The sequence below is a fragment of the Dermacentor silvarum genome, chromosome 3, assembly GCF_013339745.2.
Source record: "Dermacentor silvarum isolate Dsil-2018 chromosome 3, BIME_Dsil_1.4, whole genome shotgun sequence".
NCBI classification, from domain to species: Eukaryota; Metazoa; Arthropoda; class Arachnida; order Ixodida; family Ixodidae; genus Dermacentor; species Dermacentor silvarum.
Genome location: NC_051156.1, coordinates 233240253 through 233312341, shown reverse-complemented (window position 1 = coordinate 233312341; position 72089 = coordinate 233240253). Strand labels below are relative to the sequence as shown.

Genomic DNA, 72089 nt, shown 5'->3' with positions numbered 1-72089 from the left:
CGTCGTCTAGCTGGCAGAGGCATGTTGACAATTTGAACCCTTGAAGCTAAGAGTCCATCATACGTTCGAACGTTGCTAGGGCGTTGCATAGATCGAATGGCATAACTTTGAATTTATATAGACCATCAGGGGTGACGAACGCGGTTTTCTCTTGGTCCTTTTCATCCACAAAAACTTTGCCAATAACCAGACCGAAGGTCTATTGATGAAAAGTTGTTGACACCATGGAGACCATCTATGGCGTCGTCAATGCGAGGAAGTGGTAGACGTCTTTTTTTTTTTTTGGTAATTCGGTTTACATGACGATAATCTACGCAGTATTCGGCCACTACCTCCCTCGTCGACCCCCATAATTAACCCATTGCCCTCAGTCACCAGCAGCTGCGGAGCACCGGACCAAGGAGGCGGTGAATTGATATAGACCATCCTATAGCACGCAGCGTTGCAACCGATATGCCTTGGGGCATCTTTTGGCCTTTGTCAGGCCAAAATTGACGACGGGGAGGAATGTCCGGTTATCGGCGACGGTGACGACGGAGTGGGGCACAGTGATATTGCGCATCAAAAGGACATCAGGAACAGGTGTGGCGACGTAATCACCATCGGGCACAGGAAAAGATGATAGCAAATCGACGAAAGTCAAGGCTTTAGGCGGCAGGCGGACGAAGGCGGTCGTACTCAAGTTTTTCGGCAGTTCGGCACGAATATGCGCGAGTAGAGGAACTTCGAGGCAACCAGTACTGGCAGAACAGTCGATCAAAGCTGAATGCGCGTTAAGAAAGTCGAGTCCAAGGATTAAGTCATGGGGACAATTGGTCAGCACTGTAAAAAGAACTGGAGCGTGGAGGTCGGCGATACTTATACGGGAAGTACACATTCCAGTGATGGCAACAGTGCCGCCATAGGCGACGAGGACGGCTCGTGTAGTAGCAGGCGTGAGAAGCTTCCTCAGTCGACATTGAAGGCTACAACTCATTATGGACACCTGGGCTCCAGTATCTATTAACGCCGTCAAAGGGACACCGTCGACGCGAAGATCAAGTAAGTTCTGGTTCGTTGGGAGCGTTAATGGAGGATTTCGACACGACTAAGATAATGCAGCAATATGTAACTACGACAAATACGATGCGTTTTGCTTGTCGAAAGAACAATGATGAGGAGAGGTGCAAAGCACAGAGAAGTACGACACATACCTAGGTGCATTTACGGGACTTTTGTGTTCCACCGGCACATACCCATTCATGAGGATTGCACAAAAATGGCCGCACACCAAGTGGCACATACCGAATGGTTAATTTAGCCTGCCGCAACTTTACCAACGGACGAACACCGGTGCTGGCGGCTCACATTCTAGGCCCGAGGCTGCAAGAATCCCATCAAATCACGTGGACGCCGGGTCACGCGGGACTGGAGGGGAACGAAAGGGCGAACGCCTTAGCTCGAGCGCTAATTAACCGAGCGGGGCAAAACCAATCGTCTCATCAATCCCCACCCTTTACCTTTGTGCCCCTGCCATCAAATTACTACGACCGACTCGAGATCCAGCGACTCAACCGCAGGATTTATCCTCCCCCACACAAAGAGCTGAGCACTGAAGACGCAATAGCCCTCAGACTAATCCAAACAAACACACTCCCAAACCTACACAGATAAAGCAAAATATACCCACAAACATATCGCGGAATCTGCCCCTGGTGCGGCGACACACGCCCTACACTCTTTCACATCTCGTGGGGGTGCGGGGGCAAACCTCAACATTTAAAGACGCCTAACACGCCATTTGAGCGGTGGGAAGTACAGCTGACCGGCGATACCCTGGCGGGACAAGAAGCTCTCGTCCAGCAAGTACGTCGAGCAGCCATGGCCAGTGGAGTCCTGGAATGAGGACACCACCCACTAGTCCTCAAAATACGTTCTCTCTCTCTCTCTCTCTCTCTAAACCAAGTCAAGTAAATCAAGCAATTCGTTGAATATAACTATCAGGTCAGTGTGCTTTAGATTTACGTCTGAGCTGGCATATGTGTTCAAGCTTGATATTTATTTATTTATTTATTTATTTATTTATTTATTTATTTATTTATTTATTTATTTATTATTTATTTATTTATTATTTATTTATTTATTTATTTATTTATTTATTTATTGTTACACAGAACAGAATTGCGCTTAGCCTTACAACTTTGTCGGTCAGTGTGAACGAGTTATATGAGCCCGTTCTCTCGCACTTGCATTGGGCGCACATATAAGCATTTTATATTTATACACAAACATATCCGTCGGGATCCTGACAGACCCAGCAGCAGACAGCGGGAGCAGCCGTGCCAAACCCGGGACTGTAGGTAACGGAAGCTTTGCTCTAACATTGTTACGAACAATGTAAACTATTCATTTATGTCTTGAAGGAGTGCTACGAACGACAAAAAGTAGCCGCTGCACAATCGTCCTCCTCTTCTTTCCTTTCAAATATACGCGTCTCTTTTTCGCCATCGGATGCAACAATATATTCCAGGCGTCACACATTTTGTGTCTACGTCGAATACGCATTTTGGAAGATTGGCCAAGAATGGGCACATACGCTGTGGCCCATACCTAGCAGATGTTGTCTGTTCAGGCACGGACTCAGTGTTAGATATTCAGTGAGCCAAACTGTCTTCTAGACCAGACACCAGTCACCGGCAAGCTATTCATTCAGGCACATACCCAGTGGTCCAAGTTGCCCAATCGCGAAGACTGCCGCCAGCCTATCCACATTGCCTCAAGCTTTTTTTTTTCTTTTTTTTTTTGTATATCACCGCAAATATATCTGACGAGCCAACAACGTTGAACACCAGATCCAGGAAAAATGGCAAGGAAAACTGTATGAGATATTTCAGAATGTCCCTCCACTCAAAATCACATCCCCACTCAAGAAAGTAGATGGAAGCACCCCCATTCGCAGCTCACTAGAGTCGAAACCTGTCGTAATAGTGGTGGTATCTTGACCACAGCGCCACCGCACGGGCATGCCACAAAAACGGGCTTGCCGTGCAGCAATGATGTTGCCACGTTTGAGAGTTGAAATCTGCTCGTGTGGTTTATTAACAGGGGAGCTGTGCTTAGTCGAGCGTGCGCCGTCGATGACGGCGACGTCAGGCAGGAACACAGGCGGAGAGGTAACGTGACCCGCTTGCCGGGAGGAGAGGAGCCGACCAATCGGAGCGCGCGCCGGGGAGGAGAAGTAGAGGCGCCGGGGTGTAATAGCAGGTGTTTGCGCCTCGCGCTCTTCCCACGATAAACGCCGCTCGGCGCGAGCGGCAATACGCAGAAACAGGTAGAGCGTTGCACGTAGGCTCCCTAGAAACAGGCGACAATCGCAGAAACAGAACGACCACAGCTCCGCTGTTTCGGCAGATTTCACTTCGGGAAACTGGCTGCATTTTTTACAGCGAACCTGTATACCTCTGACAGCCAAGGAAATCTTCGTGTCGTTGGCGTAAGCAAAAAACGTCACTGTAAGAAAGCGGCTGGTGCTCGCGCTCACACGCGCTCGTGCCGAGCACTCCCGCGTTCGTCCTCGTCGTCTTCCACAGCTGGCAGCGTTGCGCGCCTCTCATCATTCCAGCGTAGAATTTCACTTCTCTTTTGTCGTCGTAATGGGGAGGCCGCGTTTACGGGGTTCTGAGCCATTGCTTAAGGCAGTATGAGCAAATCAGCGGTGCATCACTGTACGCTTCGCACCTCCCCAGGTTTCACGTTAGTGGAGCTGCATTTCGCTCAATGGGTCATTTGACACTTACGAATAAAATTTAATGTACTGTTCAAACCGAGCCTGCGACTGAACTCGTGCTCTCGTAACTAATAAAAACTAAAACAGTAAGAAAGGGGTTCATAATGGCCAAATTGCTGAGGTAGTTAAAGAAATAAATTATGGTTTCACAGCATACAGCTCAGCACTCGTTTTCAAAAGAAAAACCACAAAACAAGCATCAAAACCACATGATGGATGATAACGCGCGTGTGAACAATGGGAACACCGTCCGACGCGTTCCGGTAAAGCTTAGGTTTGCAGCTGTTCCGAAAGGGGTTGAGGTCATTCAAAACCCTCGTGTGAAGTGCAAACCATATAATGTATGCTAATGACGTCTGCGAATAATGCGAAGCACGTTCCTTCTCCCGCGTGTGTTTCCCGGTAAAGATTACGGTTGCGTAAGCTACTCCGACTGGAAAAGTAACCAACAGCATAGAAATCACGTAGTGACGTCACCACGGTCTAGCAACTCATTCAGTTCATTCCAGGCTACGATGGGTAGACCACGGAAAGTAAAGACGTCAGAAGAACAGCGTGAATACAATGTCGTTGTGAAGTAATAAAAGGTGTGGTTAAGTACTTGTCTCTGGTTTCACTCTTTTTAGAGCCACGTGTGTTAATTCAGTAACGTCACAGTGGGTAATCGTTGTGAGTGTCGTTTACAGCTTCGCTGTCCAACCACCTTCACAGCCTGGATTGGAGCCACGTATTTTTATTCACTCGAGCAAAAGCGCAGCTGATCAACTTGCGCAACTTGCGCGTAACCTTTCAAACTGTATGCAACCCTGACACCGCAAGATTAATACAAAATAACAAAAATTAAATTTGGAGCACGCTTAAGCTTCGCGTTTAAGAGGGGAACGCGAAGATCCCTAGCTGCTTATCAGGCGTCCCGGCAACTTCAGCTTTTTTGTCCAACTTCGCCTCCGCGCGCGGCTGCCCAGGAGGCGAGCGCCATTTGGATGGTGTTTTTGCAAGGAAGAAACCTCGGCGCGGCGCTGTATAACTTGTAGAAATGTTAGAAGAGGGTTCTCTGTTCGAATTTCGACGTTCCTTAACATCAACATCCGTCCCTTAACACATTTATCTGTAGACCCTGACGAGCTATGCCCTATGACGCCTTCACACTTATTACTTGGCAAACGTGCAACGTGCTTGCCTCAAGCGTTGGACGGCACGCTACCCCAGTCAACAAGCGTCGATCTGCGACATCCAAGCATGCATCGGCAAGCTTTCACGGACCATCTCTGGAAGCGCTGGCGCAAGGAGTATCTGCTGCTTCTGCGCTCTGCACACCAAGCGACACCCAAGCTCCCACCACGACTTCAAGTAGGAGACGTCGTCCTAATGCACGACGACGATTCGCCGCCTATCCTGTGGAAGCTGGCCCGGGTGACGGAACTGCTTCCTGGTCGCGACGGCGTCGCTCGAGCATGCTCCCTGAAGCTGGCGTCCGGCTCCGTGAAAAGGCGTCCCATGCAAAAAGTTTGCCTTCTTGAAGCCGGCAACACCCAGCAATTTGTCAGCCGCGGGAGTGTGTTACAAATAAAGAAGAAGGTGCGCCGAGCACGCTGCCCCGGGCGCTGCTCGCTCAGTTGCTACCAGAGGATAAACGAGTCAGACGTCCGGGTCCGGGTCTAATCCCATCGTTATTTTGCTACAGTGGGTTCGATTGGGGAGAAATCTCCGGAGAAATCTGATTCGGAGAAATCTGCGCGATCTTTTTCGTCATTGAAGAACGGCACATTCCCAGCGGCACAAGTACATAGTTATCGAAGTCGGCGTCAAAGGCATTCATTCAAGAGTGACACACACCTATTGGCACATGCTCGTTGACCCAAATTATCACCAAAGAGGTTCATTGAAGGCTAGCACAAACGGAGTGGCACACACCCAGTGCTCCAAGACTGCGTCAAAGAGTTCCATTCCACAGGGGCACCTATACCAACTCGCGCATCTACAGTGACCCATAGAGGTTACAGATTACCACACACTCGGTCACCCAAGTTGGTCCGACGGTTGATTTCGGACCCTCTTCCGTCAGCACAGCAGTCCATGTTCGACCATGCCAGTGACCCAGGTAGGCGGGACAACTGTTAGAGACAAACACACACGGACAACCCCAGGAAAGGGCGTGAATTACCCAAAGAATGCTACCGCATTAAAATGAGCGGATCGCGCCTAGGTACTAAGGAAGAGGACACGCTATGCTCCGTTCGTCCCTAGCCGATTTCAACGCACACTACGCAAGAACCGGCGCCTACCTTCCGTCCAAACGTGATCACAGTGGCAGATACAGAGTCCGTAATGTCGAAGTGTGCAATACAACAAATTCGCAGTGTCGGAACGTGCCATTATTCATTGGTCTGCTTCCGCTAAAGCGGCATCTACATGAAATCCGGTTCGGTTCGTTCAAGGTCGAATGACAACCGCTGGGCCCCATCGGGCACCGAAACTGAAAAGCGGCGGTCACACGTAGAGCCTTATCGTGAAAATTTGGGTGATGGCTGAGTATTCTTCGTGGACATGTTCCTGAAAAAATCTGATGGGTCACTGCTTCACAGAGGCACATTTTGTCTTTCGCACTGATTCCAGTGAAAGTGGCCAAAGTTTCGATGGTGACAGAATCAGGTTGAGTATTCCGTGGCATAATCTGCAAAGCCTGAGCATTATACGCGATAAAGAGACTTCTGATGGCTTTCTTACAGCTAGGCCTTGCCCAAACTCTTGCAGTATGGTTTGAGAAGTGTCTATCGGCGTGAAAAACGTGTCTGAAATGAACCTACAAGCGTTTACCGTGAAGTCAGATCATCGTAAAGCCGGCATGCAACGTCTGCTACTGTTCCCAAGCAAGACTATTTAATGCACCTACTAACTGAACCCTGGAAGGCGGTAGTTGTATACGAAGACGGAGCACAACAGAATGCAAAAAGCCGTCTTGCTTGTATCTGTAAGTTCAGATTTCAAACCAAAACAGCGGCCATGTGGTTATCAGTTAAACTTCTTGATCAAGATTTTCAATGTTTTCCAGTAGGCATTTACTAAATGTTAAAGTATGTGCACCAGCTTCTGGTCAAAAATTCCAAACAATGTCGTTAACTTTGTTTGAGAGGGACCCTCATGCCATGATGTAAAGTGATTGTGTAAGCACATGAACCTACTCAAAATTTTCATTTTGTTCATCGTATTTTCAACGAAGATGTCGATCGCAGAGCGTGTGATTTATTTGCATTGTCAATTTACTATCGAGCTCTGAAAAACGCCCCATAGCATTTCATAAATACGGGTGAACACAATATGCTTATTCAGAAACTGTATGCTTAACAATGAGCAGGCAGGTTTATCGCACTCTCGTCTATGAAAAAAACGAAGTCAGCATATGTAATGACTCCTGCACATCTAAACTCATTTAGAGCAGCAGCAATTAGTGCCCCGACTATCCCCATCGCTTTCCGCTTAGCGCGAAATTCCTTCAACTCTGTATACCGTCCTTGAACTGCACACAACAAATATGACACTTCATTTACTGATACCGAAGGCTACGGAGAGCCATGTAGGCAAAAGGAACCCCGAACACAACAGCTGCGCATAAAGCCGTGCTATGAACTGCTGCATAGCACACCAGCTATGGTGGGCTAGCGTATTCCACTATTACCGCGCAGCATCTATAGGTTTAACGAAGTAGGCACGCATAGCGAACACCATAATGTGCTCTAAAAAAATCACCAGCCCTTCCCCTGTCGAGAAAACCGGGTTAAGCGAAGCTTGAGGTAAGGCGACGCTGTCGCAGGCATTACGCTCCGTTTCGCCTGAATTCAGGGTCGGCGGCTCTTCGCCGACGTTAGGCCTCAACATCGCGCTCCAGCAAATCGGGGCCCGCGGCTCTTCGCTGACGTTTCACCTGGGCTTCGGAAGCCCTCGCGCTAGAATCGGTACATCGACGACGGCCCCTTTCCCGAGCGAGTTCGCGGCACCCTTGCTCAAACGCAGCCTGCTCTTCGGCGGAAAGCACCGCGTGCTGCTTTCCCAACCGGACGCCCAGACTGATCTGAGGTGAGGGAAGCCCGGCGGAGGGCGCGCCAACGCCCTTTCATTCCCTTTCTGTAACCGCGACACAGCAAACGACCGTGATTGGTCGCGCGCGTCACGGGATCCGGCGCCGGTGCAGCGTTCCCCGTATCTGCTCTGCTCTGGGAGCAGCCGGGTTCTTTAGCGTGGCGCCATCACCACCACCACCGACACTTGTGAGGCAATACAAGCTTCGCTTGAAAATGTTGATAGTGATGATGATTTTCGGCGCATCATCACGATGAGCGGAACATCCTCATCAGCATAAAATAATGCGTGCTGTGCACTCCCACATACACGCAGAGACGTCAATATTCTCAAGTGTACATCGTTCACAAAACTTTGGCACAAACTGCAGGAATACAACGCTGAGCTATACTTATTTTACTAGGAAAGGAAAGCCCCAACGACGATTCCCAGTGAACAAATATGACAGCATTTGCTCCAACTGCGTGTAATTACGTCCATCGTGCTCAAATGTTCACAGGCGTAGGTAGGAGGCTCTGAGCCCTTCCACGACATCAAATTGATAATTAAATATGGTGTAGGGTTTTACGTACTCAAACAACGATATCATCATGAGGCACGTCGTATAGTGGGGGACTTCGGAATAATTTTTACTGCCTGGGGGTCTTTAACGTCCACCGAGATCTAAGTGCTGGAGCGTTTTTGCATTTCGCCTTCATCGATATGCTAATAGGGTGGCCGCGATAGAACCATGGACTTGGAACTCAGCAGCGCGACGCTTTTAACCACTTGGCAACGACGGCGGCTACATCTTCGACATTAAGAAAAGGCGTACACGTAAAGGAAATTAATCTCACAGGAATGCCAGGCAAGATTAATCCCTGCAGTTGTAGCTTTAAGGCATTGATATTAGAGCGAGCTCGTGAATCACACATTCCACCTTCTTTGAATGGGTAGATGCAAAATTTGTAAGGACTGATTTACGGAGGTAAAATACATTTCTTCTGCAACACAGTGCTACCGTAACAAATACACCCCCTGTGTTCAGGATTTGTGGTACCAAGTGATCGTATAGGCTTAAGAGGAACTTGTTGTTTTTATGCAGGATTCCATATAATGATGCGAAATTATGCATGACTGGCCATGGGCCGTTCTTTATTAGAATAGCGCCGTCAGACCTCGGTGGATGCTTCATAATCATAAGTGAAATAATTATTCAAGCAGAGGTAATATTAACTAAATCACTTCTAAATAATTACTTCGGCTCACGTGCTCCAATAAGGCAATCGAAACCAGTCAGTGCTTGAGACGTGTTCACATAGTAAGTGTCCTGACACTACCCTTCGTTTCGTCATGTTCGTCCTCAACTTTTGTCGTACTATACGTTGGTGTTCTACTTACTCCTTCCATGCTTTGCGTGACGGAGGCTTATCGCGAAAGCATTACTTAGCACACAATGACTATTAGGGGTGAAGCACCTTAGGGCCGAGCCTTGTGCCTCCCTCGTCGCCCGTCGTCCGTAGCTCTGGTTTGAATGAAGACCTCTAGGGGTGCTGCGGTGCACAAGGGCGTTCGTTCCCGACGCGCGCTCTCTTTCTCTCTTCAGCCATGGATGATAACGGTCGCTTCTGATAACGGCGCGCCCGCTATGGATGAAAAGGCGAAAGTGGCGGCTCAACTGCAAGCGGGGTCGAGGGCTCGCAAAGCTGCTGCAGCACGGCGACGCAGACAACAAGCGGACCCGTAGTCTAGGGCGCGGGAAGCTGCAGCAAAACGGCAACGCCGGCATGCGGGCCCGGACCTGAGGGCTCGCAAAGCTGCAGCGGTACGGCAACGCCGGCAAGCGGACCCAGAGCTGAGGGCTCGCGAAGCTCGTGCTTGAACCAAGCATCGGCGCCACCAACCTCAGGTAGAGAACGCTTCCGGCATTTTGCCGCCACTTCCCGCGCTCTCTCCGCCTCGGGGTCTGCTTGCCGGCGTCGGGGGATTCACACTTAACCGAATGATCCCCCGGTGCTTCACCCACTCATCATCATTCACTTCGTGGATATGCGGTGATCTTTTTCTGCCTTGAGGAGCTATGCGGCATAACCAGTGATATTCTCGGGATTTTTAAGTGCACATGCCTTCAGCATGGACCACTTCAATTTTACATTTCCAACAACTGCGCAAAGAATTGAAAAAATAGCAGCTTTCTTAATTCTATAGTCAGTCACTGATTATTAGACATTTGGATCTCCCCACAAGTGCTAGTCGGTTGTTGCCATATTAAAGAGATTATGATCTTCACTGCACCATTTCCAAAATGTTTTCATCTTCCAATTTCAAGTATGTGTTATGTCCATGACGTTCTCAGAAGTTCTAAGGTCTCTTATAAGTGAATAGCCACTTTATCGGAGACGTGTCAATTGCCCTTTTCAGCTTTGCTTGGCCATCGAAAAAGTCAAAGCATAGCATTCTGCTGACTTCAAGCACCAGCCAGCTGCTCAGCCAGATTGAAAACCATCTTGTGCTGTAGGTTAAATAAACAAAAATAAAGTGCCCTATGTTGGTGGGACCATTAACGAAATCTATGGTACAGATGCGCTTTGACATCTGTTAAATACCTAAGCAATCTGGCCTTTGAAATGCTATCATACGTGTCTGTGGGCTGACACTGCGTATGCCGCGCGTGTGGCACCGTACCAAACTAAGGATCTGAAATGCATAGGTTTTTCAAAAGCCGCCTCCTAATCATTTTATCCTTTCTCTCGTTTAGTTACTGTCTCAGCAGGTCAATGTAAATGCTGAATAACTGATCGGAGACCTGCAAATTTACGAGAGTCACTTTTTTTTAGTCTCCCAACTGCATGTGGTATTAATTCCCCCGAATGTTTTCCCAAAATCTTCAGTGATCCTACGTCACACACGGCTGCCGCATGACGTACTGTGCATTCAAGACACTATTCAGCTGCTGCGACACGTGCTGCTCACATAATCTATCCTCCTCTACTGTCACCAATAAATGAATTATGCGCTGTTTACCACATCTAAACTAATATTTAACGCTTTGTAATGTGTTTCGCAAAATCGACACTGTCTAAACTCTACTTAACTGATTCCAGGCATGCATAAATCTTCATTTAATTTACCGGGCTCATAGCTTCTACATTGATTAAGCTCTTTGTAAATGTTTGAGAGGGTTAGTATCATAGGAACTAATGCCCCAGTCCGGACCACTTTGGTAGGCTCACGCCCTGATCATAAGAAGGAAATTTACACAAGAATATAATTATGTTAGAGTGCATACGGCAGGCATTGCCAAATCCTGACCCGGGGCTAACTCCTGACTTTTCATTGCCAAATCCTGACTTATCACTGTCGTTGAAAAGTAAAGTGCACAATCATTGCATTCTACTAGTGCTAACATATGGGGCAGAAACTTGGAGGTTAACAAAAAAGCTCGAGAACAAGTTAAGGACAGCACAAAGAGCGATGGAACGGAAAATGTTAGGCATATCGTTAAGAGAGAGGAAGAGAGTGGTGTGGATCAGAGAGCAAACGGGGATAGCCGATATTCTAATTGACATTAAGAAGAAAAACTGGAGCTGGGCAGACCATGTAATGCGTAGGATGGATAACCGGTGGACCATTAGAGTTACAGAATGGATACCGAGAGAAAGGAAGCGCAGTCAAAGTCAGGAAATTTGCAGGCGCAAGTTGGAATCAGCTAGCGCAAGACAGGGGTAATTGGAGATCGCAGGGAGAGGCCTTCGTCCTGCAGTGCACATAAATATAGGCTGATGATGCTGTTGATGATAAAGGACTACCAAGTCAACCCCAGCATTTTCCGTAATTTATTGCTTATTGATCAATTATTGATTAGCTATTTATTGGCTATCGATTGGCTATCGCAAGGTATTGGCCACGTATTTGGACTAGGCTAAGCACTACCAAGTCATCCCCAGCCTTTTCCGGAATTTCTTAATTACTGATTGATTGATTATCGATTAGCTATTGGTTGGCTATTGATTGGCTATTACACGGTATTGGCCGCGTATTTGGGCTAGGATAAGCACTACCAAGTCATACCATCATCGAGCTTAAACACATGATGATGAATTCCATTTGTATAACATATTGGTTCTGTTGTCTGTTGGAACATAATATTTATCATGGGTGGAGTATTTCGTTAAACCTTTCGTATTCGTAACTGATTGTGTGGAAACAGCAGCGAGAACCAAGCGCGAAGGAAAGACAACAACCGACAACCCGGTTTATGTCAAACAACGAGCACGTAGAAACGCCTGCCTGAGGTTTAACTGCGGTTAAAAGTGTGTCACTTTGGCCGTGTGTCTGAATCAAAACAATTCCGAGGAAATCAGAGCACGTTCGAGCCAGAGTAACTTTATGTTAAGTCCAAATGACGTGTGATTCCGTGTGTTTCTTGAATCTACGAGGCTACACGCGAGGCGCTAATTACGTGATCGAGAATACGACCCTCTGTTCCGCGAGCGAGCTTGGTTGTAGCCAGTAAGGGTAATAAATTTAGACTACATATCTGAAGTGCAAGCTTGTACAGCAAGTCTGCAAGCACTTTTTCGTAAAATTTAGAATTAAAAAAATCTATCCAGCTTTTACACTATGCGGCAGTAAATGCGTTTTTATCACCTAATGGAGTGTGATGGTTTCTCGGTAGCATTGTTACCAGCCACGCGCAGTCAATCGCATTCATGTAAAATGCGTTTACGGCAGGAAGTATTCAACTGTTGAACGAGCACAACGTTCTTTTTAAATCCAAGGTTTGACGGAAGCCCGGCTGGTAGGTAAATTTTGTGGTGGGAAATAATGAGCGCCGACCAGTCGTTAAAAACAAAAGGCGTTTGGGCCCCGCTACAAGGGCCTTGCTCACAATCGGTTTTGACGTGGATGAGACGTCAACATCGTGTATACAATGGTTTCCGGATTGTAAACAAGACCCCTTAACGGGGCCGAAACGTCCTTTGTTTTTAACGATTGGTCGACATTCTTTTTTATTTCATACTATTTATTGTTTCCGACACAATAAATTCAACAGCATTGGAACTTTTATTCATTGCATTTCACTTGCATACGCTAAAATTGCCAAACAATACTGCGTAAAGTTTTATAAAAGCGCTTTAAACTGCTTTTTGTCACACAAACAACCAAAGCTGAAAATTTGTCATGTCAATCATTTTACGTCAATTTAACAGGCGCATAACTATTTCCGGACAACCGTTCTGAAACGTTTTCCAGGAACATCTAAACTGTGTGACACAGCAAGATGCGAAAATTTCCTAAGCGTTCGAAGTCGCTAATGCTTACAAGTGCACTTAACTAACATTATATGATTATATGTCTGACTGTGCCCCAAGCGAAACAGCAAAGGACATGACTGTATCGTGATGCCGTAAGAAACAGCAGCCTTCAGCCATTCCTTTCGCTCTGAACTCATTTACGGCGACTGCTGCATTCTCGCACAGTGAAGGTCAGCATCTTATTTTCGGGTAGCTCCTGCTTCTTTTTAAGATGACTACGTTCACTCACTACGTGAAACTGTACCAGAAGCCAAAGGTCTTAGGGGGGGGGGGGGGGGGGGGGTTGTTATGTGAGGAAGGCTACGGTAGTACGAAAATGTACTAATTTAAAGCAAAAGACAAGAAATTGTAATGGCATTAAAAGGTAACTTTCATTTTAATAGTACACAATGAATAGCACGCATTAAATAAATATGTTGGCTTTTTTTTGTGACGTACGCAACTTTCTTTCTGTTTGACATAGTAAGCATGCTGTTTAATTCTAATTACGTAAATGACCGACTTTAGTCTGCCCAGATGTAATAGAGCAGATGTATTTAATTAAAATCTATAGTTGTTGAAACACTTTATCCGCAGCTGTTCGGGCAAAGAATCTGCTAATTAAGTTTTCTTTCCGGGTGGTTCTACATTTTGCTATTTGTATATATTTGATTCAGATAATCGGGGTGCATTAGGTTTACTTTTGTTTCTTCTTTGCTGTGTTATCAAGGTGAGGTGGCGTTGTGGTCAGTATGACAAGTTCCTAAAACTTGTGTAAAATAATCTCATTTCCTTGTTCTCATAATTCAGTAAGATAACTTCCAAGAGACTACCTGCCTGACTTGACTGCGGCGTGGCATTTGAGTAGAACTTCAAATCTGAAGTATCAGTACATTCAGTTTTCGTGTAAATCAATATTTAGGCGACAGGTGAGGAGAGAATTGTTGTGTTAGAGGAGTACTTACAAAGATTTTGTGTCCCCCTTGCTTTTCTTTTTTTCTTTTTTAGGAAGCTGTCGACTCCATAGAGCACAACAAAACAACAAATGAATAATTACACGGCCTGCCCAAAATGCTCCCCAAACGCAGCACGACCTCCACGTGAGAACAGTTACTTCTCACGTCACCCAAATCACAGGTGGCGGGATGTGGTTGTGACAGTGTCGCCGAAGGCTGCCAAACGGGCTCCCTCGAGTGTTCGCTTCTCTTGGAAACGCTGTGGGATGCTCTCTCCCCTCCTGTCCCGTCGAGTACCGAATGGACTCCGCTCTATATATAGGCACCACGACCACAGTGTGTGTGTACGCGTCAGTAGCATCTAGTGCCACGAGACCACCACATGTTTTGGTGATGAAATAGGCAACCTTTTCATCTCCGAAGAAGCGCTGCTCTCGGCGCGCGTATTGGAATGGTCTTATTAAAAGCTAACTTAATTATTTGCTGCCTTCTCTGGGGAACTGAGACTCCATAACGTAAATACTGGGTCGAGGGCTATCCAATAACGGGATAAAAGATTCACCGGCGATTACGATATTCCCTAATACGAAATTTGAGCTCAGCTCTATACGTGTTTTGGCTGGCGCGGACACTATGTCCCGTGCAGCCCGTTACAAACGAAGCAAACCAAAAGCCATTGACATAACCACGAAGATGTTCGGTGGTTTTGACACATGCGAATGGCATGTCTTCTTCCAACTTTCATTACGGTGTTGTTTAGTTCTTTTGTCATGATGTATCAAATAAATCATCCCACGCTTCAGTATCTGCAAGTTCAAGTTGCTGTATTTCTATCTGTAAATATTTCTCCTTTCTCGTTTGCATATTGCTACCTTTGCGGACGAATTGTATGCATACTATTTTATGCAAGGGTGTTTATGCAAGTGTTGTTAGCACCACTATTTTCTTTGTTGTGTGCGTGTAACTTTCAGTGTTCTGTGTACTAAAAATGCCCCCCCCCCGCCCTATGTAATGCGCGATGGGCCTTTAGGGTAAATAAAATGAAAAAAATGACGTGTGGTGCGACTGCCTCGCTAATCGGGAGATCGCGAGAGGTAGCGCGTGGGTGACGAGTGGGCGCGATTCACAGCAGCCGCCGCAAACAGTCCTTTGCGCATGCAGCACTTTGTTTCTGTATACCGTATCGGTGGAAGCGCTCGCCGCGTGCCTTATCGTTGGCGTCATCGGTGAACAGGCGACGTGCGCTACTCTGGCGCCATCTCGTAGCCATCGTCGTCGCAGAGCCCGTCTTGCGCGGCCCTACACTTCACACGCTTTCGCCTAACCCTCCTCCTCCACTCTCCTCCACACGCTCTCTTTGCTATCGCTGTCTTTCATCCTCCGCTGCGCTCCGCGTTCGCTCTTTCATCCTTCACTGTGCTCGTTCGCTCGGTTACGAGGGACGCCGACACTCGCCGCAGGAACGGGCGCCTAAGAGCTGCGCTCTAAAACAGAGCAAAAAAATTGTCAGTGGTCGTTTAGAGACGCCTGTATTCTCAGGCTCAATGACTTGTTCCGAAGGGTCCCGCTTAGGAATTCGTCCACCTGGGGCCAAAACATCTGCTACACTGTTCACGAGCGAAAAGGACACAGGGCCTCCTACGAGATTTGAGCGATTTCATTGTCCCTGTAAGTTTGCAGGGCTGCTATATAGGGCACTTAGTGGCTGTGAGTCATGTGGGCTACTATGCAAGTTACGTGCCGTTCTCGCTTGAATGTCGTTCTTTGCATTGACGTTGTCGATGCTTTCGACATTGTTGTTGACGGACCATCTGGGTCTCGGCGCGTCCTCTATTTTGGGTATGTCTCATCTTCGAGTCTTGTCATCACTGACGGCATGCATGCTGCTTTTATGCCACCGAAGCTGTTTTCACTGACATGACAACGTATAACTGCGAGCGAACACGCGACTATCTATCTATTCAAGAACAATTTTTCTGCGATGCGCATAATGTGATCCTCGTCCACTACAGTATTGCTCGTTTTGGCCTCCAAACTATATGCTCAGACGCCACTGCCCTCAGGGTCTGTGTGGAGTGCTAAGTCTTGTATTAATTGCTAAGAACTGTCGTCGCGCGATAGCTTAACGGTTCGCGCGCTTGACTCCCAAATGCACAGTGCTCCGCTGATGGGCTCATATCCTGGTAAGGACAGTTGTGGAGGTTTGGTTTCTTCACGCTGTGGCAGTGGCGAAGCTGGGGATGACAAGGTGGCCTAACGACGACAAAAATTGCCGTTGTAGGTCGTTCATCATGACAATTGTCAACGGACGGACAAGGAAAACCGAATTTTGGTTTACTGATCTCGCAATAAAGATGCGCCCGCCTTCAAATAAAAATGACTTCCATGGTAGAAGGACTTTCTGAAGTCACTTCAACGCCGTTTTGACCCTCAGACTGAAGCATTGTTAACAATCAAAGGTAGAAGGAATAAAAGCAGGATTTTTATTATGAACAAGGTTCCAGGCATTAGGAAAGAAACGTCAAGTTTTTGTCAATTTGTTCTCACTTTTTTCGACGTCGGTCTTGTTTCTTCGGTGACAGCAATACACACCACAAGTTTCGCGCGCAGTTGTAAAATTCAGGACATAGCGTCAAGCTTCAAAGAGCCACACAAATAATAGGTTCTCTAAAATAAATGTCTGAGCAGAACACCTAAATGCACTACCACCTATGTATTTATTCCGGCCACCTTATATTAAATATAGGGGGAAAATTTGCATGAACGCGCACTTCTCGTTTAATTTTTCCTTGCACGATCCTAAATGCATGAGCCCCGATTGTTCATTAAATTTCATTATTTGCTCTTCTTTAAGCCACAAAACTCCGCCTAAATTTGATTGTCTCCAGGAACAATATAAACTTTTGACAGAGCACGACGCACTAAAGATAAATATTAATACGTAAAGTATTTGCCATTAAAATATCCGCGCCATGTTTTATTTCGGAACGCCAGATGCAAGCATTTGGAACAATAATTATATTCTATAAAAGGAAAATGTTTTATTGACCAGGAGAGAAGAACAGTAGACCTTAGGAGCGTGTCTCTAGCCGGCTACTTCATACCAAGAAACCCTTTTCGGAATGATAGTATTTTGGGGAATGACATTTTGGTTCCTTCTGACAATGTAGAATAGCTGAAAGAATCATTTCCTCGCCAGAAATATTCAGGCGACCTCTTATGCATCTACAAAGGTCAGCTTTAAATTTTATAAGTTAAGCTTGGTCAACGGAGATAAATATTGGTCATTACAAACGAAGTAACCCGAATTTCAAGAATCCGCTTTGTGACCGCATTATAGAAAATCCAGTAACACGTTTCTATTTTGCAAGATGCAAATAATAAGCCAAGAAGCCAGACAACCGCGATTTAAACAGAAGAACTTGTGTCATAGAGAGGGCTGGCCATCGATGGTTGAAATGCTCATTATTCAAATGCTTAAAAAAAGTATTACCACTATGCTTTCCGGCAGCACACAAGGTCAGAAACAAGGGGATACACTTGCAGCATTAATGTCAAACAGTTCTGGATTTTCCGTGTGCTGCTAAAAGGGAGACTGGCAGCCTTGGCGAAAACCTATATGCATCGAACAGATTTAAATTACACTCAAACCCCCAGAACTTAAAATAAAACTCAAACTAATACATAAAGTAAAGACACTAACACTGATACAACCTACTTAATAAAGACTAAATATGTCCTTATTTTCGCCAACGTTAGCCCATGGCGTTTGATGCGCGAAAGTCAGGCAACCCTAGCCTATGACTGCGACGCTACAAGAAAGGATCATTCTTACAGAGAGAGAGAGAGAGAGAAATAGAACATAGGGAAGGCAGGGAGGTTAACCCGACGCACGTCCGGTTTCCTACCCTGCACTGGGGAAAAGGGGTATAGGGATGAAAAGAGAGAGAAAGAAATAGAGAGAGCACAGTTTCACGCACATTTGAAACTTCGCACGAAGTCTACAGATGGTCGCCAAGACCTGTCGACTTGAGGTAGTGAAACAAGGCTTTCGTGGCTTTCTGTGCCATCGACGCATACGGCCAGTTCGTTGATGCACGTATATTCCCGGCTCGAAGCTTGTCGGATCTTCTTCACAGTCGGTGCTCTTGCCGACTCTTTAACCGTGGCTGCCTTGATGTTGGTCAATCAACTAGTCCAACTCAGATGTCTGTGTCCCGAACTCCGGCAGTGACGTGGCATCTAGGCCCACCTGGTTAGGCCTAACGCTGGGGTACGCCGCAACTTCTTCTGCGAGTGCCATCGAACACGCTGGTCTGCCGATGAAAGGGGATCCTCGCTGGAGTGCCCGGCCCCGCCGTGAGAGGCTGCAACCAGTCCAAGGAGCCTTACTCGAACTTCGCCGAGGTCGACGGCCGCACCCTGGACAGCCAGCGTCACGGACTCAACCGAACCTCCAAGTCTCCCATCGCCAGTGCGGTGCTGACGATGCGACCTTCCTGGCCCAGAACCACGTCGATAATCCCCGCTCGGCGTCTCTTCACCCTCGATTACGCTTCGTGTCACGCGCCTCAAGGTCTCGTGCCGTTCGGAACGCTCCGTGCACATCATCATCTTCTTCTTTTCTCGCGCCGCGTGCTTCTTACTCATGACATTGGCCCCTCTTCAAGAGTTTTTTTTTTCAGAAAAACTGCTTTCTCTTGGCTTTCTCTGTTGCGAGCTGGACTCTTCTTCTGTGACTTGCGTACTTCATTTGTACTCGTGTCTCACTACTAATCACCACACTTTCGCGCACCATTCACATTTCACCACAGAATACACTGCACTCAACTGTTCACCTAGTTATGGAGTTCATCGTCGAAAGACCGCTCATCAAAAGAACTACACACTGTTCAAAGCACTAAACCACTATCTAGTTTTTCATGGGGTTTACATCCCAGTGTATTCTCGGCCAAAATACCGTTTTCGTTAGTGCTGCTACCATCTGTCTTCTATTTCTATGTCGATGAACATGCTCCTTCTCCATTAGGGATCTTCTATGTTGTATGGACAGCATTAATTGCCTCCTGCATTTGCCCTTACTCGAAAACTTTCTATATACCAGGCCATCCTTTAGTTCATACGTTACTCCTGACCTGAACCCTTCTCTCATAGATCTTCCCCCTATCTTGAAAAAGCGTAAGTTTGGGCGGGTTTGTAGCGCTGTGTCCGCGTCGTACCTCTGTGTCTCGCCCCTTTTCGTGTGCTAAAAAGTATAATTCCCCCTATCCTTCGCATCGCGTAACTAAGTGTCCTGTCCTCTCTCTGCTGCCTTCCCAGCTCTTCGACTGATATACCGAGTTGTCTCACTACTGTAGGTGTGTTGGCCTCTTGACCTTTATTCCCCTTACTGTCATCACAGTTCCTAGGTCCGCTTGGTCGAGTAGGTTCATTTCGCCACTTTGGGTCCTCTGCTCTTCTCGCTCCTCGTATATTACCTAAAATCAGGTCATACAGGGGGTCTTCTACGCACCTGGCCGTCACCTTTCCTATATAATACGGCGTGCATATGTCAATCTGAGCCTCTGGGAGGTATCTCACTGATCTGTCCACTAACATAACAGGTTTCACCTGCCCAGTCATATTGTTGCGGATGAGATGGGTTTATTTACAAGATGATAGAAGGGGCATAGAGATGGGATCGCAAGCAGTCAGGCATTCTCTAACACACTCGCAGTTCTTCGATCTCCTCTTCTTCGGCTCCACCGCGCAGCGTAACATCTTCCTCCGGCGCAGATGAAGCTCGCCGAGTGAGTTAGGGGACCACATGGTTGGTACCGCTTGATTCGGGAACCCTATGATGGCAGAACTTCAGGCGGGCCACATGAACCACTTGTGTCTTCCACGACTGGCGATTACTGGAGGTCAGTCTTGCTATGACGTAGTTGACGTCACTTAATCGGTTTAGTATCACGAATGGACCGCTGTACGTTGAGATAAACTTGCGATACATGCCTTTCTGCCGTAGAGGTGTCCACAGTAAAATGTGATCGCCTGGAGCGAAAGTGACAGGTATATGCCGGGCGTCATAGCGTGCCTTGGTTGAAACTTGCGAAGAAAGTGTTCGTAGTCGAGCAAGCCGGCGTGCTTCTTCGGCACGACGCAATGTTTCTGCAATGTATGTGTCTTCGTTGAGTGTGAATGGCAAAATTGCGCCCAAGAAACTTTGGGGACTGCGAGCATACAGCAGATAGAAAGGCGCCTACCCGGTTACTTCGTGTTTGGCTGTATTGTATGCGTACGTGATGAAGGGCAGCACGGCATCCCAATTCTTGTGATCAGCCGAGACGTACAATGACAACATGTTGGTAAGAGTACGATTTGTGCGTTCGGTGAGGCCATTTGTTTGTGGGTGGTATGGCGTTGAATGGCGATAAGTAGAACCGCAAAGGTGCAGCAAATATTCAACAACGTCGGCGGTTAATTGCCGTCCACGGTCACTTATCACAACACGTGGAGCGCCGTGGCGCAGAATGACAGAATGAAGGAGAAAGCATGACACATCGGGGGCATTGGCAGAGGTAAGCGCCGCAGTCTCAGTATAGCGCGTGAAGTAGTCGACGCACACAATAATCCAGTGACGGCCAGTAGAGCTCTCGGGAAAGGGGCCCAGCAAGTCTATACCAACTTTTTCAAAGGGTAAAGCAGGAGGTTTCACTGGTTTCAATAAGCCTGCAGGAGGCGTCGCCGGCTTCTTATGACATTGGCAACCTGGACAACTGGCAACGTATTGTCTTGTGCTCTTCCATAGCTTCGGCCAATAAAAGCACTGGCGTAATCGATGAACCGTGCGGGCAAAGCCCAGGTGACCCGATGTGATATCGTCATGCATAGCGCGAAGAATCGCAGTACGCAGGCATTCGGGAACGACTAGGAGCAACGAAGCGCCGTCAGCAGAGTAATTCTTTTTGTAAAGCAGGCCGTCACACAGCGTGAACGGCGTGGTGCGGGCAGCCTCCAATAGGGGTATTAGTGTAGGATCTCGACGTTGTTCGCATTTAAAGGTACCAACGTCAGGAAACTCGCTAATGCTGGCAAGATAGTCGTCGAAGTCGTCGTCGTTAGCGTTGGAGTGTGGCGACGGGAGACGAGACAAGCAGTCGGCATCGGTATGACACCGACCGCTCTTGTAGGCGACAGAAAAGTTGTACTCCTGAAGGCGCAACGCCCAGCGTGCCAGCCGTCCAGAGGGATCCCGCATTCCAACAAGCCAGCAAAGGGAATGATGGTCCGTCACTATCTGGAAATTGCGACCGTACAGATATGGCCGAAACTTCTGGATGGCGAAGACTACTGCCAGGCATTCCAATTCGGTGACAGTGTAATTTCGCTCCGCTCTCGTCAGTGTCCGACTTGCGTATGCAACGACGTGCTGGCGCCCATGGTGAAGTTGAACGAGGACGGCGCCAACGCCCACACCGCTAGCATCAGTGTGTAGCTCAGTCATGGCCTCGGGATCGAAATGGCGCAAGACTGGCCCAGAGGTGAGTAAGTACTTCAGCTGACGGAACGCGTCCTCGCACTCTGTGGTCCATACGTACGGAATGTCTTTGTGAAGGAGGCACGTGAGTGGGTGAGCAAGTTGGGCGAAGTTCTGAATAAACCGGCGGAAATACGAACAAAGGACCAGAAAACTTCGGAGGTCTTTCGCTGTCTTCTGTTGGCTGAAATCGCGCACTGCGGCAGTCTTGTCAGGGTCAGGTCGTATACCATCTTTGTCGACGAGAAAACCGAGAACGAGAGTCTGGCGCTCACCGAAGTGACACTTCTTTGAGTTTAAAACCAGTCCTGCGTTTTGTATGCGGTCCAGTACGACGCCAAGTCGCTGATTGTGCTCCTCGAGTGTTTTTCCAAAAATGATTACATCATCGAGATAGCACATGCAGATCTCCCATTTTAATCCGCGTAGCACTCTGTCCATAAACCTTTCAAAAGTTGCTGGCGCGTTGCATAAACCGAAAGGCATGACATTAAACTCGAAGAGTCCGTCCGGGGTCACAAAGGCAGTTTTCTCCTTATCAGTCGGGTGGATCGGTATTTGCCAGTATCCCGATCGTAAGTCAACGGAGGAAAATAGGAGGCTGCATGAAGGAAATCGATAGCATCGTCGATGCGTGGCAGAGGGTATACGTCCTTCTTCGGGGCGGCGTTAAGTCTTCGATAATCAACGCAGAACCTCCAAGAATTGTCCTTTTTCTTAACTAGTATCGCTGGAGCTGCCCAGGGACTGCAAGACTTCTGGACAACACCTTTCCGTAGCATTTCTTGAACTTGCTCGTCAATTACTTTTCGTTCTGCAGGAGAGATGCGGTACGGCTTCTGGCGAATAGGCGTCGCTTGGCCCGTGTTTATGCGGTGTTGCGTTCGTGAATCAGGAAGCGAAATGGGGCGCTGGTCTTGCGCGAAATCGAATACTCGCGCATAGCGGACGAGCACCTTCTGCAATTCTGTCCGCTCAGAAGAGGATAGTGACTTGTTCGTCATGCGGGAGAATTTCAAGGTGTAGTCGCGATTCGCTGCACTCGCGTCGGTAGAAGCGTCAACGGCATCAATAGAGAGAGTCACCTCTGAGTCAAAGGTGGAGGTATTTGGAGGTATTGGAGGTATTGGTATGTTTTTTGGAGGTATTAAACTTCTCCTTACTAGTACTGTGTTTGCACCCGTGTCTCTTAGTATGGTAGCCTTCTTCCCCTCTTCTTTGCCTTCTATCACTGGCATACCTTGCTCCTTGTTGTCTACACTGGCTACACTTACAACTTCAAATTTCTCCTTTTCTACGGACCTGTGAGTTTCACTAGTATCACTAGGCGCTGTAACTGCCAACACTTTTTCTGTTCTGTGTCTAGATTCTTCAGTGCTATGTCCCCTCCTGTTACACCATTCGCAATATTTCCGCTCACGTTGGTCATCACGTCCCACACCACAATGAATTGCTTGATGACCGAGACGGTTACAGAGGAAACATCGCTGCTGGGCCCTGCACCCACTCATTTGGGGTCTCTCTCTCATATCTTCCTCTGCAGTGGGAGCATTTCTAACACCGTTTCCCAAGTTTCTTAATCCCTGCGCCTCTACAAATTGATATGTTTGTTCTGCCATCTCCTTCACAGTCTGTAATTTTCTCTCTTTCAGAAATATGGTTAAACCATTGCTACAGCTGGTAAGGAATTGGTCGCCCACAATTTTGTCGCGGAATGCTTCATATGTTTGTTTTTTTTTTTCGTTTCCGATAGCTCTATCAACCTTTCGAAGTAGTTTGTCAAACGACATGCGAACTGCTTGCCTGTTTCTGAATCTTAAGGCTTGCACGACCTAAACTTCTCCCGGAACACTTCTGCGGTCAACCTAAATCTCTGTAATAAAGTTTTCTTTACCTTGTCATAGTCTAATGACTCTTCTGCTGGCATGCGCCCAAAGACACTCAAAGCCTCGCCCACTAAACACAGGCTTAACGCGTTAGCCCACTCGCTCCTCCCCAAGCCTTGCCCTACTGCTATCCTTTCAAACCGATGCAAATATGCATCCCAGTCATTCCTTCGCTCGTCGAAAGGTGCATTAGTTTTCTAGGCAAATCTGTTTTTGCCTGGAAGGCGGTAAGTCGGATGACGCCGATCCGGGTGAACTCGTGCCATCGCGAGAGCCCGCGCCTTTCTCAGCTAGCTTTATGTTTCACTCTAAAATTTCTTTTTCACTATAGTGCTGTTTGCGTGCTCGTTCGTGCTCCTTTTTCCTTTTCCTTCTCTTGTTGCGTGTACTCAAAAAATGCCATCGCCTCATCCTTTGACATATTTAAATATTTCGCTATCGCTGCCAAACGTTCCAACTCCATCTCTGCAACTCCCGAGTGTCGGTGACTGGGCTGAAATAGAATCCTGGAACGGATCCTGGAATAAATCCTAGAACGGGTATCCTGGCAGGCTCGCCAATTGTCACGAATTTCAGCACTCCAGAAATGGACACAGACACAATGCAAATATTTTAAAGAACATTTATCTCAAACATAAAAATTGTAATGAAGAAAAACAACCGCAAACTACCCTGACACACTATAAACACAATACACACACGAGACACTCCCAAAAACTAGCTATACATATAAAAAACGAACAAACAAGCCATCCACTACATATTGTTCCTCCGCTCGACTAATCAACGCGAAGTTGCGAACAAACGAACGTTCTGACCATCGTCAGTCGTGTCGGACTCCGGCCCAGCGTGGCAAAGGACGTTGGCCTGCGTGGTTCCGACGCAGCGTGGGCGTCGACCTCCGTCGAGAGCGATGAGGCTGTGGTCTTCCGCACAGACCCGCGTGGCACAGGACGCGGTCTGGGCCAGTCGGCCGTTGTGCCGCTGACGGGGCTTTGGCGATTACCTTCGTGGCACAGGACAGCAACCGGTTACGGCAGCGTGTGGCTGGACCAGGGCCGCGGAACACAGCCACGGCGACGCAGTCGGGGCTCAGTAGCTGGAGTTGTCGCTGGCCAACTCGCGAACGTCCCCTCTCCGGTCCGTGGTCCCCGAAGCTGCTGCCTCCCGTCTCCAGAGCACAGCTGGAGATGCAACTGCTTCTCGACCACGTCAGCAATGCCAGCTCATCTCCGCCTGCTAGGCGATACCACTAGGTGTAATTCGAAAGCAACATTGTCTAAAATGCAGAGCCGACAGGTGCAACAGGGGCGTTCTCGGAAGGCATCACAAGACAGCCTTCACTGCAGGATGTCTGTTGCCCGAAACCACCACCGTACCAGGGGAGCAGTTGCAGCACTTCGGTATCTTCGAGTATTCAGCAGCAACCAGCCCCAACACCTCGTGGTTCCAGCAGCAATGGCGGTGGCAATGCTTCAGTTCCCATTCCTGCTACCAGACATCATGATTTGGCGTTCAGGCAAGCGGCAGCGGCCATTCACCAGAGTCACCCATTACCACGGTCAGCTATTTCCGAGAACGCCCCTGCTGCACCTGTCGGCGCTGTCGCTGTTAAGCGTAGCATCCATGCAGGTGTCAAGGTGCTACCTTCAGGTTCTGTAGACCCTCACGAGCATATGCCCTATGATGCCTTCACACTCCTTACTTGGCAAACGTGCAACGTGCTTGCCTCAAGAGTTGGACGCCACGCCACCCCAGTCAACAAGCGTCGATCTGCCACGTCGAAGCCTGCATCGGCAAGCTTTAACAGACCATCTCTAGAAGCGCTGGCGCAAGGAGTACTTGCTGCTTCTGCGCTCTGTAAAAGGGGCGACACCCAAGGCGTCCGTCCAAAAGGTTTACCTTCTTGAAGCTGGCAACCTCTAGCCATTTTGTCGGCCGTGGGAGTGTTACAAATAAAAAAGAAGGTGCGCCGAGCACGCGCAGCAGCCACGGGCGCTGCAGGCTCAGTTGCTACCAGATGAGTCGGACATCAGGCGAATGAGTCAGACATCCGGGTCCCTCCTGCCCAGGCACGCCGTTCACGCTTCCTTGGTTATGGAGCCCGCCACCCTACCACCGTAGCAAGCACCCAGCGCACCATCCGGGGACGGCGTCCAAGCCTCCTCGGTGGGTCTAGGGTAGGACTCTACCGGTGATCTCGTTCAATCCATCGCCAAGCTGAAACAACCGCTCGAGGTTATACACGGACGCCTTCGGATCCCTCAGCGGTTACGCGGTTGCACCTCACACTGAGACAACGCTTCAGCCCCTCCGTCTTAGACCCGTCCTACCTGGGAAAGAAACGCCAAATTGTAGAATGCATTGTCTGTGACAGCTCAGGTGTCTTATGCTTGCACACATTGTTATAATGTTTATTATTCAGGTAATTGAAGGCAACTAGAACGAACGACAATATCTAGTGGAATGACGCCAATGTGAAAACTATGAAATAATTCTGCCTAATTATTGCTCTCAGCCATTTCCCATGTTCTCCCCAGTACGCAATTCAAGTGACAAAGCTTCCTGTATTTGTAACAACTATTCATTCAAGTATAGAAGCCGGGTGTTCTACCTCTGCTTCATTCTACGCCGCTAAAGGAAGAAAGGTATTCATTTCTAAACATTCATTGTTTTGCCTATTTTTATTGGGCACTATATAAATTTCTTCTTGGTTTACACACACTATCTCTCCATAGAAATGTATGACATTTCATCTAAAGGCACAGCAAATGGCATTTTGTTATGTTGAATAGTTTTGCCATATGCGCAGCACAAAAGAGGCTAATAGAGCAAAATTTTTCTCTACTGTTTCGACTGGAGTCAGGCAATACATCATGCTAGGCGATACCACTAGGTCTAATTTGAAAGCAAAATTGTCTAAAAGCAATATCGTCCAAAATGCTGAGCGCGTGCTGCTGAATTGGGACTGTCACCTTAAGGTGTGCGGCCAACACTTTCTTTCGTGTGTGGGAAAAACCATAAATGAATATAAACTGGCAGTATATTTGACAAATTCTCCATAGTATTAGTCTCAGGAGGCTTTGTTACCCTAAGTTTAATGCCTAACTTCTTTTGTTTGACGTAAACAATGCTAATGCTTTTTGACTTCTTGATTTGCAGGCTGCCTCCATAGCGAACCCCTACCAAAGTAAGATGTGAGCTCCATTGAGAAGCACTGAATCTTCCGCACCGAAAACAAATCTAGATGGAGGATGCTCCGAGAGCTGGCAGGTTAGGCAGGGCGAAACGAATGAACTAGACTGTAAGTTCACCGAACTGAATTTTGATGTCATCAGTTGTGGGGATGCGCCACGTGGCTTTACGGTCAGTGTGGTTCCGGCGCATTGCGAGAGATGGCGCGAGTGTCGCGCTGCTAACGCCACCTAACGGCGGGGTTACATAGGAGCAAAAGGTCGAAGGCGCTTCCTCGTCGAAGTGGGGTCGGTGAGCGATGCGAATGTTCCACACGTGCGCCGATCTACGCTTCGCAAGACCGTCTCGCGAAGCTAGGAGCAGAGCACCGGTATGGACGAACACGGATCGTTCGAACGCGCCACCATTCGCGTGACCGTACACGTGAACGACTAGGCGATGGTGTCATAGCATGGAGCGAACATATTCGCTCGCTATCCGGTCGCGGTGAGTCGGACCTCCTTGATTTGTCACGAACCCATGTGAATGTTCTATGGGTAGTAATTCGGCCAGCATGCATTAGTGTATGAAAGGTTCAATAAGTGCCCTTTTGTTTGTTTACACTACTGTTTTGTCGTTCCTTTGTCTCAGGCGCCCGTGTGAGACCCCACATATGGCTTCCCAACGTGGACCTCTTGGGGCATCGGACGATAATTTTGACAGTTTTGCTCGGTTCGAGCCAACCTTTGTTTGAACCGAAGCGTATTTCTAGCGTGTATTTTGATCGCTAGCGTCGGCGGCGTGCTTTCTTGAGCGAGGCGATGGTTGCTGTAGCGTGTTTGGACTTTTTGACATGCTAAGCCTTTTCGTGAGTGTTTTCAAGTACACTCGTAGGTACGAGAGCCACGTGGTCTGCCTCCTGGGAGAGCGAGGCCTAGCGTCCGCGAAGCATTGGCAAGCCTGAAGCGACTGAGTACGGAAGCCTCGTGGGTGGTCCGAATTTCTTATGTAAATAGCTTCTTCTATCTCTTTGACTTCGGAAGTCGCGGCTCTGGGAGCCGGATGGCCGCGAGCCACGGGTGCCGATACGGGCTGTCTGGTATTGCGGCCTGGCAACGAGTGCTCCGACGCCGTCTGGGAAGGTGGGCGCCGTCAACTCGGATCCTGTGTGCACGGGTAGGACCACGTCACAGAGCTAGCGTCTCCTCGCGGCTGCCTGTTCTTGTGCCTATTTTAGGTGGTGGTTTTGGATGCCGGTTCTTGTCAGGGTAGCGACGCATTAGGCCTAAGGCTTTACGAAGCCACCTGTCGCACGTGGAGGGACACAACGATATACGTGTACTTGAATACCACGTATTCAAGTGGCATACGTGAATACCTTGAAAAATATCTAGAAGGATTGCACAGCAACCTTGGTTCTCCACAAGAAAAGTAGAAAGCAACCTATGAAGAAAGCTGTCAGGCAAGGAGACACTATCTCTCCAATGCTATTCACTGCAAGCTTAGAAGAAGTATTCAAGCTCTTAGACTGGGAAGGCTTAGGAGTGAGAATCAACGGCGAAGATATCAGCAACCTTCGGTTTGCAGATGACATTGTCCTATTCAGCAACAATGGGGAGGAATTACAGCAAATGACTGAGGACCTTAACCGAGAAAGTGTAACAGTGGGGTTCAAGATTAATATGCAGAATACAAAGATAATGTTCAATAGCCTGGCAAGGGAACAAGAATTCAGGATCGCCAGTCAGCCTCTTGAGTCTGTCAAGGAGTATGTTTATCTAGGTCAATTACTTATAGGGGACCCTGAACATGAGAAAGAAATTTATAGAAGAATAAAATTGGGCTGGAGTGCATACGGCCGGCATTACCCAATCCTGACTGGGAGATTGCCACTGTCGTTGAAAAGAAATATGCACAATCATTGCATTCTACCGGTGCTAACATATGGGGCAGAAACTTGGAGGTTAGCAAAGAAGCTTGAGAACAACTTAAGGACCGCACAAAGAGCGATGGAACGAAAAATGTTAGGCCTAATGTTAAGAGACAAGAAGAGAGCGGTGTGGATCAGAGAACAAACGGGGATAGCCGATATTCTAGTTGACATTAAGCGCAAAAAGTGGAGCTGGGCAGGCCATGTAATGCGTAGGATGGATAACCGGTGGAGCATTAGAGTTACAGAATGGATGTCAAGATAAGGGTAGCGCAGTCGAGGACGGCAGAAAACTAGGTGGAGTCCTGAAGTTAGGAAATTCGTAGGCGCAAGTTGGAATCAGCTAGCACAAGACAGGGGTAATCGGAGATCGCAGGGAGCGGCCTTCGTCCTGCAGTGGACATGAATATAGGCTGATGATGATGATGATTCATTCAAGTGGGGTTATTATGTCAGTGCTCTAGAACCACTGACACACTACCTATCGCACTATAGCTTCAAAATCCTCGCATATGAGCATGTAAGTATCGCATGGCTCTGTGTGAAGTAACACATGCATGCAGTCTAAGATATTGGTATCTATAAACATTACACTTGCAAGGTTACCATCCCACGATTCCATTTCATTCTAAACTTGAGTGATAAAACGGTATAGATAGCAGGCCTTTATATAACATTAACAACGTTATTCAGTGATCGCAATGAAAGCATTTTTCTTGAGGTCTGTACTGATGCGATCTTTAATGGTTTTCCAACCGCAGAATTGCCCGTCGCGACCTCAACCTCCCGGTCACACCTGCCTGGCGGAGCACTCCGCCTTATATCAGGACAACTTGCCACGCTCCATATAACAACGATTTCGCTACTGCGTCAAACAGGGCAGAATATAGCAAGGAGAAAAACACTGGCATTGACCTAAAAGGTTACTGGACAACCAAAAAAGGTCTCCTCGTAAACCTTAGGAAAGAGCTTCGCATTTAATGTCTCCAAGTTTCTTATTTAAAATTTTTTTATCCTGTACCAAGTAAAAGCGCACGACTTTCTCTGTGCTATCTTCACGGTAGCTCGAAACATCGTCTCTTCGCACAGAGGGCTCACCAATACAAGCATGAGGACGACTGTTATACGCCCATGGCTGGGGCTGCTCCTTGTCGCGGTCTGTATAAGGTACAGTTATATTTTTGTTTTATTTATGCTTATTATTTTTAATGTTAACGTTAAAAACCTGATTTGTAGCATGGTATGACACTAATGACAGCTATCTCTTCGTTTTGGAGAAAATTATTGCAGCTTTTGTAAAACTTGACGTTCAACTCTTTACAGTGATGGTAGTTCGTTAGTCATCCGAACAAATGATATCCAAAGCAATCTAATAGCCTTCCATTTACACAACCGCATTGACCACAATTCTCATCGCTACGCGTACTTCCAAGCTACCGAAATGAAGCCTGAGCGCAGCGATTTGAACACTTTTGTCCTCAAGTATGCCACATGAGAAAAGCAAACAATTGGTCGCAAGTGGAAGATCTGTATTTGTTCGCTGTCACAGGATGATTCTAAATTTCCAGCAACAAACTGGATCAACGCATAATACACTGAAATCTTAACAGTTCTCGGAGGAAGGGCGCGAATTTTGAACTTTTATTGTACATTTGGAGCTTGTCGACGTTTGAGCGTCTTCACCTATATCTCTGTACTCCTTGATGTATTTCTTATAAATTTACGAATGTTAGTTAGCTGCACTTGATATGATATCACATAGACGACTAATTCTTTAGCGCAACTTCAGATAAGGCCAGTACGTGTGTGACAACGTAAATTTGCGCTTCGGAGAAACAGGCGCGACAATCTGAACCAGAAAATTCTTACAGCCCTTATCACTCCCGAAATTTCTTACACGCATAGCACGGCAATATAATTAGAGGACAGTAAATAAGTTAGGAAGGACGAAGCTGCAAAATACCTTGTGAGTCAATTGATGTAGATGTTCTCAAACTCATTAATGCTCAGAGCCACTCGTGAGACCCAGTAAGGCCAAGTGAGCCCTGGAGGTTCTGAGTCACTCTGAGTGAGCGCAGGTGAGCCCCAGTGGGCAGGACTGCTTGCCTCATCGAGTAAGCGGCATCCGAGTGGGTGTGAGTATATCAGTGTGTGGAGGTGAACCTAAGTGGGCGGGAGTCAGAGCTATAGCGAGTCCCATTGGTTGGAATCTTGTGTGAGTTTGAGTATATTACGCCCTGAATAGCATGTGATGTCACGTGTTTCTGTGTAAGCCAGACTAAATGCGGTGCTGAGCTCACATGATTCCAAGGTAATCCCACTCTGCCCACCTACAAGCAGGGTCCGCCAGAACTAGTAAGCTAAAGTGCGGCTATATGGAAAGTGGTTTCGAATTTGAGCTTATCAGTTATTAATAAAAGTATCATGCATTGTACGCTGATGCACAGAACGAGGTCTCAAAGTCAAACTAAACTTATGTTTATAAATGCAAGGTACCAAATTATACTGCAATTATTGCCGGCCTACTCTTGTGAAAGGTATACATTTCAGCAAAATGCTGTAGCTTTTACAGTGGTTGGGATTAAGTGCCCGTCCTATAACTTGGGGGCGAGGTTTTTCCTTTACTTAGTTCTGAGGCACTCGCGCGTGCAGTCATTGACATAACGTTGGCGTCATTGACTAATTGCTCATTAAAATCAAGCAGAGCTGTTTCTTTTTAAGCGAAGCTTTATAGGCTCACAAGTGTCGATGGTGGTGGTGGCGGCGGCGATGTCACGCTGAAAAGTGGGCCGATCCTGGCGATAGTGCAGAAAGGGTCCAAGCTCCATGGCACATACCTGGGACAAAAGAGAGAGAGAGAAAGAAATGAAGAGAGAAAGAAAGAGCAAGAGAAAGAGAGAGTGAGAAAGAGAGAGAGAGAAATATAGAAAATCACCACGAAGGCCAGACAAAGAAATAAAGAAAGAGAGAAAGAGATAATAGAGAGAGAGATAAAGAAAGAAAGAAAGAAACACCGAGAGAGAGTGAGAAAGAGAGAAATATACAAAATCACCACGAAGGTCAGACAAAGAAAGAAAGAGAGAAAGAGAAAGCACTTTATTTGCACCCGTCAAAGAGTATGGGTGATCGGAGTGAGACGCAGCTCCCCCTTTCCCCATCTACCCCGCCCCCCTAGACGTCGTCCTGAATCAGTTGGCTTCCGGCGGTGGCCTGGGCTTGACAGATGGCTTGATGGTTCCAAAGCACCATCCTCAAAAAACAAGGAGCAGTGTACACCGATGCGGCAGAGTACCAAGAAGGGCACTACGCTGAAGTAGTAGTGAGCAACAAAGGCGAACTAAAGAGAGAGAGAAATAAAGATAGATATAGAAAGAGAAAGTAAGAAAAAGAAAGAGGGAGAAAAAGAAAAAGAGAGAGAAAGAAAGAAAATCAGCACGAAGGTCTGAGATAAAGGAAGGAAGAGATATAGGAAGAGGGAAAGAAATAAAGAGAGAGAGAAAGGAAGAGAGAGAAAGAAAGAAAATCACCACGAAGGTCAGATACACACACGACAAGCTTCGCTTACCCCAAATTTTCTCGATAGGAGAAGGGCTGGTGATTTTTTACTCAATAACACTAAAAAGTGGTTCACTGCACAACCACTGGTCCAATATGCAATCTCGCACAGCACAGAACGGACGATGAATCCAATTCAGTGCAACAATATCTTACATAGGTGACGTGCCTGTAAAGCAGTAAACCTTTTTGCGGACAGCTAAAAATGGCTACTGAACAGATGCACTTCAAGATGAACACATTCGTTTATTTGATGGCTGTAACAATTTTCCTACAAATAAATATACGTTCCATTGCAGGCCTATCGTCTTACCGTTCTGCTTTCTTCGGTGCATGAGTAAGTTGCGTTAGGCGAGTCACACACAAGGCCAGCCGACACAAAGGGATGCTTCCATATGAAATACGATAATACAACGAAACGTAATAAGAAACACATTGAAGTAGAGCTCCAAGTTGGGCGAGTTGGTTGACATGCATGGCAAACTTTTTTAACTGCGCTAACCCACACTGACAAAGACGAGGCAGACAAGATGTGCGCAGACTCGCAACTGAGTGCTAAATGGGTGAAAATGGCATATATACAGAGGAAAATGAATACATCTGATTGGCCATCCAACCATGGATAAGTTGACGTCAAGCAGTAGCATCTAAAAACCCTATCTCGCAATCAGCTATAGTGACACTGAAGGTTCGCTTACACAGCCACGTGTAGTTTTTATCTTAAATGTCTTAAACAGCTCCCTAGTACTAGGGTCCCTAGTCATAGGGACCGTAGTACTAGGGAGTTGTTTGCGAGATAGGGTTTTTAGATGCTACTGCGTGACGTCAACTTATCCATGGTTGGATGGCCAATCAGATGTATTCATTTTCTTCTGTATATATGTCACCTTCACCCATTGAACACTCAGTTGCGAGGCTGCGCACGTCTTGTCTGCCTCGTGTGGGTTAGCGCAGTTAAAAAGGTTACCAAGAAACGGTAATAAAACTACCTTGTCCATAACACTTTGAATTCTTGCGCCGTTAACATCGAAAGGGGCATGACACACGCCACCAACACTTCGCACTAAAGGTTCATTAACACTCGCGCTCGCCAAGGCTACGTTGTGTTGACGATGATTACACATGCTATACAGTCCACCGTGCCAGCATAATCAACGTCCGCGACCGCAATAGACACGCCCATGCGACGGCCGAGTGGGACTAGAACGTGTTCTGGGTTGACGCCCATCATAAGCACATATTTCCCAAAGTGCATCAAGCGCCTTTGTCGGTGGTGCTGCACGGAGTGGACACGCGTCCAAGGATCGCGATCTGCGATACATTTGCGTAAAACAAGAGGGTGGTTCAATTCTCGGATAGCTCGGTGCAGTCGCGTCAACGTAGCCGACTCTGACTGGCGCACTTACGCGCGCCGGTAACGTGTGAGTATACCAGAGCAGCGATGTGCAAAACGTGCCTATAATTCTGCCGTTAGCAAAGCGCTCGAATTCGTGCCATCGGGACCCGGTTAGGCAGCATACTTTAAATCAGGCTCTTATATTTAATGCGAAAGTATTATGTGCCCCATTACGCGAAAATCCGGTGGCGGCGGCGTGACCAAGCGATGCTACCAAAAATGTCAGACCGCGCAAAGAGTAAAAACACTTCAAAGATGTCCTGATTGACGTCAGATTTGTCAGGGAGGATCCAGTAAACAAAGTAAGCTAATGGCTTTGAAAAGAAAATTTGGTATATTTCGGTCAAGGTGGGAAGGCGAGCGCACTTTCCCGGCGCCACTGCGGCTCGACGGTTCTGGCTGACTAAAGGCGTGCCTAGTGCGTGCGTCAATGCACACGTCAAGTCAAAGCCAACTGGCTGAATAAAGACGTGGCCTAGTGCGCGAGTCATTGGGGACGTCATGGTGTAGCCAATGAGGAGGAGGTGGTGCCACGTCATGGGTGTATAAAATGATCGAAAACATTTAACCAACGAGACTACTCGTATAATACTTTCGCATTCCCACACATAAACAGTCTGAAGTGTCTCTGCCACGTGTTTTGTGTTTACCGGGTACGCACTTGCTGCATTCGCAGGCTATAGCACCTTCTAATCATTGTGGAACACATCTAGTTTCCAGCAGACACGCCTAGATCGACTAGTCCCCCATCTGAAACTTCATTCTCCCCCTGGACTATCCCGACCCGAAACAATGGTACTTTGCCGATCATGGCTTGGCGTCGCATTTACGAAGTCGTTTGCTTTCACAGTGGAATGGGAGCATAGTGCTGCGTGTGACCACTGCGGCGACGAGGAAACTACCGAACACTTTCTTTGTCATTGTCCCCGATACAGCGCACACAGGCAGTCACTCGCGACCGCGCTGGCGCATCTTGACGACTGGCCACTTTCGGAGCAGACAGTCCTGGAACGCATTATACAGTCGTCACACCAGAAGACAGTGAAGGCACTCTTGAAATTTTTACGTTCTAGTGGCCTATTGGAGAGGCTGGAGTTCTCGTGGATGTTCACAACCTTTTTTTGTTGTTCTTTCCATCTTTCCCTTCCCCGTACCCTCCCCCCAGTGCAGGGTAGCAAACCAGAATCATGTAAGGTTAACCGCCCTGCCTTTCCCATCTCGTTTATCTCTCTGTTTCTCTCTCTCTCTAAGTCACGTTACTCACCGCCACCGCGGTGAGCCGCATTTTAATTTGGCAACCAGTGAGCAGGGATATGCGCCCTACTCCCTGCCAACAAGACCATATTCGTACGCGTACTGCGCCTTATCCGCCACTACCCGTTCAGTTGGTGAAATGTTGTCGCTGACGATTGAGAAAAGCAAATGTTCGCCCCAACTGCAGACAATGACACTCGACATGACCAAAGGTGCAGTTCGAGCACTCTGAAGGTCTCCTGCTGACTTTCAGTTCACCTCTGGCGGTGAGAAATGTCGTCCAGAGCGGATGTAAAATAACAGCCCTGGGGGAAGCGAGTTTGCGGCAATAACGAAAGAGCACGAAATTCCCGTTATCTATATATGTCATTCCAGCCTCGTTTTATTTTACTGAAAGGACAGTTAAGTAGTTCATGTATTTGCAGACAAATTTCATTATGAAAAATGTCGGCGGATTTATTCACCTTTGCAGGAAGGTTACTTAATGTGTTTGCCTGTAGTTGTCAGCTGTCTTCTGATCGACGTCGCCACATTATTCTCACACCATGAATGTTCATTTCCGTTCAAGCTTTAGTCGACGCAGATCTGGATTAACCATAGCAAGAGCTGCCGCACGGTGGTTTTCAAGCATTATTTCTCAGCTTCTATCTTTTCTGTCCAATCACAGCTCTTCACATTCGATCAAAGCTCTAGCAAAGTCAAACTCAAATGTCGACAGGAAGTCAGCACAAAATCGGGACACAACATAAATTCGCACGTGTAGCCCTCATAGCGCAAATTTCGCACAAGGAACTGGAGCATCTTCGGTCGTCTCGCTCAACGGACGCCAAATGACTCACGAACAAGGGCACAGAAAAGCAGAAGAGAATAAAACAGGTCCTATTTGCTCGCGCTGATCCAGCCTCCACTCACAACTGTAAAATGAATTTGCTCAAGCAAACAACTTTTTTTTTCTACTATCGTGCCAATTTCCTGAATACGAAGAAATGACGTCAGCACTCGGGGAGAAACGGGGATTCCTCTTCCGCCACCATGCACGTGACTTGGTGTAGCGCGGATACATTATAGATACCCCTTTCTCCGCCGCATGGTCTCTGTATCTCCAATTCGTGCGTTTACATGTCGAAAAGTGTATCAACTACTATTCTCAGTTTATGGGTACAAGACCATTGCGTTGTAGTAAGTGGTTTGGAAAGCTTTCATTGCTTAGCAGCGCCTCCTGTTTCATGCAAATTACTCTTCACTAGTGACTTCACGGGTGGTGGCGTGGAGCAGAGGTAGAAAAGAACACCGGGCTTCTAATCTGAAGGTTGTAAGTTGGAATCCTCCTCCAGTCCACTACATTTTCAGTGATGGAGTGGCGCCTGACACCAGCAAAAAAAAGTATATTGCCAACAGCTAGTGGAGCTATACTAGTCCAGGTGCAACAAAATTAGGAAGGCCCACTAAGCTTCAACAAAGTCACTCTCTCACCAGAACAGGAATTGGCCTCCCTGGTACAGTATTCGGCCACTACCTCCCTCATGACTCCTGCAATTAACCCATGACCCTCACTCCCCAGTGGCGGCGGAGCACCCAACCAAGGCGGCGGTCGGACCTGGGACGCGGCAGAGGGTGCTAAGAATCTCTGGGTCCGGACAGGCCGCCACTAGAAACAGAACCTGGCAACGTTCAACACGCGCACCCTCTCGAGTGAGGCTAGCTTAGCAGGACTATTTGAGGAATTATCAGGCATTGCCTGGGATATTATTGGCCTTAGTGAGGTTAGAAGAACTGGTGAGGCTTACACTGTGCTGACTAACCACCACGTCCTTTGCTGCAGAGGTCTTCCAGGTAAGAGAGAATTCGGGGTAGGATTTCTAGTCCATAAGGACATAGCGGGCAACATTGATGAATTCTACAGCATTAATGAGAGCGTAACAGTTGTCGCAATAAACTGAATAGGAGGCACAAAATGAAGGTATAGTACACGCCTATGCCCCAACCTCTAGTCACGATGATGAAGAAATTGAACAGTTTTATGAAGATGCTTAATTAGCGATGAGAAAGGTGCAAACTCAGTATACTGTAGTCATGGGCGACTTCAATGCAAAAGTGGGGGAAACGCAGGCTGGTGAGCAAGCAATTGGCAACTACGGGATCGATTCTAGGAACACTAAAGCAGAGATGTTGGTAGAATTCGCGGAAAGGAATAGGCTCAGAATAATGAATACCTTCTTTAGGAAGTGCAGCAACAGGAAGTGGACCTGGAAAAGCCATAATGGAGAAACAAGGAATGAAATAGATTTCATACTTTCCGCCGATCCCAGCATAGTGCAAGATGTAGAAGGGTTAGGTAGCGTAAAGTGTAGTGACCATAGGTTAGTGAGGTCTAGGATTTCTCTCAATTTGACGAGAGAAAGAATAAAATTAGTCAAGAAGTACAGGCCAACCTAGACGCAGTAAGGGTAAAAGCAGAACAATTCAGGCTGGTGCTCGCAAACAAATATGCAGCTTTAGAACAAGAAGATGAAGACAGCATAGAGGTAATGAATGAAGCGTTAACTAGGATGATCTCAGAAGCAGCAATTGAAGTGGGAGGTAAGGCACCAAGGCAAGCAGTAGGCAAGCTCTCCCAAGTAACAAAGGACCTAATAAAGAAACGCCAAAGCATGAGAGCGTTAAACTCAAGAGATCAGATAGCATTCGCTGAACTGTCAAAACTGATCAAGAAGAAATCAAGGGATATTCGAAATTATAACGTGTGAAAAGATTGAGGAAGCCGCGGATGAATTCTATACTGAACTGCACAGTTCCCAGAGCAGCCAAGCTACTTCCATTCCAAGTAGTGATGAACAGGATACAAAGGCTCCTTCTATAACTATCGATGAAGTTAGAAGGGCCTTGCAAGACGTGACCAGGGGAAAAGCTGCTAGAGAGCATGGAACAACAGTCGATTTAATCAAAGATGACGGATATGTCATGCTTGAAAAGCTTGCGGCCCTTTATACGAAATGCCTCACGACTTCAACTGTACCAGAAAGCTGAAAGAACGCCAACATTACACTAACCCATACGAAAGGAGACGTTAAATAATTGAAGAATTATAGAGTCATTGCCTTGATTTCAGTATTGTATAAAATATTCACCAATATAATTGCCAATAGAATCAGGGCAACACTTTACTTCAGTCAACCAAGAGAACAGGCTGGCTTCAGGAAGGGACATTCCACGATGGATCATATCCATGTCATCAATCAGGTAATCGAGAAATCTGTGGAGTACAGTCAACCTCTCTATATGGCTTTCATAGATTATAAAAAGGCATTTGATTCAGTAGATATACCAGCAGTCATACAGGCATTTCGTAACCAAGGAGTACAGGAGGCATACGTGAAACTTTTGGAACGTATCTACAAAGATTCCACAGCTACCTTGGTTCTCCACAAGAAAAGTAGTACGTCACCTATCAAGAAATGGGTCTGGCAAGGAGACACAATCTCTCCAATGCTATTCACTGCATGCTTAGAATAAGTATTCAAGATCTTAGACTGGGAAGGCTTAGGAGTGAGGATTAAGGGCAAATATCTCAGCAACCTACGGTTTGCAGATGACATTGTCCTATTCAGCAACAATGGGGACGAATTACAACAAATAATTCAGGGCCTTATCCGAGAAAGTGTGAGAGTGGGGTTCAAGATGAATATACAGAAGACAACGATAATGTTCAATAGTCTCGCAAGGTAACAAGAATTTAGGATCGCCAGTTAGCCTCTAGCGTCTGTAAAGGAGTACGTTTATCTAGGTCAATTACTCATACGGGACCCTGGTCATGAGAAGAAAATTTACATTGCATTCAACCGGTGCTAACATGCGGTGCCGAAAGTTGGAGGTTAACAGAGAAGCTGGACAACAAGTGAAGGACCGCAAAAAGAGCGATGGAACGAAAATTGTTGCGCCTAACATTGAGACACCAGAAGAGAGTGGTGTGGATCACAGAACAAACGGGGATAGCCGATATTCTAATTCACATTAAGAGAAAAAAAATGGAGCTGGGCAGGCCATGTAATGCGTAGGATAGATAACCGGTGGACCATTAGAGTTACGGAATGGATACCAATAGAAGGGAAGCGCAGTCGAGGACGGCAGGAAACTAGGTGGGATGATCAAGTTAGGAAACTTGCAGGCGCAAGTTGGAATCAACTAGCGCAAGTCAGGGGTAATTGGAGATGGCAGGGAGCGGCCTTCGTCCTGCAGTGGACATAAATATAGGCTGATGATGATGATAATGATGGTTCACTATCACCTCACTATCAGCGCCATATGATACACCTTTCGTATAGCATGTTTTGCCAAACCAAGTTTCCGCATAGTTACCTGGTTTTGCGCTTCTTCTGAATAATATGGTCGGGGCTCCGTACCTTGGCCTGCCATTGCTCTGCTGCTGCCTGAAGGACGTCACTAACTTAAAGCTGGGCAGGTGGGCATGTAATTTTAAAGTGAACAGGGCATATTCGAAATACGTAGTCGTGTGACAACACTGGCCATCTCCACCATCTCGCTAACGGCGTAATTGCAAAGCGGCTGTATGTTCCGAGGCTCGAGCACCGTCGCCGTGCTGCTATTCAACACTTTAAAATGATACAACCATCTTCATTCTTCAGTGATTCAAGAACAGCGGACTTCACTATGCTTCTAAAAGTGAACGAAGCCATACATCGGGTTTTCGCACACTTGGAGATCCCTCTGGACGGCATCTAGAAGATGCTTACGGCGTTAAAACCAAAACCTACGTGGTGCCTCTTTTTGTGCGGCGGCGTGCGCTTCGAGCCAGAACTAAGTTTCCTGAAACATTGGTAATTCACGGACACATTATCGCGTCGAGCCTCTCAAACAACCTTTCATTGCAATGAAATACCCCAGATTTCTTGCGTCTGCAAGGAAACATGTCGCATGCGACAAATCGACGATCCCATAGTAGTGGCTGTTCGTCGAAGCTGATAATAAATATCCATGCCCGTAACTAGCGCGGAGTATGCATGGCTGCTCTGTTCGCGTTGGATTCTCGCTTCGAGTGCACGAATTGAAATTGTGCAAATCTGGTTGCACGCATGCATGCTCTGTGAAACTGGAGGACAGGTGTCATCCCCAAGTTCAATGTGAGAATTTGGTTCCATGCGCGGTTTTCTTCCGTTCACCAACACATGTATGAAGATTTCGCATGACAGGGCGTTGCGCTTGTTTTTTCTCACTAGCCATCTGTGTACTGCTTAATTCTCGTGCTACTTCCGTGTTTCTATATTTAGGACTTGAGAGTTCACAGACGTGCTGGCTGCAAGTACAGCGCCATAATAAGACCATCACTACAAGCGCGTGAGTCTGTCTACTAACGCGGCGTCTCGACACCAGAGCCGAAAACAAGAAGCACAATCTCATTAAATGTCAAAGTATGAAAAATGAACACGCGTCACATTCAATAGCACGTTGTGTAATTAAGCAGCAACCGCTGGAGTCCAGAGCGCGCGGTCCTTTCCTGGCTCTATACAATTGGTGTGGTGCTGTGAATAAGTGTGCGGAGTAGCAGACCAGCGGCACACCCCACCCGACAGCCTTTTCCCTTTTTCTTTCAATACATATCCTTCGTTCGCTCTGTCAATACCCGCAGAAGCAATTAATGTGCACCAACGTCGTAACTGCTTTACCGTTTTGTTCCCCTGATTGTCAGAAGCGGCGTCGAAGAACTCTGCCGAGCGCCCTTAACGTTTGAGTGAATAAATAGCTAACTAAATGATATATCTCCACGCATTCACTAATGTGTCGAAGCACTTCATTTTTTGTAGCACAAATTGAAATATAATTTCATGCTCATCACGCTGTCTTCTCAGAAGGCGTTCATTTTTACTTGGTCTGGAACAAATTTAGCGTGAAATGTGCGCTGCAACAACCCTCGACTCTTTTATTTCTATTGCAAAATACATTTTAGATGCTGAAATGCTTAAAATTTTCAAAGTGCGTTGTTATAACAGAGTAGTTCTTTAACATAAAAATATTGCAGTAGTAGGTGAACAAACATTTTTCAAACCATTTCTCGTACAGAAGCTAGCGTTGCCCTCGAGCACAAATTTAAATGAAGCCAGCGAGGTGAAAAATACAGAAATTATTTTGTTAGGTATGGGAGCCGAGGAGGGGGGGGGGGGGGGGCAACGCTGACGTGTGGACAAGGCCGACGTGTGGTGCTCTAGAAAAAAAGTAGCAGTTTCGCCCGAAAGGTGAAGCATGGATAGCGATACCAAATTAGTTAACCACTATACAAAGTAAGGATAGTAATTCCATCAGCTGTATAAGCTTGTAAACATCGGCATACCAACTAAATTGACAAGCATGTGTCGCACACGCACAAGCAAACATGAATGCATGTCTCTAGATGACCGCGGAAACTCCCTGTCAAAACGCTGGAGTGAATCAGCGAAGTAGCCGCAGCGACCGAATTGAGCTTCGTGCCGACGCTCGCATCAGCGCGACCTTAGCCGCGAAAACACAGGGAGGGCGGACTCTCACCCCGCGGCAGATGGCTTTCAAGAGACAGCCGCGTGCGCGGGTGCTCGTGGCGCAGAACGCCGCGAGCTCATCCCCCTCCCTTCCCACGGAGCCTTCCAGGGCAGAGGAAGCGCACGGCCTCATTAGACAGTTTTAGTTTAGCGTGGTTACCGGAATAGCGGGCGTACCGGAATAGCGGGATCGAAGTGCGCATGCGCAGTACGCTAACCGACCCATACCGTTTACCGTGCGCACGCTATTTCTCAGAGTTAACGTTACAGTATTAGCGTGTTTACGTAGTGTACGTAAAACATGGCGGCGGTCCCGGCCGCCCGCTTCGAAATGAATTTGGCGTTGTTTTTGTAGAATTCACTTCGTTCGTAGAATATGACTGCGTAAACGGCTTTTGCTTAGTCTCATGTCGCTTCGCCGAGAGAGTGTTATGGCTAATCTTGAGGAATTTTCGAGATCGCTTCTCGTTTCGAACGCGCCTAAGCCTAACGAGAGAAATTTTTTTTTGAGATTCGAGCGCCATCTGTCGCTAAAGTCGGGAGATAGGCGCGACGACGGCATATGGCCTCTGAGATTGGAGGATTTCGGACGCTACGGTAGACAGCTTGTACTGCTTTTCTGTTTCGTTGCAGATCGACGGACATGTGAAGTAAAAATACAACGCGCTCCTGGCTTCCATTGCGCTGCCTATCGCACTCTCCGGACGCACACACATATAGAATTAGGTGCCCTGTGTATGCGAAATTCAAAGCGTAATGGAATAGCGTCCCGCACGTAAACTACGCTATCACGCTATACTAAAACTCTCTTTCTGCAAAGTTCGTTTGCGGAACGGTAACGCTATTTCCCGTAACCCCGCTATTACGCTAAAGCTAAACTAAAACTGTCTATTAAGGCGCGGCCCCTCCGCTTCCCTAACATCCCTCCGGAGCGTTGTGTGCGACTAGAAGACTGCGCTTCCGTCCCGCTTCCCGCCCTTGTGTGCGCGAGCCGCGATTGCCGGCTCACCGTCGCATGTTTTCACTCGCGCATACAGCGTACGGCGCGTGGCGACGATTTTATCGCCCGCGGACTTTATACGGAACCTCACGGCGACGACGACGGCGGCAGAAATTCGCCTAGTCTGTCCATATAATTGATATCGCGAAAAATGGATGATTTCATAATGTATGCAGCCCATGTTTGCACCCTAAACAGCTTCGCTGGTAATCCATCCCCGTGTGAATGTTGCGGCCCCACAAATATTTTCTGCTATCGATCACGAACGTTGCTGCCGGGAGATCGGACGTAACGGGATCATATCAACGAGGTTCTACCGTAATATAACCGTCCTTTTGCTACAGAATAAAAGAGAAACGCGTTTAACCTTGCACTCGGCCTCGCAACGCTTGAAACAACGAAGCTGGACGATCGTAGCCCAGCATTTTCCAGAAGCGCACGCGAACTTTTCATCTTATTGCTCACGATAGTGATAATTTCTTTTCGCGCGTCTCGGACTTACGACCGTCACTGCGCGTTGCATAGCGCAGCTCACAACACCGACACCTCGTTCCAATGCCGACACCGTGTTCCAGGAGACCCGCTCCTTCAATGCGTCTCTCTCTCTCTCTCGCTCTCATAGCGCACAAACCTTTTCACCTCGCAGAGCACGAGCGTACGAACGCGCCAGCTGTGGACAAAGACGACGACGCTCGAACGCAATCATATGGTTCACATAAATGCATGATCTGCAAGCGTGGCTGTATAGCCTGGGGTGAGAAAGAAGCCGGTTCGAACCGCCACGTCTGCGATGAGCTCTGCAGGAAACAGCGCAACTACTGATTCCGGTAATTATAAGGTCGTTCTCTCTCGTCTACCAACTGGCAATACCGTTCTCAGATCAGTTTTCCTGCATGCTGACCTGGCAGGGCGAGGCCCCGATACTTTCGCGATGCACTCCTTTCAGTTTTGAATGCAGCTGATATCCTCGGCGCTGGACAGTACCAGATGAGCCATTTGTAGCTAGTAACATGCGTTAATAGCATCGCGAAACAGAAACTTGTCGACAAAAACGAGTTGTTGGTGAGGGGCCTCAAGTGCCTTGTCATAGACACGGAATGCAAAAAATATCAAGATGAAGCTTCTTTGGCTTCCCCCACACCTCGAACAGAGACCGATTGTTGAAGCGCTAGAACCTTATGGAACAGTGCAGTCTATCACGAGAGAAATGTGGCGGTGTGACGGCATGGAGGGCTGGCAAATTACTAATCGTGACGTGGCGTTTACACTGAAGGATGGAGTCTCTGCCAGTAATCTGCCTCACCTATTGAGCATATATGGACACCAGTGCCTCATCTTGGTTCCTGGCCGACCACCACTTTGCCTACGGTGCAACAGAGACGGGCACATCCGGCGACAATGTAGGACACCACGCTGCAGTAACTATCACCGCTACGGTCACATTGCAGATGCATGGATCGGAACCTACGCTGACAAGCTTCGTAGAAATAGACCAGCTGAGGATGAGACCATCACCGATCATCTAATGGATGTGAGTGAGGTTGTGGATGCAACCGGTGAAACACCCACTGAAGCTCATCGACAGGAAAAGACAAAGCCTTCATCGGATGACGATACCATTAGCCCGAAGTCTGCCACTGTGGAGGATACTAAGTTGCCTTACAACGAACCAACTATGTCATGGGCAGAATTGCCACCAGTTCAAGACCGCCCGCCGTCAGTGGAATCTGGATCGATGTGTGAGGCTACTAAGAAGCGTCCAGCACCAGCTGAGAACCCATCGCCCGCGGGAACGGAGGCCCGAGTTCCCAAAGTGTCACAGTTGACAAAACCGCTCCCGAGAACGCCTACTTCCGCAGATGTCTCTTGTGTTGAAGTGCAGCAAAAGGTCGCCAGTGCATCACCTCATCAAGAAGGGAGTAATGCACCTCTAGAGCAGCGTGTAAACGCTGCACCAACATAGGTAATCATGGCAGGTGCTCTTCCCTTCCACTTTGGTACTTTAAATATCCGTGGCTTACGCAGTTCAGCTCCTTCGTTTGCTATGCAATAGGAATTTAGATATTGCTGCTATCCAAGAAACAAAGATCGAATCAGATGAAAACACAGAAGTAGCTCTAACTCCATTTCTATCCGACTATAATGTTTGTGTAAGCCATGCAATAGGAGTTTCCGCTGGTTGTATGTTGTTCGTTAAAAGACATTTACAATGTGATGTGTTGCATTTCTTTACAGATAGGGAAAGGGCGCCTAATATGGTGTGATATTGATATACGTGGATTTAGATTTGTGTGTGTTTATGCCCCGAACAAGTTACGTGAACGAGAGTGTCTCTTTTTATCTCTACAACATCATTTGTCTACTGATCGTGCATTGGTCCTTTTTGGAGACTTTAATGTGTTAATTGTGTATGTCACGTGCAAGATAGTACGTCATTGAAGTTGAGGCGTGACCCAAGTAGTGATGTGTTGCAACGCCTGATGTGTGATTATCAGCTTATGGACATTGGGGTACATGAAAAAGCGGGATGTCGCTACACGCATTTCCAAGGTACCTCGCATGCAAGGCTTGATCGAATTTAGGTTTCGCTTAGCGTCTTATCTCTTATTCATGGTTACACTGTGCACCCTGTGTTCTTTAGTGACCATTGCCCAGTCTCAGCATCTTTTGGTAGCCGTCGATACCAAAGCCGGCGTATGTGCTGGGAGTTGTGGATATTTAATAACCAACTACTTTCGCGTGAGTGCTTCCTAAAGCGTGTTACTGAGCTTATAGCTCATCTGTCAAGCCGCAAGGACTTGCCTCTCTTTGCTCGTTCCCTCTTGTCCCCATTATTACTTCAGGTGTACTGTGAGGCCTTGAAGGTATATAGGGTACCTACCTGCCACAATGTACGAAGGGCACACTGTCTTCATAGCTAAAAGCAACGATGAAACTAAATTGCAAAACGTGGACGGATACCGGCCTATTTCCTTATGCAATGTGGATTATAAATTTTTGCAAAAGTATTAACTAACCGTTTACAAGTCGTGATAAGATCTGTGGTAGGTGGTCATCAAACATGTGGCATTAGAGGTCGGTCCATTCAGACCAACATTCATGATGCGAGATCGGTGCTAGAGTGTGTAGCTGAGGGGATTGGACAGGTAGCAATGCTACAGCTAGATCTGGCTAAGGCGTTCGACAGGGTGAATCACTCGTTCCTGTTTAGTGTGCTAGAGCATATAAATATCGGATCCTAGCTCCTTAAAGGTGTCAAAATATGTTATGCTAATGGCTCAACGAGGTTGATAGTGAATGGTTCTCTCTCCGATCTGATTAGGCTATAATCATCAGTAAGACAAAGATGCCCTTTGTCACCGCTTCTCTTCTGCCTGTATTTGGAGCCACTTTGTATGAGCATCCTGAAAGAAGAAACTTTCCAAGAGTTTAAACAGCCGTCGAGTGAGATTCGGGTTCTTGCACATACAGACGACGTGGCCTTCTTTTGTACTGATAAAAAGAGTGTAAAGACTGCTCTTGCAACTACACAAGATTTTGTGCGGCTTCTGGTGCTAGCATTAACCTTGAAAAAAGTTCAGGTTTTTGGTTTGGACTATGGGCCACAATACCATCACATTACGCAGGCATTCAATGAAAAAAAAAGATCTGCGCTATTTAGACGTACCTTTCTCACAGTATAGAAATAGCAACAGTCATTGGTCGGGAGAAGTTGGAAAAATACAAAGTAAGGTGAATTGATTGCGAGGACGGAATTGTTCAATGTTCAGTCGTGCTTAAGTGTGCAACATGTTCTTAGCTTCCTGTCTCATATATGGGCTGCAAGTATTGCACTGCTTCAGACTTCGCATTCACGCACTGCATCGCGTATTTGCAACATCTATTTAGAGCTCGAGTTGCGAATCGATGCGGCGCGATAATCTGTTCGTCCCTCTTGAATGAAGTGGTCTCGGATTAGTCCATCTCTTTGTCAGGCAAATTGTTTCTCGTCTGTTTTTCTTTCGAGACAGTGACCATCCTTTTTTGCGTGAAATGTTACAGTTCCGATTAGTTCATTAGCTTCCTGATATAGTAGTGTCATCAAATTCCAAAGATGCCACACAGGCTCCTTGGGGCTTTCTCAAGGAGGTCGTTGATTCATTCCTTTTCTGGAAAGTTAGATTCAGCCTGGAGTACATTTCCACTGCGAGTCGAAAAACAATTTCTGCTGCACTGGTGGATTCTATTTTCCCAGATCCTTTGTATCGTGCACCTTATTTAAATCAGCCTTATCAGGATGTACTTAGGCGGGTCCGTAAAATGTGTATACTTCCTGGGGTTAAAACATTTTTCTTTAAAGTGCATACGGAAACACTTCCTGTTAAAACCTGGTTGAACGCGAGGGGCTGCTTCGTGCCGTGATCCACAAACTGTCGACGCTGCCCGCGTGCTGAAACCATAGATCACTGTTTTGTAGACTGTACGGATGCTACATTTTTCTGGGACATTCTCCAACGGACGCTTAAAAAGGACATTGACATCACTCCATATGCAATTAGGTTAGTACCATTTAAGATTACTGGCGGTCCTCGCTTTGACATGTTCATAGTACTGGATTTGTATAGCCTATGGAGAGCTAGAATGTGCAATCGCCATGCCGAAAGCCCGGGATATACAAGATCATTCTTTCATGAAACTGCAGCTTATGTAAGAAGTGTGTACGCTGCGCAGGAACCTCCGCCGGACTGCATGCACTTGTTGGACGCATGTGTGTGTTTGCCTTAGTTTTAAGTGTGTAGCTATGTCCGAACTGTAATATATGTTCAGTTTCGTTTTCCATGTATTAAAGAAAACAAAAAAGCGGCTGTATAGCCTAGTGGTTACGACGCTCGCTGTGGGACCGGGGGCACGCGGGTTCGAATCCCGCCTGGGCAAGAAATTTTATTTTTGTTTTCTTTCTTCGTTGTTTCTTGATACTAACCACAAATTACGGCTGGCTTAAACAGCTTCGCTGTTAAAACTCGGTGCTCGAATGACCCATTGAGCGAAATGCAGCTCCACTAACGTGAAACAGGGGGAGGTGCGAAGCATGCAGTGATGCACCACTAATGGGCTCATACTGCCTTAAGCAATGGCTCATAACCCCGTAAAGGCGGCCTCCCCATTACGACGACAGAAAAGAAGTGAAATTGTACGCTGGAATGATGAGCGGCAACGCAGCCAGCTGTGGAAGATGACGACGACGACGAACGCGAGAGCAGTGGCATGAGTGCGTGCCGAGCGCGAGCACGAGCCGCTTGCTTACCGTGACTAAGACGACGATTACGACAGGAAACGCCGACAGCCCGGGAGCATAAGGTGCTTCGCACCTAAATCTCATCAGTATAAAGAGCTATCAATCTGTATTGGTCAAGTTTGATTCAACTCATGTGGAATGCCCAGTACATTAGCAGTCGTTTATACACGTCATAGTGGGTTTGCAAATGAGATAAAACGTGAAAAAGTAGGACACACGAAGGGCAAGAAGGGTTCATTCTTGTGTCTTTGTTTTCTAAGCCCCCCTTTTCGAGCCACGATGCCATACATTTTGCTCAGTTGTTTGTCGTTCTACCTCCTATCTTGCCTTACATGGCCAAAACAATTATAATAGAAAATTATTTAGGCAAGCATGAACTGAGGAGATCACTTGTGTTTGTGAATTTTCACTGAATAAAACTCCTGTGTACACATTGTAACGCTAAATGTTCAATTCTTTTTTAGCCTTACCTGCGCAGCACCATATCGGACCATACCATACGACCATGATGACGCAGAGAAAAGGCACGAACAACCGCAAACGAAGTTGACTGAAAGAGAAGGTTCCTCGGGTAATGCAAGACAGTCAGCCGAGGCCAGTGAATCAGAAGAGGAGTACGACTCGAAAGATGATGATGATGGAGATGACTCCGTTGATGCAAGTGACTCGAGCGACGACAGTGAAACGGAAGAGGAGGAAGATTCGGATGAGGAAGATGATGAAGGTTCAACCGGTGATGATTCGACCAACGACAGTGAATCGGATGAGGAGGAAGGGTCGGACGAGGAAGGTGATGGAGGTTCAAACGGTGATGACTCGACCGACGACAGTGAATCGGAAGAGGAGGAAGGGTCGGGCGAGGAGGAAGGAGACGGATCCGGTGATGACTCGACCGCCGACAATGAATCGGAAGAGGAGGAAGAGTCGGACGAGGAAGGTGACGGATCCGGTGATGCCTCCACCGCCGACAGTGAATCGGAAGAGGAGGAAGAGTCGGACGAGGAAGGTGACGGAGGTTCCTCCGGTGACGACTCGACCGACGACAGTGAATCGGAAGAGGAGGAAGAGTCGGACGAGGAGGAAGGTGACGGATCCGGTGATGGTTCGACCGACGACAGTGAATCGGAAGAGGAGGAAGAGTCGGACGAGGAGGAAGGTGACGGATCCGGTGATGACTCGACCGACGACAGTGAATCGGAAGAGGAGGAAGGGTCGGACGAGGAGGAAGAGTCGGACGAGGAAGGTGACGGAGGTTCCTCCGGTGACGACTCGACCAACGACAGTGAATCGGAAGAGGAGGAAGAGTCGGACGAAGAGGAAGGAGACGGATCCGGTGATTACTCGACCGCTGACAGTGAATCGGAAGAGGAGGAAGAGTCGGACGAGGAAGGTGACGGAGGTTCCTCCGGTGATGACTCAACCGAGGACAGTGAATCGGAAGAGGAGGAAGGGTCGGACGAGGAGGAAGGAGACGGATCCGGTGATGACTCGACCACTGACAGTGAATCGGAAGAGGAGGAAGAGTCGGACGAGGAAGGTGACGGAGGTTCCTCCGGTGATGACTCGGCCGACGACAGTGAATCGTAAGAGGAGGAAGAGTCGGACGAGGAAGGTGACGGAGGTTCATCCGGTGGTAGTAGTGGCTCTTATCAATCTAGTGACCGATAATACAATGAGTACTTATGTTAAGGATTATAATTGAGCTTACTCCAATGATGAGATGGGCAACTAGTAAACGAGGAATGAAAAAGAAAATATTTGGCAGACTGTAGCACAATAATACTCCAGGAAAGATTTACACCTCAGGACAATTATGTTTACATTCTACCTAAATATATAGGCACATTGAATTTCGCCTTGAACACACCATACAAGAAATATGCTTTACAATAACAGATAGCCTCTTTTTGGTCCAAAACCCCCCTGAATAGACTATTAACCTTCAATAAATGTTGTGCTCCCATTACTACGAGTCATATTCTTTGAAGCTGACATTCTTTCCGAGCCAAGTGCCCCAGACATGTCGCTCGACAATACAATATACTACTTTAAAAATCATGACTCTTTAGCTCCTTGCTCAGAGTAATCTCCCAGGATATTTTTGCTTAGAAACGTTTTCCCCTCACGTGACGCATTTTCAAAGTTTGCTCAAGCATGCCAAACATGGTACTGCAAGAAAATTATTAGAAATGGAAAGTCTGTGCCTAAAGCTTCACAACTTCGTCTACTGATTATACAAAGAGTCATGTTCGATATGTAAAGGTGCATGTTTATTAGCAAATTCCGTCCCAAAAAGTGTCTTTGTTGTCCCGAGTTCTGTCAAAAATCTACCAAATGACCATTTTTACTGGCAGAACTTCTAGTTAAATGTTTATTCGTTGTTTTACTGCATTTTCACAGAGCTTTATATTACACTAAAATTGTTGAAGTGGCAATGCAATGTTGAAATTTTGTGAAATATTATGCCAAACGTGCAAAAATATCGGTTTTGGTCCACATTTGTCAATGATTTTCTGAATGAGCTACTCCTCGTAATATGACACAAAGTGCACTAGATAGGCCTTCTTGTTGGCGTTCATTTACATCAACAATTCATTATACTTTGTGTTTGAGGCGAAGTATGAATTTTATAATTTGTCCTAGAGATATGCTCGGCATAGTTCGGTGCTACCACTTCACCGCAAAAAGCAGTGCCTGTATTTTTTTAGACAGTCAACGCGCACACTTTGATTACGCAACGCGACCTTCCTCGGCACGTGAGGTCTCGACTGTGTTGCCCAGTACCAATAACTATTGTTAAATTTCTCTCTGTGTTGTCTTTTTACCGTACCTCCCAGAGTGCGCCAGGAGCCGAGAAGTCAGGCGAGAGCTCTGAGTTCACTTCTTTTATCGCGTTCTGTCTTTTTTCTTTAACTCGAAAGTGCCGGGGTCTCTGATCAACTGCCTGTAACGGATGTGACGAATGGAGCGAACGCCTAAAATATGCTTTCTTGACAGGCATCATGCCGCCACCTAAGAGCGGTTAATCGAAGTACTGCATCATGACCATGGATATCGTGAAGGCCATGTCATGACACTAACGATCGCCGACAGTGAGCGCTTCGGTAGTCTCAGCGCAGCGGAGGCTCCAACGGGGTGTAGCCCGTGTAGCCTGGTGTAGGCGGTGTAGGAAGGAAGGAAGGAAATCACCTTTATTAAAGGTCCTGCAGGCCACGAGATCTTTGGGGCTCTCATGGAGCGGGCGTCTCCCACGACGGAACCGGGAGGTTGAGCTTCCTGGCGGCGTCGTGGACCCCCTTCCCCGAAATCCCCCCCCCCCCCCCACTTACCCACCTTTTGTTCTCGTCGCTTCGCGCTGACATAATTCATGAAACCGGTGCTACTATCACAATTTCATTCCTGGGCGCTTCCGTTTGGGGTGGTAATTTACAGCGAATCATGTCTGCATATGGAAAACACTGTCACGGTTTTTGTCAAGGCTTTGACACTCTGTGAAGTTTTGGGCGAGAATGTGGCGGCCGCATTCTGAAGCAACAAATGCGCAACAAATGAAGCAACGAATGCGGCAGCCGCATTTTAGATGATGGCGAAAACGTTCGAGGCCCGTTTACTTAGATTTAGGTGCACGTTAAAGACCCCAGGTGGTCGAAGTCTCCGGTATACATTTCCGCCGCTTCCCTTCAGGTGCCGGTTAGGCCGCGCTCGCGCAGCATCTTAGGCTGCGTTCACACTTGGTCTCGAAGCTGTCGGAAGCGGCAAAATCTTGCAGAAACCCGCCCGCCTAGGCGGCAAAACAGGCAGAAAAACAGGCTGCGAGCCAAATCGGTCTCGGGCTGATTTTTTCGCCATGGCGAAGCGGAAAGGCGGCGGAAAGTCGTTCTGCTTCACTGGAAGCTACACTAGCATGTAAACAACCGGTCGTAAAATTGAACATGGCACCAAAAGTGCAGGCTGCAATGCTGATCGACGCGATCAAGAACCAGCCCTTGCTCTACGACAAGAGTGGCACTAAAACGTACTGTCAGCAATACTCGCGATAGTATTCAACGTCGCGCGATCGGAGGTGCGGCAACGAAGCCTTGGCATGGCCTAACTTCTCGCGCTTTTGCAAAGTCAGGCGAACCCACCACCGCCGTTTCCGAGGTGTCCACGTCTTCCGTTTATTCATTGTCCATTTCTAGAAAACAAGTAGGTAGAAGTATAAAAGCCATTTCTTCTTTCACTTCCATGGCAGACAATAGTTAGGCAGGTTCCTCGTTGGCGCTCCATAATTCTCCTCGCACGTGTACGGTATGTTGCAGAAGTCGCGGGGTGCTTTTCTCGTCGTGACTACAGATTGAGAGCGTAGGTCTCACGTAGGACGCGCAGGCTTTGGCCAGCCCCAACACAAGGGCCAGCCCGGGTTTTAGCTGTGGTGTTCCCGTTGCCCCTTTGGTGTCCTGGAGGCGCCGACAATACGAAATGATGAAATGTTATTACATCTTGTAAATAATAGCTTTTAAAGAAATATTATCGCGCCTAGGCACCAACCTGTGACTCAGCGCTACCGCGCCCGTGTGAGGAGAATTACGGAACGCCAACGAGGAACTTACCGAAGGTCGCAGATGACACGCCAAGTTGCGTAAAATTATCACTTTTGATGACGGTACGTGGGTCAAAGAATGAACATACCGCTCGAAATAATGCGATAATGAGCGCCACCACACCGACAAACGTACGCAGACTAGATCGATCTGGACGAAAACGGCAGCGGCGGCCGCGGCGGTAGCAAAACAAATGTGAACAATTTGGACAGGCGCAGTAAAATTTTCCGGCCGCTTTGGCCCTTCCGCCCACTTGCCGCTTCCCAAGTGTGAACGTAGGCTTAGTCTGGGCGAGCAACGTCTCTTGTTTGCGATTGCCCCCCTACGGAAGGCTGGTAATTACTGTTGTGTTGTTGAATCCCAAACCAGCTATTACGGAAGGCTCGTAGTTGCTGTTTTGTTGTGGAATCCCAAACCAGCAATGTACACAGTAGGGGTTGATGACAGCAGTGAAATTCCACCGACTCGCAACAGAATGCACGAAACAGACAGCCGACAAGCATGAATTACTGCTGTGCGCAGTACAGCGTGAGTAAATTCTTGTTGCAGGCGCTGACAGTTCTCGTCGGAGTTCACGCGTCCTGAGATATTGATTATGTGCACTATGTACTGAACAAGACCGGAGTTCATTCCTGCATCACTAGTACACCAATCAGTCGAGATTCTGTGAGGTGCAAGGCCGCTTCCTGTTTGCACCGGCGTAAGTGAAGCAGAAATGAGTTGCACGCACTACTTAAAATGCGTACACATGCCATATTTATGCTGTGCGGTGAAATATTCTGTACCTGTTGACGTAAAGGCAAATGATGGCTGCACGCTCGCACACAGCAGAAGACACAGCGGCCCATGCACTTGCCGCAGGAAATGCAACCCTCTCGTATGAGGGAGCAGGGTGACGAAAGCTTCGAAAAAAAAAAGCCTTACGCGTTTTTGCGCGTATTTAAGTTTTCTAGCGCGAAGACGCAGCGAACAAGCAATTGCTATGGGAGTAGGTATAGCCTGGGCACACGTGCATTTTCACGCGTGCATAGCCGTCCACGTGCACACGTGAAAATGCACACGTGCATTTTCACACGTGCATAGCCGTCCTTGACTTGTGAAACGCACTTCGCCCCGACGAGGACGACGCCATCTACGCTTAACGGAAATTAACAATTAATGATGTCTTCTCCAATCGGACGGGTGGTCTCAATGATGCGTTTTCGAAGACTGGTCCATTCAGTGGCGCGATGAGAGACCCTTGCTCCAAACGCCCACTGTACCTGTCGTACTTACTGTATTTACTGAGCTTACTTTACTTTTTACTTAATTTCTCCACAAGCACACGCACACGCGAGGGGGGGTCCCATGTCTTTGATATACATGTATAGAGTCTGCTTAAACTACCGATATTTATTATCGATCACGTGATGTAGAGGAAAGTGGAAGCTTGCGCCCCCCCCCCCCCTAGTCGGGCCGCTGAACCCCCCCCCCCCCCCGAAAAAAATTTCTGGCTACGCCCCCGGCAGCGGTCCATGAGTTCAAGAACCGATTTACTAACCCGTTTGGTTTCGCGTGTACGGTTTGTGAACGCCTGGGGTTTATGGCGGATTTGAGCAGTGCTCCGGCGCGTGCAATTCAGTGTCTCCGGGAGATGTTTCCTGTTTCGCGAGTCGTTCAACAGCTTTCGCTTGTGTGGCAACTGTCGAGGATCCCTGTGCAGTGGTAGGGGGCCGCCTGATGGCTACTTGCAACTTAATTCTTCACGTGGAATAAACATGCAGCAGCTTCTGTGAAGACACGTTTCACTTTCGTGTTCTACCGATTCCTATGAAAGAGGTATCAACCACATTTTTCTTTCTTCCCCCGCTCGGCCGGCGCCGCCGCTGCCGCGAATGAGTAGACGGCGCTAGGGTGCCTTGATGCAACGCTTGTGCGGGAGGCGGCGCTGGCATCGAGGCAGCCTAGACGGCGCGTTCCTCTGGCACCATTTCGTAGCGGTCGTCGTCCGCCATGCGCGGGAATACTTTTTAGATGCGAAGCATCTTATGCTCGGGGCTATGTCACTCCCTCCCTCCCTCCGCCGTGCGGCGTCCACTTCGGGTTCCACTTCCGGTTCCTCTCGCGTTTCCGCTTCCGGAAGCCAGCTTCCGGCTTCCGGAGAACGCTTCCCGCGTTTTGCCCGAATGATCCCCAGGTGCTTCGCCCACTCATCATCATTCACTTCGTCCTCTCATTCTCCTCCCGCAACGCCGCGATGAGTGCCACGGACAGCGCCGTGGACAGCGCCGCGGAGAAGAGGGCTCGAGCCACTGCCACGAAACGGCAGCGGCGACAGGCCGATCTGAAAACTAATGGGAACTTGAGTCGACCCCATGGCTGCTTCGCATACTACTCAGGGCTCCCCTACGGGAAGATGGTGTAATTTTTTTCTTCGCAAGCTGCGCTCTGCTTCCGCTTTCATCTTTTGCTGTGCTCGTTCGCTCGGTTACGCCGAGGGACAACGCCGACGCTCGCCGTAGAAACGGGCGCCTAAGCTGCGCTCTTAGGCGCCCGTTCTGCGGCGAGCGAATACTATCGCGTCCTGTCTGAGAAGTCAACTCAGAGAAGTCAACTCAGAGCTCTCGCCCGACCTCTCAGCTTCTTGCCGAGAGGTCGGGCGGAGAGAGAAGTGGATGCAAGGGACCTCGCGTCATTGGATCATGTCCTTTTGTCGTTCCTCTGGGAGGAACGATAAGATGACAACAAAAAGATGAATTTTATAATAGTTAAAGTGACTGGCGGAGATAGTCGGGCCCTCTCATGCTGGTGAAAGTCGCGTTACACTACCAAATTGCGCACGCCGACTCTCTGAACAAGACAGTCACTGGGCTTTGCGGTTGAGTGGTAGCACGGAACTATGCCGGAGCTTAGTGCAAGGGCCAAATAGAAAATTTTATATTGCGCCTAAACAAAAAATATGAAATAATAACGGAAATCGAAGGCCAATGAACTGGCCTATCTAACGAACTTTGTGCCATACTTCGACGAGTACCTCAGTGCGGAAATTGTGAAGTGGACCAAAACTGAAATTGCTTCTGTTTGGCGTAGTTCGGCTTAGCTCAGTTCAGTTCAGTCTTTTTCCTTAAAGCTTTTTTTTTTTTTTTTTTTTGGGGGGGGGGGGGGGGGGGCAAACGTAAGGGGTGGTATTTTGCTAAGATTAACAAACCATCAGTGAAGATTGCTTTAGTTTTGAAGGTGATTACTAAAACGGTCTGGAAAAGAAGATGATGAATCGATGCTGACGATGTCCCGGGGCAGGCCGTTCTAGTCTGTAGCTGCTCGAAAAAAGAATGAAGCGGTAAAAGTAGTAGTGCGGGAGGATGGACGTGTAACCTGAAGTGGATACCTGGTGCGGTAAGATATGTGTGCTGCCGCTGTTATATAAGGTGGCTGATTCAGAGAAGACTGAAATAATTTATTATAAAGGACGAGACTTGCAATGCGACGACGAAAAGAAAGGGGCGGTAGGCCGGATTTTGCTTACAGAGATGAAATGCTGACGTCGTATGAGTAGGAAGAGTGAATGAATCTAGTGACACGATTTTGGACTGCTTCTAATGCATTGATTAAATACGCTTGGTGCGGGCTCCATCTGGCAGATATTCTATTTTTGGTCAAATAAACAATTTATACGCGAGTAATTTTACATGTGGAGAGGCAAGACGGAGATGCCGCTTGAGAAAACAGAGTGTTTTATTCGATGCTGAAATGATGTTACCAATATGGGTAGCCGAGCAAAATTATAAGACAAGGTTTTTCCTAGCTATTTATAAGATGGTATTAATTAAGTTGGGATTTTAACGATAGAATATTGGAAACAATGCGGACAGTGGCAATGAGAGAAGGACACGAGTTTGCATTTAGTAGGATTGAGGGACATTAGCCAGTTGTTACACCAATTAAGCACGTTCTTAAGATCATGTTAAGTTGATCATGAAAGTTACTTATGGTGTGGTAAATGATGCAGTTGTCGGTGAACATTCGAATACTACAGAAAACATGCTCGGCTAAATCGTTAATTTATATTAGGAATAGAAGAGGACCGAGTACAGATCCTTGTCGAAGGCCTGATGTGACTGGGAGAGTGTTAGACAGGTGACCATTAACAAGGACTGACTGAGAACGATTAGTTAGAAACTGTTCAATTCATTGAAGAATGTTAGGATGTAGTTTTAGTTGGGAAAGTTTTAGTAAACGACGGCGGCGAGGAACTTTATCGAAAGCTTTCGCAATGTCTAGACAGATAACACCAGTCTGCATGTTACGGCCAACATTAGTGTGTGTAGGTCGTGCAGGAAAAGCGCTAATTGGGTTTCGCAGGAAAGCCCTTTACGAAGCCTGCGCTGTGAAGGATGGAAGAAACGGCCTGAGTCCAAGAAACTTATAATGTGAAAGTATATGACGTGTTCCGTGATTTTGCAGCGCCCACTAGTTAATGAAATTGGGCGGTAATTCAGGGGGGAGTCTCTGTTTCCTAATTTTAACACTCGAACGACGTTTCCCATTTTTAGTCATCTGGGATGATTTTTGAGGAGAGTGACTGTGAAAACATCAAAGAGACATATGCAGCACAAATCGATGTGACATTTTTCATATGTTCTGAATTAATCGACTCCGTACCGGCTGATGAAGAAAGTTTCATGGTATCAATTATGAATGCAGTGCCTTCCTTGAAAAAGGTGATAGCTGGCATAAATGTTTCTATGTTAACTGACGGCAACTGTGAAGGCACGTCAAGTTGTTTAGTAAAGACAGATGCGAATGCGCTTTTAAATATATCCCCACACTCGTGGTCAGTGACTGGTTCGTGCGAGTCATTAATAAGTGTAATATCCTGAGTGTGTCTAGCGTTTAAAACTTGCCGAAAATGTCACTGATTGCTGATTAGTAGATTTGGTAAGTCATTGTGATAAAATGAGTTAACTGATGTTAACTGATGGCAACTGTGAAGGCACGTCAAGTTGTTTAGTAAAGACAGATGCGAATGCGCTTTTAAATATATCCCCACACTCGTGGTCAGTGACTGGTTCGTGCGAGTCATTAATAAGTGTAATATCCTGAGTGTGTCTAGCGTTTAAAACTTGCCGAAAATGTCACTGATTGCTCATTAGTAGATTTGGTAAGTCATTGTGATAAAATGAGTGCTTGGCGTTCCGAATCGCAAGGGTGATTTTTCAGATTCGAGGTATTTTCACCCCTGGTCTGAGTGTCGCTGCATTTGGCTGAACGCAACAACCGTTTCTTTTTGTTTTATAGTCGTTCTAAATGTTAAGTAAACCATGCCTTATTGTACTTAGTATAAAAGGTGACCCTTTAGATAAACGTGAGTAAGCAGATTTAATTTATTGTTGAATATCAACCAGTTTTCATGAATAATGTGAGTGTGAAAAACATGGATCCGTACTCGGAAATAAAAGGCATTAAGATCTTGCGTTCTTGCATTGTAGTTCCGTTTATTGTACCGACACATTGTTTTCGCGGATGTGTGGTTTGGAGCGGGATTAAATGATAATATAGCATGTATGATTTTCTGGTCGCTGGGACGTCTTTGATGGGTGATAAGTTCTCAGGGGTATTCGTTAGTATTAGGTCTAGGATGTTTGCGGTTTCTTGCGTAATGCGCATTGGTTCTGTTCCTAACTGACTGAGGTTAAAGTTTAAACATACATCAATGAAGTTCTTGGCATCTACACGATATGCTAATGAGGAAGTATCTAGATTCTGCCATTCAATGTTCGGGTAGTTAAAGTCACCGAAAAGGAGGATGCCTGCATATGGGTAAGTGATAAGATTAATTGTTAAGAGTGTGAAGTGTTAAGAGAAGAGTGTTAAGGGTAAGTGTTATAGGTTATTGTTAAAGGGACACTAAACGGAAAAATGATTTCTTCTGTATAAGTACGTTACCCTTCCACAATACCGTAAACACCACTCTTATCGCGAGAAGTCGTTTGGTAAGCTAGAAAAAAAAACTAAAAACACAGAAGGCGAGTGGCGACGTCACCTTGAAGTTCCCGCACCCGCTCACCGTGACGTCATGGATTTTGAGAGCGTCTTCCAGGCCTCGGTTAATTCTTTAGCGGTAAAGATTGACTACATTGTGTTCTAAAGGAGCCCAAGACTTAATATGGCAAGTATCGCGAACTTTTACTGAGCCAACGTGGCCCAAATATGAAAAATTACTTTAGAAGGCGTGACGTCAAATTGAAGTGATGACCTTGCGGTTTCCGCGCGAAATTCAAAAAAGTTAACTTTGAGCTTTTTTCTCTTCTAATAATTGACCTATTGCAATGTAATTAATGACAGCAGAGTTTTCAAAGAATACTTTATCAGTCTAAGTTCATTTATTCTTAAATCGATACACGCTGCTTTAAGTATACGGTTTTGTTTTCCAGAAGTTCGAGTGCATCCGTCAGCTTCTCTGTAGTTAGCCCTCCACGTAAGGCGTTGTGCACCTCGCGATAAGAGTTCGCGCAGGCGCTGTTTGAGCTTCTGTAGAAGATTAGATTTCTTCGATAGCTTTCCCGCCAGTCGTAAGTGAGTATCGTTAACATATAACTCTACGATGAGGGGGATTAGTCTGTAGAGAGATTGGAAGCATTTGCTTTGTGCTAGTCCTTTTCACTTCTATATGGGCTTAGGCGCTATGAGTGCTCAAAGTATTGTATATATAGAAGTAAGATAGATTTACTACAAGGAGAAGGGAAAATGAGAAACAATTCAACACTCCGGGACTCAAAGCCATACTTACGTGCGAGGACAAGAAAAAAATTAAGTGCTCAATCGTACACAACCCAGAATATGTCTTCCCTACTAGATTGTGTGCTATCTTTTTTTTTTTTCAAACCAAACACATTGTTCCTACAAGCCTGGCTAAAATCTAATACATTTATTCTCAACATTACTAACATTCTAAGTCTACTGCCCAAGAGGGATAAGTTGTGTTCTTATTTAGATGACAGTGATGCTGACATATTAATACTCACAGAGACCTGGCTCTATCCTGACGTAACCAATGAAGAACTCTTCCAGATAAGGACTACTATAACATATATCCGTGTGACCGTGTTGAAAAATGAGGTGGCGGCGTGTTAATGGCGGTGAAAAAGACAGTCTTATCATTTCCCCTCGATACTAACCCTACTATAGAAATTACTTGGGCTGCTTGCGTTACGTCTTACGCTAAAATACTTTTAGGGTCATGTTATCGCCCACCGGACGCGGATTCTTCTTTTTCTACAGAACTACGTACGTCATAGCGTAGAGCGAGCTACGCAGCTATATTCAGCTGATGTTATATACCTTTTAGGCGAATTCAATTATCCGCTCATTGATTGGTCTGCCATATCTACCACATGTCGCGCCTCATCAGCTTTTTCTTGATTTAACTCTTGATTACAACTTACCACAAGTTGTTAACCAATGCACCCGCGGTAGTTACATTTTGGACCTGGCTTTAACGACTGCACCAGAGACTACTGGTCCGATTTCTTACATAGAAGGATTTAGCGACCACAAGCTCCTTCCAAATTAATCTACCTTTAACTTTTACAGGTTCAGTGACTAAAAGTATTCGGGATTATAACCGTGTTAATTACGATCGATTCAACGCCGAACTAGAAGTTCTTTATAACGAGCTTTTTCTGCCGTCGTTTGCCTCACGGAGCGTGAATGAGAACTGGATTCTCTTTAAACAAGTAAATACTAGAGCTAGTTGACAAGTATGTGCTGCTAATCTCTATATCTAACGATAAAACTACCCCTTGGTTTAATAAACAACTTCGAACATTGCGAAATAAAAAGAAACGTTTGTACAATACTGCGAAACATAATAATTCTGTGTCCTACTGGGATAAATACAAGGAGTGCTTACAAGCTTACTGTAAAGCATTAGGGGCAGCCAAAAAGAAATATTACTCGCAGGAATTGCCCTCCCTTATGAGAAATAATCCAAAAACATTTTTGGCAAATAATTTCTCCCTACAATAAGTCTACTAATCGCATTACAATACACGATGCAAAAGAAACTCCGCTTTCTGATGAAGATTCTGCGGTAGCTTTCAATGCATATTTTGCGTATGTTTTTATATACACAGGAAGATTGTTCCAATGTGTCATTTGTTCCAGATAAACCCTTCCCTTTCATGGCTCCAATCATCATCACTGCCGAAGGTATCGCGAACCTGATCACGAATCATAAAGTTTCTACTTCATCTGGCATTGATAACATCAACGCTAAAATACTGAAGAATACTACTGATATTTCCAGTCGCTTTTTGTGTATTCTATTTAACCAGTCTTTATCATCAGCTGAGCTGCCTAAGGATTGCAAAATTGGTAAGGTAGTTCGCCTATTTAAATCTGGTGACAGGCACTCGCCCCGTAATTATCGACCAATTTCACTAACATACATATGCTTCAAATTACTTGAACATATTATAGCTTCTCATATCTACGGTCACTTTGAATCAAATAACTTTATTTTATCTAATCAGCATGGCTTTAGAAAAGGCTACTCATGTGGCACTCAGTTATTCGAATTCACGACTGACCTTCCCTTCAACATGAACACTAACGATCAAATCGACTGCGTCTTCCTCGATTTCGTTAAGGCGTTCAATACTGTACCTCATTACCGTTTGATTTCCAAGTTGTCTGCCCTTTGTATAGATTCATTAACACTGTCTTGGCTTCGTAAATTCTTGTCTTCGCGTCAGCAATTTACAGTGGTCAACAACATTTCGTCTAGCCTTTGCGACGTCACGTCCGGTGTCCCCCAGGGCAGTGTGCTAGGTCCACTACTTTTTTTAATACATATCAACGACTTGCCCGCTAACCTTTCATCCTCAGTTAGGTTGTTTGCTGACGACTGCGTCATCTACCGTAATATTAAATGTTCGGACGATCATTCTAAACTCCCATATGACCTTTACCTAACCTATAGATGGTGCGTAACTTGGCAGAGGTCCCTTAACGCCTCAAAATGGAAGTTAATTTCGTTTAGTAGAAAGCGCAATAACTCGGTATTTCACTATTCCATTCATAATACCGTAATTTCTACTACCCCATCGTACAAATATCTCGGCGTTCACCTTTCATCAGATTTATCCTGGACAACGCATATAGCAGCTATCTCATCGAAAGCTTCTCAATATATCGGCTACCTGTGCAGAAACTTGCGCAACGTGCCTTCTGATGTACGAAAATTATCCTATCTTACTTATGTTCGCCCACAACTAGAATATTATTACGATACCATCTAGAGATGCTAAAGAGACGAGCCGCCGCGAGAAAGAAGATGAAGTGTGTCTGGGCTTTTGGCGCGAGCAAGGTGTCGGCCTGGCGGTTTTGGTTCCAGTGTAAATATATTTTAAATAGCTTCTTTCCTGTGTGTCTTTCCACACGTAACATTCTGGTGGTAACACGTAACAATATGCTTCATCCACATGGTCGCCATATCAAGATTATCTAATCCGTATGTTGGAAGCTCTTAAAAATAGGGCAGCCAAATTCATATCTGGCAACTAGGATAGGATAGGTATATACTTTATTTGTCCAGCGGTTAAGGCTGTTGGTGCCCGGGGCTAGGCTGCCAGGGGTCCATCGCCGGAGAAAAATCTTTTTGATCCTCGGCAATGGCCCTGGCCCGCTTGACGGCCCACTCCTGGTCGTCGGGTACGACTATCATTCAAGCATTACCCTAATAAAACAAGACCTTGCATTTCAGTCATTGGAAGATCGCCGAGTTCTTGCTCTTTTATGTCTCTTTCACGGGTACATTTACAGTAATCAATTTCACTGTTTGCCGCTTCATGCTCCTGTACGCACATCTCGACGCATTCACAATGCACTTAGTTTCATGCGCATTCACGGTCAAACGCAGGCATTTAACTTATCACCACTACCTAGAGATATTGCACATTGGAACTGTCTTCCGGATCACATTGCATCCATCTCTAATCGTGAAACATTCCGTGATAACGTGAATTCGTTATGTGTTAATATTGTATATAGATGTTGCACTTTGCTCTTTGTAACATTTGTTGGCTTTTGTAATATTTGTTTTAGTATTTTTCTTTCTCGTAATTACTGTTGCCCCCTTTACTCAATACCCTTACAGGGGCCTGTAAGGTATTTTTAATAAAAATATACAGTTCCCCTTCGTGGCGAAGGTCGCGGGGCTGGCGGCGGGCTGTGGCGGTGGTCGCGGGCGACTTCAACGCCCCGCGCCGCGAGTCGGGCTACCCGTCGTCGACCGCGAAGGGGAGCGACCTGTGGCGAACGGCCACGGATCACGCACTCTTAACGCACCCGGCTTTCCCTACCAGGACGGGCACTTCGATGACCAGGGACTCCACGCCTGACCTCACCTTCTTCAACGGGGGTGGTACCGACCTCGTGGTGTAACCTGCACGAGAGCTTGGGTAGCGATCAGTTCATCCTGGCCACCTCCTTTGAGATGTCGATCAGCCCCCCCCCCCCCCCCCCACCGCTACTCACGAATTGATGGTCACGGATGAGGACCTCTTTCGAAAAATCAGGGAGGGAAAGACGGCGGAACCCACGGATTTTAACAAATGATTGTCGCAATTGAAAGGGCACGTCGAGTCCGCCACCAAGACGGTCCGCACGGACCTCAAGGTGGACAGGATGGACAGTCATCTTGCCCACCTCCTCGAGCCCAAGCATGCTTCCCAGGCCAGGTGGAAGGGGCAACGGCTCAACCGTAGACTCCGTAATAGGATAGCTGAACTCAATCGCACCATTGGGGAACGCTGTCGCGCGCTCGCTATACAAAAGTGAGACGAGCTTTGTAATTCGGTCGACAGACAAATGCGCACGGGAGGCAAGTGGAACTTCCTGAAGCAGCTCCTAGACGAATCGGCCTCCAAGTCCAACCAGAGACTAGCTATGGAGAGGTTTTGCACGAAGCCAATGGAAGGCCTCCACAGTGCGGGATATTATCCGGTCGTTGGTCGGCAGATACCTACCCACAGGCCCCTCGGACGACGCGTACTATACCCCCGCTACCGGGGCCTCCAGAGGGAGGACCTGGACGCTCCTTTCTCTAAAAACGAAGTCAGGGAAGCGCTTTTTGCCCTGAACGACCGATCGGCCCCGGGGCCGGGCGGCATTTCGAACAGGCTGCTTCGCAGTCTGTACGAAAAGGCCATCGCCATGTTAACGGACAAGATCAATCGCGTGTGGAACTCGGGTGACGTCCCGGATGATTGGAAGCTCGCGTCGGTTATTCTAATTCCAAAGCCAGGTCGGACCCCCGGCTTAAACAACATGCGACAAATCTCGCTCACTTCGTGCTGTGGGCGAGAGAAAGAGAAAAGATTTCGATACTATTCCGAGCGAAATCAAAATTTTGTAAACCACTTCAGAAATTATTTCTCAACAGTAATGAAATAGAACTTTCCCCATCTGTAAAAACACTTGGTGTCATCTTTAACGAATACTTGTTATGGGATTACCATACTGAGCACATCAGTCATAAACTTTCCAGAGTGTTAGGCATATTGCCGCAAGTCTGCTCCTAAACATGTGTTCTACGACGGTAGCCAGCGAGCCACTGTGTCAAAAGAGCGTCTGCTACCTCTCGCGCGCCTGCTTGGTTTCGTGGGGTGGCGCAATGTGTGCCGCTCGTGCACGCGCACGAGAAAGGGGCTCGGACCATCACTGGAAGAGAAAGAAGTGCGTTCGGTGCAGAGACGCTCGTGTGGAACGCTCTTTGAAACTCTTAGTGTGCATAGTTAGTTGCAGGGCACAGGTTCGCCCTTAATAAACCAGTTTTTCTATTTTACTCCTCGAAATACCGTTACATTCTGGTGGAGGTGCGGGGTATGTTTGGAAGTCCCCTGGGTGCCAGAGACCGGAGCCCCGATCCTCAGCGATTGGAATCTGGAGAGGTGACTCCAGTGCACCAGCGCGCCAGCCGCCGACTTCGGGGAGACCCGCCTGAATTCGGACCGCTTCCCACTGCTACGGCCACACGGACGATGTCTTCCACTGACGCCACGACGATGACTAGCCAGGCGACATCACCCGAGGTCGTCGTGTACCCGCCGCGCATGCCCGAGATGTTCCACGGCGACCCGTACGAAGACGTCGAGGATTGGTTGGAGCACTTCGAGAGGGTCGCAGATGTCAACGGCTGGAACCCGGCACGGAAACGTCGCCACGTGTACTTCGCGTTGGGGGATTCAGCAAAGACATGGTACGAGAATCACGAAGCGGTGTTAACGTCGTGGGAAGAGTTTCGGCGACATCTGCTTGCTGCGTTTGCATGCACCGATCGCCGAGAGAAGGCTGAGAATGCTCTGCAAGCCAGGAACCAGCGCACCAACGAGAGTGTCGGCATGTACATCGAGGACATGTCCCGTCTGTTCAAACGTGCCGATGCAAACATGCCCGAGGAGAAGAAAGTGCGCCATCTTATGCGTGGCGTGAAGGAGGAGCTATTTGCTGGGTTGGTTCGTAACCCGCCACGTACTGTTGCGGAGTTTCGCACCGAGGCAACGACGATAGAGAAAGCCCTGCAGCAGCGCGCCCGCCACTACAACCGTGATGTCAGCAGCGCCCCTGTGGACGTTCTTTCGGCAGGCGTGGGCAATAACGCCGAAGCGTTGAGAGAGCTGGTGCGATCTATCGTTAAAGAAGAGCTTCGGAAGCTGCAGCAACCGCAAGTCCCGTCTACTGTTTCTTCGCTCGCCGCCGTCATTCGGGATGAAGTTAGGCATGCCATGTTGGAACCGCAACCGGAGGTGCAGCCTGTTTCACTCGGGCAACCACTGCAGGAACGCCGCGTACCAACATACGCTGACGCTGTGCGTCAGCCTGCCGTGCAGACTGCATCATTCGGAGCCCTCAGTGCACGCCCACCGGCTCCCCGCAGTGCATCTTTCCAGGGAGAAAGATCCACGAGTACAGACCACGAGTGCAGACCACGGAAAAGCGACGTGTGGCGCACACCCAACAGGACGCCACTCTGCTTCCATTGCGGAGAGGCCGGACACATGTACAGATGGTGCCCATATCGGCGAGTCGGCCTTCGTGGATTCGCTGTCAATGCACCTTGCCCCCGCAATGGGGAAAGACCCATAGATATCGAAGATTACTTGTCGCGAAGTCAACTTGCAGCCGCTAGTTACCAACACCAGTCACGGTCACCAGCGCCCGCCCGCTACCGATCACCAAGCCCACGACCCTTTTCAAGTTCCCCAAGGCGTCGTTCAGAAAGCCCGCGCCCGGAAAACTAAAGCCAGCGACCTGGGGAGGCAAGGCCGCTGACGTTCGACAAAGCGAAGATCCTCCGTCAATGTTGCAGTGCAGTAGCGACAAGCAGAAAGCGACGACTACGATAAGTACGCAGAAAATTTCTTCAGACTTACTTATTGCCGTGGATGGACATGAATCGAATGCTTTAGTAGACACGGGTGCTGATTATTCAGTCGTAAGCTACGCACTCGCAAAACAGCTTAAGAAAGTTATGACGCCGTGGAACGGACCGCACGTACGTACAGCTGGGGGTCACCTCATTAGTCCTCTAGGAATATGCACTGCAAGAGTTCTGATTCGAGGTGTAACTTACGTTACCGAATTCGTAGTACTTCCGGACTGTTCGAGAGACGTTATACTCGGTATGGATTTTCTGCACGCAAACGGTGCTATAATTGACCTGCAGAATTCTAGCGTTTCCTTCTCTACGAAGTTGGCCTACCCACAACATGGAGGAGCCTGAGGAACCGGACTACACTGCCTTGCGAGTTCTTGACGCAGACGTAACTGTGCCACCACGAAGCAGTGTACTGGTTCGCGTCAGAAATCAAGCATTCGTTGACTCCGAGGGTATAGCGGACCGCAATGTCGAGCTATTGCTGAAGAAAGGTATTTGCATTGCTAGGGGCATTATCCGCTTACGCGATGGGCTTGCCGATCTATTGCTGACAAACTTCGGAAATGAACTTCAGCATGTCGCGAAGGACACTGCCATCGCCTTCCTGCACAGTTTTACTACAGTGACAAGCTTATGTACTCTGGAGTCGGAGCCACCTCCTGCGAAAACTACGAATAAGGCCACAGCAGCAGTTGCAATAAGCCCACACCTATCGCCAGCCGAGGCGAAAACCATACAAGACCTCATAGGTGCTTTTGCAGAGTGTTTCTCTACTTCCTCAAGAGTACGGAGAACGCAGGTTGTTAAACACCGTATAATAACAGATGAAGCAACCAGACCTGTATACCAACACCCATACCGAGTATCGCCGAAAGAACGGGAGATCATAAAGAATCAGGTGCAAGAGATGCTTCACGATGATGTCATTCAGCCTTCCAACAGCCCATGGGCGTCCCCGGTAGTTCTTGTCAGGAAAAAGGACAACACAATGAGATTTTGTGTTGATTACCGGAAACTGAACAGCGTCACCAAGCGTGATGTGTACCCCTTGCCACGTATCGATGACACCTTGGACCGGCTGCGTGATGCAAAGTATTTTTCTTCGTTGGATTTAAAAAGCGGATATTGGCAAATTGAAGTGGACGAAAGAGATCGTGAAAAAACAGCATTCGTTACTCCGGACGGACTTTATGAGTTTAAAGCACTCCCATTCGGCCTCTGTTGCGCGCCAGCGACCTTCCAGCGCATGATGGACAGTGTCCTGTCGGGTCTCAAATGGCAGTCATGCCTAGTCTACTTGGATGACGTTGTGGTATTCTCTTCAACGTTCGAGCAGCACGTGGAGAGGCTACGTTCAGTGCTCCAGGCTATCCAGTCGGCCGGCTTGACAATCAAACCAGAAAAGTGCCAGTTTGGATTTGAAGAGCTTCGTTTCTTGGGTCACGTCATCAGCGCTCAAGGTATTGGGCCGGACTCCGAGAAGACTGCAGCCGTCGCAGGATTTCCAAAGCCACGAGATAAGAAAGAGGTGCGTCGATTTTTGGGCTTATGCGCTTACTACAGGCGATTTGTAGAAAATTTCTCAAAAATTTCGGAACCTCTAACAAGACTCACGAAAGAAGACATACCCTTCGTATGGCATACCGAACAAGACACTGCTTTCAAAGAATTAAAGAAGCGTTTGCAATCCCCGCCAATCCTCGCCCACTTCGACGAGACCGCAGACACAGAAGTACACACAGATGCCAGCAATCTGGGTCTTGGGGCAGTTTTAGTTCAGTGGCAAAATGGAGAAGAGAAGGTCATAGCGTACGCTAGCCGCACTCTTTCAAAAGCTGAAAGAAACTATTCTGCGACGGAGAAGGAGTGCTTGGCAGTCATATGGGCCATCAGCAAGTTTAGACCATACCTCTACGGCAGGCCGTTTCATGCAGTTAGCGACCACCATTCACTGTGCTGGCTGGCAAGCTTGAAAGACCCATCCGGACGACTTGCGAGGTGGAGCCTCAGACTCCAAGAATACAATATTACCGTTGTGTACAAGTCTGGGCGAAAGCATAACGACGCTGATTGCTTGTCACGTGCACCGGTCGGCTCTCCTCCTTCTGAAGACGACGATTTCCCATTCCTTTGTGTTATGCGAGCCGCTGAAATCGCCGAGCATCAACGGGCCGACGCAGATTTGCTCCCACTCATAAAGTATCTCGAAGGGCATAACGTTCAAGTTCCACGAGTGTTTAAGAGAGGATTATCTTCATTCTGCCTCCGAGATAACGCACTCTACAAGAGAAACTTCCAAAACAACAATGAAAAGTTCTTACTCGTCGTACCGTCAGTTATGTGGTCTGAAATATTAGAAGCCTGCCATGATGACCCATCATCAGGCCACTTGGGTGTCACCCGAACATTCGCCAGAATCCATGCAAAGTATTATTGGCCGAATTTATTAGCGTCAGTACAGCACTACGTGAAGACATGTCGCGAATGTCAAAGGCGCAAAACACCACCCGTAAAGCCAGCTGGTCTTCTTCAACCCATAGACCCACCTAAGACTCCATTTCAACAAGTTGGGATGGATCTTCTTGGACCATTTCCCACATCGTCATCAGGGAAGAGGTGGATCGTTATCGCGACCGACTATTTGACACGATATGCTGAAACTGGCTGCCTTGAGCGGGGAACGGCCGTCGAAGTTGCCAAGTTTTTTGTTCACAACATAGTGCTTCGACATGGTGCCCCAATGGTTGTCATAACAGATCGAGGTGCAGCATTTACAGCTGAGTTGATGCAGTGCTTGATGACGATGACTAACACCAGTCATAGAAAAAGCACTGCATACCATCCCCAAACAAACGGGTTGACGGAACGCCTGAACCGCACCATTGCTGACATGTTGTCAATGTATGTTGACATCGAACATAAGACTTGGGACGAGATCCTGCCCTACGCTACATTCGCCTACAACACGGCCCTACAGGAGTCCACTCGTGTCACTCCGTTTGAACTTGTCTATGGGCGCACCGTCACAACAACGCTGGATGCCATGCTGCCAGCAGATAATGACGACGGCAACCCGTGCGACGTTGACGAGTTCCTACAAAGAGCCGAAGAAGCCCGCCAGTTGGCACGATGCCGATTACGCCATCAACAATGCAAGGATGCACGTTCTTACAACAGGCACCGACGAATAGTTCAGTACCAGCCGGGTGACAAGGTCTGGGTATGGACACCAGTGCGACGTCGCGGACTCTCAGAAAAGCTACTACGACGGTACTTTGGCCCTTATGAGGTTATCCGTCGACTAAGCGACCTGACTTACGAAGTAATCCCTAGTAGTGGAAACGAGCGCACTAAACGCCCTAACATTGCTGACGTCGTCCACATAGTCCGCATGAAGCCCTATTACGACCGATAACGAAAAGCCTCCGACTAAATTAGCTACCCTCCTGCCGGCATCGGGACGATGCTTATTGGGAGGGGGAGTAATGCCGCAAGTCTGCTCCTAAACATGTGTTCTACGACGGTAGCCAGCGAGCCACTGTGTCAAAAGAGCGTCTGCTACCTCTCGCGCGCCTGCTTGGTTTCGTGGGGTGGCGCAATGTGTGCCGCTCGTGCACGCGCACGAGAAAGGGGCTCGGACCATCACTGGAAGAGAAAGAAGTGCGTTCGGTGCAGAGACGCTCGTGTGGAACGCTCTTTGAAACTCTTCGTGTGCATAGTTAGTTGCAGGGCACAGGTTCGCCCTTAATAAACCAGTTTTTCTATTTTACTCCTCGAAATACCGTTACAATATTGCGTAGGTGTCAACATATACTACCTGTGCCTCAAAAGCTTTTAGTGTACAATGCCTTTTTTTCTTCTCATCTACATTATTGTTATCTGGTTTGGTCAACAGGCTCTAAAAAATCTTTAAATGCTTTAGTCACCCTGCAAAAAAATGCATTACGGTCTATTGAATGTCTTACTTATATTGCGCACACCCCTGAACTGTTTAAGAAGTTCGGCATCTTGAGAGTTGATTATTGCTATGAATACCAGCTCTTGTCGGCTTTTAAATCTGAAATACGCAGAGGCAGTACTTACATAGGTAATTTAGCTGCCTTGCAACCTAATACAGCCTGTCGTCCAACTCCACATACGGATATTTGGTATGTACCACGTCCTCGAACTAACTATGGGGTTCAAACTCTTCGTTTCTGTCTTCCAAATATACTAAATAGGTGGAAACTAACAATTGACAACTTGAGTGCTTTATCAAAAACAGAGTTATATAAAATGATGTGTTTATTTCAACAAATGTTCTATTCGCAATTTCTTGTGAAAGACCACATATGTATATGTACTTTTATGTATCGTTGTTTTCTGCTGCCTGTGCTTGTTTTTGTTTTGTGTTAGGGGTGATGGGGCTCGTCAAGCTGCTTCTATGCAGCTTTTTTCCCGTCATACCCAACCACAAATGCGCATTTCTCATGTACCATGTGGTTGAATAAACTCAAACTCAAACTCAAAATGAGAGCGAGAGAGAAAGAAAGAGCGACACAGAGAGAGAAACACAGATAGAGGGAAGGACAAAGAAAGAAAAGGGCGCGCGTCCGAAGGCGAGCGTGATACCCACTACGCTATACACCCACGCTTGCAGAGCTCCTCTGTTTCATCACATTTCACAAGCGTGGAACCGGCTGAATTTTTTTCATGTCGCTCTACAACTTTCGCATTGGCACTTTTCATCTTATTAAAATAATTGAGAAGTTGATTAATTAATTCACACAATTGTATAATTAGGCGGGATGCAAAAAATTATCTCGTTATCTCCAAGCGACGGCAAACAACATTACCTTGGTTCTGTCCTGCTACGTGGCGTTTGTATTATTCTTTTTTATTTTGCTGCATTATAGTTCAGACACCATTATATAGCTCTGATCGCGCCATTTTGGTACTGAGCCGTGGACTAAAGCACACACAATACAGCCGATTTCACAGAACACTGATGCAAAGCATACCGCAAACAGCAGAGAACTTAATGACACCAAATAGTGTCCAATAAATGAACAGAACAAGAGACAGCTGCGAACAAGTACCATATATAACATACCTAACCGAAACCACGACCGAGACGTTGCGTACGCCAGCGGCCGCTTTTATTGTGGTTGTTTTTTTTGTTGTTGTTTTTTTTACAATTTTCCGCTTCCAGTGCTACCAGGCCGGAGCAAGGTTCCAAACAAATTTAGAGCCTGTCTACATCAATACCAGCCTAAGCTGATCGCAGTGCGGTGTGCCGCTGTGCAACCGGCGTTTCGCTCCTGCTGTCAGCTCCTGTTGCGCGCGCGCACTGGAGGAATGGTTGCGAGTCGTCGTGCGCACGCCTTGCTTGGAAACAGTAATTTACCTATGATTAATGATACAATTAGGTCACGGTGCGAAAATATTCAATAATGAAGGTCATTGTGCCAGCCTTTTATGTTGCTGATGAGGTCGTTTTGGCCGTGGCGTCTTTTGTTCACGAACACCGAGGTCACCATTCTTTTAACTTGCCGTTTGGCATTTCATGAACTTTTAAACAAAAAAAAAATGTATCCTCTTGAGTGAGCCTTTCTGAATGCGCTTACCAAAATAGAATCTGGTGATATTAGGGGTGTTGTTACCGCAAATAGAATATTGTCACGTTGTGGTAACGGTGAAGAATGCAGTAGCAAAAACTGTGGGTCACAAAACTAACTCTTTATTGGGCGAAACTTGCGCACCTAAAGGTAAGTGATATTCAAAGCACAACAATACTGGCGAGCGCAGTCGGCGGACAACACACACAACAGGTAAAATCGGTTACAAGACTCGAGAATCTTCTTATGCATGCAGGCGCATGCTGCGCCGAGCGATAACCTTTGTTATACCGGTGAAAAGTGATCACTGGAGAAAGGTAAGCAAGTACACGGGTCAGTGTATATTAGTATGTTGCAGGTGCCTAGGTTATGTTTAGAACATTTATTTTCAGTGTTCTCGTAGACCAATACGTCTATAACCGTTTCAAGACGTTTTTAAGAGGTTCAATGTTTCGTGAAATTAAGAATTTAGACAGGGGTAGCCTGAGAGCGCTAAAGTCTGTCCATATAGTTTATTTATTTATTTATTTATTTATTTATTTATTTATTTATTTATTTATTTATTTATTTATTTATTTATTTATTTATTTATTTATTTATTTTACCCTCAAGCGCACAGAGCTTTACAGAGGGGAGTGGGGTACATAAATAGTAAACAAAATAGAAAATGTAATAATATGTACAATTCTAATGACATCTACAATACACAGGACGAGACAATGTTAGGCTAATACAACAAAAGCAGGAATGAAGATACAATGCGAAGAACCGCGTTAAGAAAAAAAAAGAAAAAAAACTTCATGCGTCATCAAATAAGTGACTGTAAATGGTTACACAAAATTGATCATGGTCTGCAATGGAAACAATATCTGAGGGAAGGTGATTCCAGTCACTGGAC

The 72089-nt window shown here is 47.1% G+C and overlaps 1 protein-coding gene across 10 annotated transcripts; it reads left to right on the top strand.

Moving 5' to 3' along the window:
* The first annotated feature begins 29469 nt into the window (after positions 1–29469).
* Positions 29470–49556, top strand: LOC119446868 (germ cell nuclear acidic protein-like). Of its 10 annotated transcripts, none has more exons than XM_049664468.1 (6): positions 29470–29751; positions 48056–48381; positions 48460–48528; positions 48598–48747; positions 48913–48990; positions 49138–49221. In XM_049664468.1, exons 1-6 carry the CDS (start codon positions 29693–29695, stop codon positions 49176–49178), a joined length of 723 nt encoding a protein of 240 aa, XP_049520425.1. In that variant the 5' UTR covers positions 29470–29692; the 3' UTR covers positions 49179–49221. The 10 variants fall into 10 exon arrangements, with proteins under 10 accessions (XP_049520425.1, XP_049520423.1, XP_049520424.1 ...); XM_049664466.1 differs by having other exon boundaries at positions 29471–29751; positions 49213–49556; XM_049664467.1 differs by lacking the exon at positions 48913–48990 and having other exon boundaries at positions 29475–29751; positions 49060–49206.
* The last annotated feature ends 22533 nt before the right edge of the window (positions 49557–72089 follow it).

Coding starts and splice junctions, on each gene's coding strand:
- LOC119446868 (XM_049664460.1), top strand. CDS start 29,693: ATGAGGACGACTGTTATACGCCCATGGCTGGGGCTGCTCCTTGTCGCG. Junction 29,752..48,055: donor CTTGTCGCGGTCTGTATAAG/GTACAGTTATAT, acceptor ATTCTTTTTTAG/CCTTACCTGCGCAGCACCAT. Junction 48,382..48,528: donor GGAAGGGTCGGACGAGGAAG/GTGATGGAGGTT, acceptor CGGACGAGGAAG/GTGACGGATCCGGTGATGCC.